Here is a 71,702-nt window from a genome sequence, read left to right as displayed (position 1 = left end):
TGTAATAGGGCAGCATTCTTGAATAGTATGGCACTTGAGGATTGTGCATTTCCTGGTCAGCAAGCTGTATCTTGTTTGTTTTCACAGCAGTTGAAGATTTGCCATCATTATTTTAACCATTTTTGAAATTCTAGGATATTGCTCACATCTTGCCTTTAAATATTTATGCACAGAATACCTTATTTCCCACAGCAAACTCATTTTTTGATTTTGTCAGCTTTATGGAAACCTGAGAGATCCAAACAGGCTTGCATTTCTAAGCAAAAGCTTAGTGTGTGCCAGTCATAAATCTGTTCTTTTATGTTATAACTGATGGCAAAAGGCATTGCTCTTGAGACTGAAATCTGTTCTTTATTTTTTTTTAAATTTTTCAATGTTTATTTATTTTTGAAAGAGAGAGAGAGAGAGAGACAGAGCACAAGCAGGGGAGGGGCAGAGAGAGAGGGAGACACAGAATCTGAAGCAGGCTCCAGGCTCTAAGCTGTCAGCACCGAGCCCGACGTGGGGCTTAAACTCAGGAACCATGAGATCATGACCTGAGCTGAAGTTGGACGATTAACTGACTGAGCTACCCAGATGTCCCTGAAATCTGTTCTTTAATATTGGCACAATGGAAACAAAAGAGGAGCGTGTGGCCAGACTTGAAAAAGGAAGTTGCATTTCTGCTTCACATTCATGGTAATGGAGATGCCACATTAATGTTTAACGAATTCTTCCTGATTTGAACAATTAGCCATTAATTCTTTTTTTTTTTAATTTTTAATGTTTATTTTTGAGAAAGAGAGAGAGAGAGAGTGGAGGAGGGGCAGAGAGAGAGGGAGACACAGACTCTGAAGCAGGCTCCAGGCTCCCCAACATGGGGCTCCAACTCACAAACTGTGAGCCAAAGTCAGAAACTTAAATGACTGAACTACCCAGATGCCCCAGCCATTAATTCTTTAAGTTTATTTATTTATTTTAAGGGAGAGAGAGAGAGAGAGAGAGCATGCATGAGCAGGGGAGAGGCAGAGAGAGAGGGAAAGAGAATCCCAAGCAGGCTCTATGCTGTCAGTGCAGAGCTCCACTTGGGGTTGGATCCCACGACCCTGCGATCTTGACCTGAGTCGAGATCAAGAGTTACATGCTTAACTGACTGAGCCACCCACGTGCCCTGTGCCATTAATTCTTTTAAAGTGCTCTTTCCAGCCCAAATGTCCATCAGTGGATGAATGGATAAAGAAGATGTGGTGTATATATATATATATATATATATATACACACACACACACACACACACACACATACATACATATGATGGAGTATTACTTGGCAATCAAAAAGAATGAAATCTGACCAATTGCAACTATGTGGATGGAACCAAAGGGTATTATGCTAAGCGAAATTAGTCAGTCAGAGAAAGACAAATATCATATGACTTCAATCATATGTGAAATTCAAGATACAAAACAGATGAACATAAGGGAAGGGAAGCAAAAATAATATAAAAACAAGGAGGGGGACAAAACACAAGAGACTCTTAAATACAGAGAACAAACTGAAGATTGCTGGAGGGGTTGTAGGTGGGGGGATGGACTAAATGCGCAAGGGGCATTAAGGAAGACATTTGTTGGGATGAGCACTGGGTGTTAAACAGGGGATGAATCACTGGAATCATTATTGCACTATATGTTAACTAACTTGGATGTTATATATATATAATTTATAAATAAATTATAAAAAATAAAAAATGTGCTCTTTCCAATTGGCTTAATAAATTATTGGCTAATATAGAATTCTGAACACAGGCAATATAATATTCTAAGTGGTTGAATTAGGAAGAAAAATGTGGAAAGTACTCTAAAGTTGGAAGGTAGTAGAATACTGTGAAATAGTCCATAAAAACTAAGACAAAGCCTCAGCTGCAATGATAGTCCCAAGATAGCTTCTTTAAGGAGTAGAAAATTTCCACAAACTCACAAGCTGTAGTCACAATTTGTTTGTATTAGGATTATTGGATCAGAAAATGACTCATGTACATATCACTTGATAATCAGCTATAGCCAATATAAAATCCCCTGCGAAAGTAGCTGTTCAAACATTCTGGTTGAGGATTCTATTTAGGAGTAGAAAAAAAATTGAATTTTAGGAAGTCATATAAAGAGATCATTGTTTTGGGATGCCTGGGAGGCTCCGTCGGCTAAGCATCTGACTCTGGATTTTGGCTCAGGTCACAATCTCAAAGCTCATGGGATCGAGACCCATGTGGGGCTCTGTGCTGACAGGGCAGAGCCTGCTTGGGATTCTCTCTCTTCCTCTCTCTCTGTCCCTCCCCTGCTCATGCTCTCTCTCTCTCTCACTCGCTCTAAATAAATAAATAGCGAGTGAGTGAGTGAGTGAGATATCATTGTTTTTAATGCGAAATGATGTGGTGTCGATAATGCTGGACTTTATGCTTTGAGTTTGGAGCGTTGTATCTGAAATTTTCAATATTATCACACTCAACAGTTTATTCAACAAGCTTTTAGTGAGTGCCTTGTGCTAGACACTGTGTGTGTTAATGGGGAGATAAAAATGAATGAGGCATGATCTGTGCCCCTCAGGTCTCACAGATTAGAGGAATACAGGGATGCAGTAAAGACAAGCCACCGGTGATTTACTATATGTCACAATGACCACAAAGTGCCTACGCAGAAAGGGGGCAGCCATAATCTTGGGGGGTGCAGGGGGGTGGGTGGACGAAGAAGAGGGCCACTGTGTTTGAGACACGTTGTGGCATTCTTTGCTGGTTTGGGGATGGATTTTACAGTCACTAGAATCACGTCAGTTGTGACTGTGGGCACAACCTGGGGAGCTCATGAGGACAGAACAGGTGCGGAAACCCCAGGCCAAGTTGTAGCCATCATGCGGTGCTTTCTCAAGGGAGAAAGGTTATTGACTCTGCCAGAAAGAAGAACCTTTTTCATTTGTTAGACATTCAAACATTTGTACCCTGGAAGAGATTCATTGCCTCTGCAACTTTCACTTTTGCCTCTGATGTAAACATGCCATGCTGGGCAAAAGCCTATGGCTCCATTCATAGATCAAATTGTTGGCATATCTGGTATTGTGAAGACAGCATATTGGAAGGTGCTATACATACAGAAAGGGTGAGTTTATGATCTTAAATAATCTGCAGAAGGAAACGTTGGATATTCCCGTATCTTTAGTTTTCTTTATGCCTTTGATCGCCTTCCTACCTAATTTTTTGAGCGCTTAATACCTCCTCTCTTCCTCCTCATCTCCTTTCCCCTTAAGAGCTGGCCTTAAGTAGAAATTTGTGTTTTTACTTATTTATCAAACAGTTCAAATCTGCATGTCGAGCCAGGCACTCTTCTTTATAAAAATCAACTTACTTAGCCAACTCACAATTCTTTGGGGATGGCTACTGTTACTACCACCCCCTTTTTACAGATAAGAAAAATGCGAGGTAGAGATATTTAAAAACTTGCTTGAGGACACACAACCAGAGAGCAAGCTGCAGAGCTGGGATCTGAACCCAGAGCTCCACACTCTCAACCTCCACGTGTGCTTAGTCTGGCCACAGTGCTAAAGTGAGGATATATTCTGTGCTGCCCACCAGCTCAGCCACTGGGTAGGCTCTTTCCTATTCACCAAGGCTTTTTCACTGCTGCTCAGAGCAGGCCGAGCTCTTTACAGAAAGATGCCTTTGAAATGCAAAGGTTGACAGCTTTATTTGTGGATCCACACTGTGGTTTTTGGCTGGAGTCGGGCTGGGCACCAGCTCTGTGGTAGTCAGCCTTTAAAAATGGTGTAATATTCACACTGTTTTTGTTGGATAATTGCGTGCCTTTAATTTGTGGTATTATAAACAGAGCAGTAATCTGGCTTAGGAGTATCCAGAAAGTTATTTGATATCCATTAAGTCAAGTTGCTATTTTTATTCACCTCTGTAGAGGTGAATATTATTATGGTCCAGAAAAAGCAACACTGTAATATATTCTAATGGATGTATCCTGACAGATTGGGGTGGGGGGGGGAACTTCTGAAGAAGGTAAGGAACAATTCTGCTTCCTTCCTTAACAGGTGAGCACAATTTTCCCTTTAAATAGTATGACAGTTTAGCTTTCTTTAGAATATGAATTTTAAAAGGAAAAAAAAATCACACCTTTTTTAGTTCATGGATTTGAAACAGTGATTTTTTTTAAAGACCTACTTAAACCACTGCTGCCTAAAATGTTTACCTTACTCAGAAAATTCTGAGAGTTCAAGACATTTAAAAATATTAAATCATGTCCAAATAATTATTTAGTAAATGTGAAGTCCCCATACAGTAACCATATGGGAAATAAGAATATTCATCATCAGTAGTTGCTTTTCATCAGTATCCTGTGATTTAAAGTTACTTATTATACACTTATAGACAAAGAATAGGTTATTTAGATAGCATCTTCCATCCAGGCATTTCAGTGGTTTGCAAACTTGAGCCTGAGTTAACTGTTCAGTCTTTGGAGATGAATCATTCCTTTTGTTTAGCCCATTGGTATAGTATTTAGATTAACTTGTAGGTTTGTATTTAACCTGACAGAATCCAAAGAGCCAGATCAGACATATGCTAGCAGTCTTTCCTGGGGCCCTGACAGAGCTACACGCAGGGAGGAGGGCTCAAGTCATTAGTTTGTGATTAATGTTTGTGGAAAGTAATATTTCTACCATTTTATGGATGGAGCAACTGAGGCACTGAGAGGTTAAGTGGCTTGCCCTTGATCACAAAGCTGTTTAGTAGTTCCAGGCAAATCAGGCACTGATGCAACTCACCATGATTTTGCATCCAATTCTCACCAATTTAAAATTTTGCAAGTTACAGTTCCTGTACCTGCCGGTGGGCAGGTTACAAACCGGAAGTTGAAACTAACATGAGAGAATGTTGACCATCATTTTCTCCAGGAAGGAAGCCACCAAAGTTTGCTTTGGCTAACGGAGCTGGCATGGGGGCTATCGACTCCATGGACCCAGCCCTCTTGGACTGGCTGGCTCTCTGCTGATCCCCCAAGGCTTCTGTCCATGAGGATTCAATCAGCTTCAGGGCTGCTGGCCGGGGTGGGGGGCAGGAGGACTGTAAATCTGGGAAAGCTGCAAGTATTCAGGGTCTTGAACTTTATCAGGTTTGAATGTGTGATTGTGAAAGTAAAGAGCAGAGAAATGACAGCACTCAGTAAATCAAATATAGAGAAGATCAGGACTGTCAGAGACAAGAGAAAAACAGGCTCTGGGCACAAACGCCACTGAAAACCTGCAGGCAGGAGGAGACTTTTATGTTCCCTCCAGACTGTGCCTTCTGAAAAACAAATCTCTTTCTCTGTCACTTTATCCAGAGAACGGTGGTCTTTGTTTTGTCCCATGGATTTCTCTCTTTAAGTTTTCATTATTGAAGTTTAGATCTTGTTTTAGAAGATGGGGTGCTATATGGGGGAAAAACCCCGACAACAACAGAAAGAAAATTAGTTGAAAAATGTCTGAAATGGCCTAGATTTTCCTCTATCAATAATGTGTTCCATAGCTTATGAGTGATCTTTAATATTCTATTCCTTAACAAAATACGACTGTAAATAAGTGTCCTGCATAAATAGTGATACCAAACTTAAAGGTGAAAAGTGTGAGGTGACCTAGTCAGATGACCAGGTCAATTTAATTAGTCCCCCCAACCCTTTTATCTAATGCCAGTCCACAGGTTCCCCTCCTTCATGGCCCCATCTGTTAACTCACTCCTATCTGCTGCCAGAAAGAAGGGGGGAGAGGGGGGTGTGCTGTTGCCGACCAGGATACTTTTCTCAAGGGATGAGCCTCAAGATTACTATCTTCATCCTGGAGAAGAGGCTGGAGTCTGCTGCTGGGATTTGCAAGGGAGAACAACAAGGAACGTTTCTTCTTCAAAGGAACCAAAAGCAAGTAAAGAACTATGTTTGTCTCAGCCCACACTTTCCTACCATAATGCAATAAATAAAATCCTCAGTGCTGGTACCTAGAAAAAGCCTGAGGCCTCTAATGAATGGCAAGACTCAAAGTTGAATGGGTGCTGAAAGAAGTTCTTTCTTGGAAATTAATTCACTCCAGGGAACAGCTGGGTCACACAAGAAATTGAAATTCGGTGTAGTATATGTGAGTCTATTACAATATAGATATTGGTAATAATAGTTCACACTTGGGGCGCCTGGGTGGCGCAGTCGGTTAAGCGTCCGACTTCAGCCAGGTCACGATCTCGCGGTCCATGAGTTCGAGCCCCGCGTCGGGCTCTGGGCTGATGGCTCAGAGCCTGGAGCCTGTTTCCGATTCTGTGTCTCCCTCTCTCTCTGCCCCTCCCCCGTTCATGCTCTGTCTCTCTCTGTCCCAAAAATAAAATAAAAAACGTTGAAAAAAATTAAAAAAAAAATAATAGTTCACACTTAACATAGTGCTTACTATGTGCCAGGTACTCTTGGCACTTTCCATTTAAGAAATCTTTTAATCCCCTTAAACAATCCTATCAGGGAGTTACTTTTATCATCCTCATGTTACAGATGAGAAAACTGAGGCACAGAGAGGTTAGGCAATTTGTCCTGGTCACACAGTTAGAAAGTGGCAGAATCAAGATTCCAACCCAGGCAATTCTCTTAGTCTGTGAGCCAGAGTGACTCGGTTCTTTACAAACTCACTGTGAAGCCTAGAAGACAATATGAGCCTGGGTAAACTCTTCTAGGGAAAGGCTCAAACACCTCCCTCCATCTTTGAAACTGTCTGTGGTACTTTGCCTAACCGGCTCCACAGAAGTCCCAAACTTCTAGACTGTAAACACTTCAAAACTAGGAGCTAACTCTTCTAGTTCTCTTTGTGCAGTATATATACTCAGTAATGTTGTTGGGCAAGCGCAGGAAACTGGAGGGCTGCATATGGGTAGACAACTCTCGGTCCTGATTCTCTGCATATTTGCAACATAACTGAATGCAGAGGTCATAGTTCTGGGTGGCAAATGCAGTAATTTTTTATTTTGGGGGCATTTCTCTCCCCTTTAATTGACTCAAGGAGGAGCATTAGTTACTTAGCAAATCTCCAAAAGCTTATCACCTCCTTTTCTGCTCCCTCTTAGCAACATTACCCCCTCCCCCCCAACCAAGAAAAGAGAAACAGAAAGGTCTCTGAGCTGAGACAGCTCTGGGGCAGTGGCATCTGGACTCTGACCCTAGAATTGGCATTATCTGCACATCTAGTGATACCAGCAAAATTCAGGTCTTTCATGTCTAGTGTGTTGGAAATTTCTGTCTCTTTCACCTTTGGGGGAGCAGAAATGATCCCTTTCCTTCTGATGCTCTGGTTTTTCCTATCCCCCCCACCCCCCACCCCGGAGGGGTGGCTGGATGAGGGGGAAGGATTAGATGAGGTGGATGGCTTTGGAGTTCACCTTATTTGGAGGAAGGCAATGAGAAAAGGGAGTCATCTTTAACTTCCGGGACCCAGCATGAGGTGACAGACAGAAACCGAAGATGTTAGATTGCCTTTGGAATTCAGAGTCCTGTCTCCAGCTTCACCATAGAACAGAAGGGGACAGCACAAGATCTAAGAGGAATGAATCCCCGTTGCAGGGAAGCCAGCGCTGTCTCTCTAACCTGCCACCCCTGAAGGTTCTTAACTACCCATGTTGCAAAGTGGCAGAAAAGGCTTAGGTGAGACTAGAGTCCGGGGGAATGCTACATCTACTTAAGGGAAGAAGAAATGGCTCAGCGCGGAGACCTCCAAAACGTGGCACCTGACGCCCCAAGCCCCCTCTTCAGTCCTGGATCAGGAAAGTGGATAGTCCTGCCTCGCTTTAGTGAAAAGGATCACCCCAGGGGCAGGGCCTCGGCCCAGCTGGCAGCCCTAGGCTTTGTGTAGTTATGCCAATAGTAATTAATAATGATAATAAACACCGCATTTCATAACCAAACCCAACCTGGGGATGACCGAGGGATTGGACCTCTGCCTCCCACCTGCACGCTCTTCATTTGCGAGTCCACACCCGCCGCATTGGCCTCAGTCTAATTCAGCTGTCCAGTTCCACCCATCGGTTCCGACCGGGGTTCCAAAGAAGGGCTGCTCCAGACAACCAGAGATATGGAATAACATCGCCCCTCGGCAAAACCCCAGGGAGTGGGGGGTGGGAAGGTAGAATTATTCAACATCAGAAAATAATCAAAACGGGACGGTAATTCAGGCCCCAGTGAGCTCGGTTTAGTTTTTCTGGTAAGTGCAGGGTGTCTGTTTTGGGAGCCCAGCTCCGTCAGGCCTGGAGTTCCACGGACCCCGGGACCCAGGCAGCCTGGGGACCTCCACATTCCCGGTGCAGCGGACACAGGTCCCGCCGGGCCCGTGGAGGTGTGCGCCAGTGAGGCCGCGATCTCAGGGTGTCAGGGCGCAGCCAGGCCGCGGGAAGGGAGGCCGGCGCCGGGTGGAATGTCTTTATCGGGATCAGAGAGCCACAAGCTTTTCCTCCGCTTCTTTAAGCGATCACGGATAGACACCTTTCGATCTTTTGTCAGGCATCTTGGCCCTTAATAGCCAAATTTATTTGGGTTAAAGCGGCCTTGGGAGAAGCCAGGAGGGAAGATCTTTCGTCGGTCATGGGTGGCCTAGATAACAAGCTTTAAAAGAGAGAGGGAAGAAGAAAGTAAAAAGGTTAATGGATGAGGGGAGGGCTAGGAGGCGCCCAGCGTGGGGCTTTTACAGCGACCCTTCTCTGGTCGCCCGCTTATCGCGGCCCTAACTTACCCGCGGCGTATGAAGTACATTAAGTCACGTAAACAGCGCGCGGGGAGGAATGCCACCGCGGTGACCTCTCCGCGCCGCGCTGGCGGCCCGGGGCGGTGCGCGGGGGGCGGCCCGGGGCTGCGGGGCGAGGGGCCGCCGGGCCGGGCCTGTAGCAGCCGCGCGCGCGCCGGGACTCGGTGCCGACCGCCCTGGCCCGGCGTTGGCGCGGCAAGTTCCCAACTCCTGGTGACCAGCGGGGCGAGGGGGCGGGGAGCCGGACGGGGGGGTGGGGGCGACCCGGCTTTCTAGGCTGCGCAGTTCTCGAGCTCCCGCCGCCACCACCTGACTTTCCTAAAGAGTGTTTTTGGGCTACCGAGAATTAAAGAAAAAGAGAGAGAGAGAGAGAGAAGGAGAGAGAGAGAGAGAGAGAGACAACCCGCCCTCCCCCACCCCAAACACCGCCTGGACTCTCTGGACGCGCTTGCATTGGATTGGCAGCCTCTGAGTCCGGGGGACAGGCCGCCCCAACCCGACTATTGGGGCAGGATGCTGGCTGGGGTGGGGGCACCGGGGCGACCCGTGTCCTTCGTCAAAAGCGTCCCAGGGACAGCAAGAAATACGGTAACGGCAAGAAGGCCCCAGAGATCTTTTTTAAAACTCTCAATTTAAAACTACGTTTTAAATCAGAAATTGTATTCTTTCTTTCCGAAACCTCGCTGGAGCAGCCGGGAGCTTTGTGAACTGACAACTTATTGAGCTTAAGGTTTCGGGGGGCGGGTAAAGGCGTGTCGTTTCTCGGTCCTCACCCGGGTCTCGCCCTCCTCTGGAAACAGAGCACCACTGGGTTCCCAAACACCCCTTCGCATTTGGCAGCAAAGCCTCCGCCCCCTGCCCAATTGGCTGCCGGATTCCGGCTGGATTCGAATCGCAAATAGTAGTGTGGCGCAGCCCAAATAAATCAGCCTTGGGGACAGGTCGCATTTCGGAGCCAGCACCTCTCCGAGGGCGAGGAGGGCGGCTTGAGGACGGAAGGCTCACTCCAGAGGGGCCCCTCCTCGAGTCTAAATAGTCCGGGGAGAAATAATTTCGTTTCAGTTTAGTAAATCTCCTCAAAAAGGAGACAGACGGAAGGAAAAGGAAAGGAAAAAGATAAAGAAAAAACCGCGAAGAGAATAGAACTTCTAGCAGCCTATTCACTGGGGAATTATGGGGGACTTCTCCAGCTCTCGGGTTCCTCCCTAGTTTGGGGTGCACTTCTTCCCTCCGCATCCCTATTCTGCCCTCCTTTTTGGACCAGCTGGTGTGCTCAAAGGAAGCGCGGGACCCAGGGTCCCTTAGGGGTGGCTTTGAAAATGTGCCACTACTTCCGGGGGTGTTTTCCCCAGGGCCAAATCCAATGCATTGGGGAAATGGTACACTGGATGGGTCAGGCAGCCTTAGCTTGTTGTCTGGATAAACTCTACGGGTTAAACGGTTTTGTTTTATTTTTAAGCGAACTGAAAAGAAAAAAAAAGAAAAACCATTTTACTACCCCTCGTCTCCTTTAGTTGGAAAACCAGTCTAAAAAGAATTGTGACCGTGCAAAGGAGCAAATTGCAACTGCCCACCCTTGTTTTAGGCAATGTTAAAAAGAGATTGGGAATCTGGAAGGTAAAATCCCGGGCGCCTTCTCGAGCCATTTGAGACCGCACGTTGTGGGGTCGGTCACGGTCTGTCCCAGCGTGTCAGGGCCGGTGCACCCTCGTACAGCGGCTGGGGAGCTGCGGGGAAAGCACGTCCCTGGGGGCTTAGCTATTGTCCAAGGAAACTCAGACACCTTCATACTTCCTAATATAAAGAAACACACACAACAGGAATCAGGTTCGGGTCTGGGTCTTCTCAGGGCTCAGGCTTGGAGGCCATTCACATCCTGGAATCTAACTTAGCCAGAGGATTTTTAAAAACTCGTCCGCATTAGAAATCACCTCACTGAGATATGAATTAAGAAAAAAGAAAAAAAAAAAACCTTTGCTTTTAAGAGTAAAACTGAGAAGCACTTGGCAACAGTTGGCCCCAAAGAAAATCAAATGTCCACAACGTTTCTGTAACTGCTTACAAATGAGCTTCTGAAAAAACTGAGTCTGTTAAAAACTTGGTCGGAAACTCACGAAAAACCCAAAAGAAAGTAGCTTTCAACCCTGGTCGGAGTTAAGTGGCAGGCGGACGCCAGGTCAGCTCTTCTGCCAGTCCCATTCGATCGAACTCAGGTTAAAATTTAAAGCCCTGAATCCTGCTCCGGTCGCCGATCTCTGTTCCAGAGTTTTCTACCTTCACTGGTTCCGATTGTGGCCACATTGAAACTGGGAACCGCCACAGTGATTGGGGGAAGCAAAGAGGAATGTAATAAAAGTGACTAAATTGGATGAGAACGGTTTATGGACCGTCTTAGTAGCAATTTAAAAGTCAGAAGTGTTTAGCAGCAATTTACAACGAAGAACGGAAAACAAATTAAAAAAAGAACTCTCTTCGACTTCCTCGATTCGGCGACCTCCTCCCCCTCATTGCCAGGGTCTGTCCCCTTCTCTCCCTACAATACACAGGTTCACAGCTCACTATTATAGTGAGGAAACATACTTTTAGCGACTCAGTCTCACGACCTCTCTAAACCATATTTTACAATGTCCCTACCTACCCCGGTTCAACTCTCTTAGTCTTGTCTTCCTTTTCCAACTGGAAAAACACAATATTAAAAAGGGAGAGAGAGAGAGAGAGAGAGAGAGAGAGAGAGTGAGCCCAAATGCTTTCAGGGAGACTGACCTTTAGAAAATCATTTACTTCGATTTACCTGGAAAAAAATTGTAAAATCCATTCTCACAAAGCAACTCCTCCTGCCCTAGTTAAAATTCTCTCTCCGCGGCCTTCTGGGGTCACGTCTGTCGGAAGAAATGTTTTTGTGCGCTAAAGGGAGCGAGACATATATCACAGCTCCTGCGGACCAACCTGCGGCCGCGCGCCTCGCTGCTGACAGATCGGCGCTGATAACCCTGCGACGTTCATTTCCAGTCCCTTTGCCGGCTCAGGACCGTATCAGTTTGTACACAGTTGTGATAACCATTTGGAGGGAGAGAAGAAGGGGTGTGTATGTGAGGGTGGGGGTGGGGAAGCGGTACTTCCCGCTGGGTCCAGGGAAGTTAACCCCCCTCCCCCTTTCCAATGACTTATCCAAGACTTACCTGAAATTCTCCAGGATAAGCTCAGAGCAAACGGGACACCAAAACTTGGAGAGCATCTTGGGGCGCGACTGGGGTGGAAGCCCTTTTTTCCATCACGCGCACCTTCAGGGACTAGCCTTTAAGTACACCAGGACCCCGAATCAAAAGGTTTTTCCCAAAGGTTAGCTGGTGAGTGCAGACGTGAACTCCCGAAACCTCCTGGGAATTTATAGTCTGTTTCTAAAAAGCAGGGTAGAGATAAGAAGCTGGGCACTGGAGTTCCTCCTTTTCCATATATTTGGATCCTCGATCCCCGGTGGCCACCACGACCCGAGCCCCAGGGTCTCGAGAAGAGGTCGGGGAAAGTTTAAGGTCAGTCCCATACAGCTGCAGAACAACAAAAACTCTTCTAACGTGGACAGAAGAACGGGGCAGGCCCAAAGAGCAAAGCACTTTCCCCCTCATTCTGGGGGGCACGTTGACCCGAAAGCTGGCGCATCCCTCCCGCCGCGGTGGCAGCGCGGGGCTTTGCACAGCCACTGCTCCCCCCACCCGCCCCCGTGAGTGCGTGTGTAACTGGGGGCGGAGGAAAGTGCTGCGCCGCCGGATGGGTGTGGGTCGCCAGCCAGGTCAAGCGTTCCTCCACCTCGGCCCCTCCCCGGGCGTCCCAGCGCTCTGCGCCCCCTCGAAGGGCTCGCCCCCACTCCCGGGAAGGTACTCTGGGCTCGGCCCACAACCGCAGGCTGAGCGGCGCTCATTGTCTGCCCTGGCGGCGCGTTCCCCTCCCCCCGCCGCCCGCGGTCCCCTCCCCACCCTCTTTTCTCTCCTCCCCTCACTCCCTCCTCCTCCTCCGCCTCTTCACCTCCAGCGCCCAGCTGCTCGCGCAGCGCAGTTCCGACCCACAGCCTGGCACCCTTCGGCGAGCGCTGTTTGTTTAAGGCTCGGTGAGTCCAATCAGGAGCGCAGGCTGCAGTTTTCCGGCAGAGCAGTAAGAGGCGCCTCCTCTCTCCTTTTTATTCACCAGCAGCGCCGGGCAGACCCCGGACTCGCGCTTGCCTGCCGGCGCCCTCAGCCTCTCTCCGCGCTCAAGAGCGGTCTCCGCGGTGGCGGTTCTCCATGCGCAGCGCGCACCCGAGGTTCGGCTGCTTCCTCTCTTGCTCGGGCTCCCCTCTTTCCTCTCCCTACCCCCCACCCGTAACGGGCCCTTCAGCCCCGGACTCTCCGGCCCTCTGCGGGCCGCGGTCGGCTCTGAGGGTGTCTTCCTTCTGTCGCGGCCGACTGTAGCGGCTCCCAGGTTCCTGGGACACCGCGGACCAACTTCTGCTGTCTCTTCCTCTCCCTGAAGCGCTTATCTGCGCACAGCCTTATCTCCGAGTTATCTGGCGCAAAGGGGCGGGAGCCGGCAGTCAGGCGAGCAGAGAGACTTCTTTCTTGCTATCTGGCCCGGGTCTGTGTGTGGGCATTAATTTTAGTATGGTTATCTCCGATGAGACGAAGCGATTTGGAAAAGTAGCTCCGAGGAGGCCCTCCCGGCTGCAGTTCGCCTCCCTTCCCCACTCCCTCCGAGTCTCCCCGTCTTTCTTCCTGCTCTCCCCTTTGGGGTGGCCTCGGCTCCGGGGCGGTCTCACACGCACCCCCCCCCAACCCTGCATTTCCCCCTCCTCTGTGCTCCGCTCCACCCCGCTACGTCCGATTCCGGAACGGTCTGGCCTTTCCGCGGTTGGGAATGACCACAGGGTGGGAGGGGGTGGCTCAGCCGGCGTGAGCGCACGCGCTGGTGGTGCAAACTCGAACCGTGTCTAAGGTGTGCGGCGCCACGGGGACTAGTGTTGGGCGTGAGACTCGGGCCCCGCGGGCAGCCAGCAGTGCCTGGGCCCGGAAGGTCAGAGACTGTCGTCTCCGCCCCGGCGCCCCACCTTCCCTGGGCTGAATTGCGCTTCTCTCTGGAGCTCGCACTGCGTCCCATCAAGCGTAGTCGGGGAAGCTCTGGGAAAGCCAGTGTGGGAGAACGCGGCGGTTTCGTTTTCGGGGACAGGTTGCCTTCCTTACGCTAACGATTTTCACGCGGGTAGACCTCACACTGAGGCACTCCGGGCTAGGGGCACGTGTAGCGAGGCGGGACAAGGCAGCGCCGACCAGCACAACTACTTTAAAAGTTCTTTTGTGTGTCATCGGCCGAGAGGGAACCACTTTGGGGCGGAAGGGAAACCTCCGCCAGGCTTCTCGTCACCCCTGGGATCTAGCGCGCCGCAGATGAAGGATGCTGCGGAGAGGGTGGGCGGGAGGACGAGGGGACCCAAGTGGTGCAGGCAAGGGAGGGCGGATATCCCGGTCCTGGGAGGACCCGGCGGAGACTGCCCAGGCTCCGTTCCCCTCTCCTTCCCCAAACCCCGCGCCCAGGGCAGAAACGGGATGTTTGAGAAATCTCATTAGCTAGAAAAGGCAGTGGAGTGAGATGTATGGCCTGCGCGTTTGTAACCCTTTTTGATTTCTCCTCCCGTCCCTGCCTCCCCTCACCCCGCCTCAGGAACTAGAAGTTAGCTTGGAGAGGCGCCGGACCGTGGATGGCCTTGACTGACGGCGGCTGGTGCCTGCCGAAGCGCTTCGGGGCCGCGGCTGCCGACGCCAGCGACTCCGGAGCCTTTCCAGCGCGGGAGCCCTCCACGCCGCCTTCCCCCATCTCCTCTTCTTCCTCCTCCTGCTGCTCCCGGGGTGGGGAGCGTGGCCCCGGCGGCGCCAGCAACTGCAGGACGCCTCAGCTCGATACGGAGGCAGCGGCGGGACCCCCGGCCCGCTCGCTGCTGCTCAGCCCATACGCCTCGCATCCCTTCGGGGCTCCCCACGGACCTTCGGCGCCCGGGGTCGCAGGCCCCGGGAGCGCCCTGTCGAGCTGGGAGGACCTACTGCTCTTCACTGACCTCGACCAGGCCGCGACAGCCAGCAAGCTGCTGTGGTCCAGCCGCGGCGCCAAGCTGAGCCCCTTCGCCCCCGAGCAGCCCGAGGAGATGTACCAGACCCTCGCCGCCCTCTCCAGCCAGGGGCCGGCCGCTTACGACGGCGCGCCCGGCGGCTTCGTGCACTCGGCAGCCGCCGCCGCAGCGGCCGCGGCCGCGGCCAGCTCCCCAGTCTACGTGCCCACCACCCGCGTAGGCTCCATGCTACCGGGCCTGCCGTACCTGCAGGGGGCGGGCAGCGGGCCCGCCAACCACGCGGGCGGCGCCGGCGCGCACCCCGGCTGGCCTCAGGCCTCGGCCGACAGCCCCCCGTACGGCAGCGCGGGCGGCGCGGCCGGCGGTGGGGCCGCAGGGCCCGGCAGCGCCGGCTCGGCAGCAGCGCACGTCTCTGCGCGCTTCCCCTACTCGCCCAGCCCGCCCGTGGCCAACGGCGCGGCGCGGGACCCCGGGGGCTACGCGGCGGCGGGTGGCGGTGGCGCTGGCGGCGTGGGCGGCGGCGGCGGCGGCAGCCTGGCGGCCATGGGCGGCCGCGAGCACCAGTACAGCTCGCTGTCGGCCGCGCGGCCGCTGAACGGGACCTACCACCATCACCATCACCACCACCCGAACCCCTACTCGCCCTACGTGGGTGCGCCGCTGACTCCCGCCTGGCCCGCAGGACCTTTCGAGACCCCAGTCCTGCACAGCCTGCAGAGCCGTGCCGGAGCCCCGCTCCCGGTCCCGCGGGGCCCCAGTGCAGGTAAGAGGCGCGCCGCAGCCCGGGGGCCTGAAGCGCTGGGGCCTGTGGGAGGGTGTGGAGCAGCTGGTTGACTTGGGCCTTGTTTTTAGAGCTCTTCTGTCTGGGTGCCTAGAGGTCCGCCTGGCCCCAGGCCGGATTTGCAGAACTTTGGCAGGGCCACCCAGAGTCTGGCAGTGTTGATGAAGTGCTTCTATTTTGCGGATTGTTTCAGTTCCTTTCCACGAAGGAGACAAGGTGCGCGTATTCATCTCAGTGCCTTGGACAAGCTCGAGGGACTTTAACAGTGAATGGGGTGGGCAATTGGAGAAAAAAAGCCAGGGAAGGAACTGACAGGGCCTGAGATCTGTCACAGACCCTAATTTGCCTAAATGGGAGAATGAGACTCTACTGGGGTGGGTAAGTTTAGAGGAGTGTTGGGCCCTTGATTCACCCTCTCCTAAAACACAGTCTCACCCAGTTCAGCTCTCCAGAGGGGAGGAATTGTGTTTTCCTCAAGGAGAGTATTTAAGAGCCCCACAGTGGAAAAGGACCTAAGGACCAAGTTGGCTTCCCCTTCAGTGGGAGGGAGAAAAGAGGGGGATACCTGGGCTGGTCAGCCTTCTGACTATCCCGAGGGAAAGCTGGTGGAGAGGCCCTTTGGTTGGACATCACCTGGGCCGTGGTGTCTGGGGCTGCTGCCCCTGTCTGCCCCTGCCAGGCTGGGACCCAGGGATCCTGGCACTCCCACATCTGTTTTTCCTCCAGAGTTCAGCCTACCGATTTTTCACCAGTTTTCCATGCCACCCATACTTTCATTCCAATGTCTGGGGGCAATTTTGGGTGAACTGGGAAAACAGAGTTGTAAAAATACCTGGAAACACCCCATTTTTTCTGCTCAAGCAGAGGAGGTTATGAACTGTGTTAACCTGGCCTGACCACTCTGGCTTCTGTTCTCAGCTGCTGCAGTGTTCTGGGTACTTTGTGGTGCTTTTACAGGTCTCTCGCTTTGTGTTTAACCCGTTTGATAAACTGACAGACTCCTAAGACAAAACTTTTTTTGGGGGTGGGGGGGCTGTTGTTTGTTTGAGGCGAGGTGTGGGAGTCACTGAGGTGGCAAAGAGGCAGGAGGCATGTCAGCTTAAATTATCCTAACTGGTGTCCTCACACCCTAGGTCTGGGCTTTTCCTGGGAGCCTCAGTGCTCGGTTTTGGGACAAGTCTTCTGGGGCCCCTACTTAGTTAGGATCAACTGAGGAATTGCCAACCTTGTACTCAAAAGACACACTGGAAATGGCAGTGGCCTGAAAGTGAAGGATCTGACTTGAAAAGCCCTCCTGGTAACACTGGGAGGGGGCAATGGGTTATTTGGTAACAAGCCCTCCCTCTCTTTCTCTACCTCTTCTAAGACTCTGGTCTCAAAATTCCCTCTGCTTTCCTCTGGGAAGCTGGCCCTGGAGACTGTCTTCACTGCGGTGTAGAGTGGGTAGGGAGGGCCCTGTTGAGTATAGACTTGAGACAGAGCGCTGTCACCCTTTCTGTGGCACAGCAACCTGTGGCTGGCTCCCTGGCTGGAGCTGAGAGACTGGGAGGTGAGGAATCTTCAAAGCATGGGAAGGGGGGTGGTGGTTAGGGTGAGGCTTTTGTCGGTCGGGAATCCAGCGGGGAATCCAAAAGAGTGTGTAGGGTTGGGTAGGGGCAACGCAGTGGGAGCTGGATCCTGCAGCTCTACTCATCTCCTGACACACCTTAGTGTAGTCTCCATGCCCCTCTTCCCCTAGTCTTCCAGCATTTCACAGGACAGAAAGAGAAGTAGCCCAAAAGTCATAATCAGAGTCACTGGATATTTTAAAGAAACTTATTTTGTATAGAAAAGCTTTTCAGAGGCAGTAAGGTGCAATAGTAGGCGAGTTACAAATTTCTTTTTAAACCTAGCTTATCCTTTCACTAACTTTCACTAACAACAACCCAAAACTAGGAAGGGCTTGGGAACACCCAGCTTCTGCATAGAGTCTTTTAAGTCAGGAAGCTACTGAGAATCAGCCAGTCTGGGGTTGGGGGAGGCAAAAGACCTCTAATTTCGGTTGTCTTCACCAGGTGTTCTCTTGCTAGAGAAACCTTGACCTCCAAAACCTCTCCTCCCAGCTTCCTAGCTAGATTCCCTGCCTCTCCGCTTCAATTTTTTTCTTTTTTTAAACAGACTATTTTTGAAGGCACTCTTTAATAGATTTAGGCAGACAGCAGGGCTAAACCTTAGCGCTGAGCTCTCTGTACCTACACAGTGTGGAGGCCTCTGGGAACGTGCTCCATACACCTCTCCCTGATTTTGATGGTGGGTAGGTGGTAGGGAGTCCTGGGGGGAGTCCTCACAGCGCTACAGTCCTGGAGCCCAGCGCCCTCCTGAGCTCCCGAATTGTGTTCCATTATTTTCAGGGTCCTGCGACGGCATTCACTGGCTGTGCCCCTCTCCCCACAGCCTTTTTCTCCCCCGGGGATCCCAAGTCATCGTATTGGGAGACGATAATGAATTGTGGGGGTGAGGGTAGATGGGGAAACTGGTGAATGAATGTCTAGCACAATCAAGATTTTGTAATTGTTAAAAAAAAGTTTTCTTATTTTAGTCAAAGGATTGTAGCTGCTGGGTAAGCGGTAGGGAGAAAATGGGAGCTGTAGATTTGATTTAATTAAAAATAAACAAACTTTGGAAATTTTATTTATCCAAAGTGGACTTTAAGTTTTGTCTTTGGGTTTTCAGATGACTAAAGAGATTTACCTGGAGTGTTCACGCTGTCTTCTGGGAGTCTTTATTGTTTCCAGCCTGGGGGAAGGAGGCCAGGCATAGGGCTGGGTTCTCCAGGGAATGCCCCACTCCTCTATCGAGAGGGTCTCTGATAGGTAACATTTTAAAGTCAACAACTAAGACAAATACCTTGTTTAACTTCAGTGTCCTTGAAGTCCTGAGCATTTTACTGATTACCGTAGTCAATAGTGGCTTTTAGGGCGGAGAAGAATAAATCTTTGTGATGTGTTGTAAGTTGCTGTATCCCCATGACAACTTTGAACTCCAGTTATGTAGGATGCTAGTTTCTTTTAAACTTATTTCTTGAGGAGGAAGGAGACTTGTTTTGTAGGGTAAATAGTATTAATGGAATTAAAAACTATTCATGCCAAAGACACATTTAAATATCTTTACAAGTAGAGTGGTAGAAACAAGCTGTAAATTGCTTGGGAATGAGAAGGAATAGAAAGGTTTGCTAGCACACAACTTCAAATAAAACTTTAAAATGTAATGTTTGTTTATTTTAAAAATTGATTCAGAAATGCTTCTTAAAGCCAAATTCGGACATTTAAATGCTCTATAAATAACCCTAAACAGAAGGATATTTTTATTTTTTACGAAGTCTATTTTAAAAGTACTTATTTAATTAATAAGTACCTATCTTATTTTATTTGTCTTTTGTACCTATCTCATTTTAGATGGTACTTATACATTCGTAGTTAATCAATTTTTTTCATAGGTAATCAATTTAAGCAGACGTAATAAATGTTACAATCATTTATTTTCAAGATTTTTTTTTTTTTTGGTTATGAACAGGTTTAGGTTAGTTGTAAACACCAGAAACCACCCAAATAGCAAAATGACATAAACACAATTTAGATCGATTGCATGAATTGAAGTTTTAGTGTAGGAAAATAGGAAACAGTTTTATTTAGCACTGAAATGGTTTTAATAATGTTTGAATCAGTAAAATAGCAATCATTTGTAGAAATTTTGCAGATAGAAGCAGTTAGACCCACGTGGAAGTCAGAATGTTTTAGTGTTCGGTCCTTGTGGCATGAGCATAAAACTTAACATTTATGTCTGTGTGTTAATGTTGGTGTCTTTTTTTCCCCTTAGGAGACCTGAGTCACTTTCTAATCGATAAAGTGCTCAAGAACAGTATTTCTCATTTCACTTGTCTATTTTTTTTTTCAAGAAAAGGAAGGGGGCAGTTATAGTAAATACTTTAAATAAAAGTGACTTGGGATTTATAGAAATAAAAAAATTACTTGGGCCCTACTCTGTCCCAGGATATTTGTGGGTTGCTGCAGGGGTCAGTGATCCGTGTTGATATTGTATGGCTTGCTCAGTTTTGATAAGTGGCACAGTGTAATTAAGATAGATTTCAGTTTTGAAACGCTTGGGAACAGCACAAAAGGAGGGGTCAGGGGACCCAAAGTGACTTCCCCACAGCTCATCTCAATTCCGAGGTCCTTGGAGACAGAAGGAGGATGATTGGGACTCAGCCTTCAGCACCATATCCTCCTGCTCCTTTCCTGGGGTTTTACTGGTCACTCCCAGGGCTGCAGAAGTATTGGACAAATGCTGAACCAGAGCAATAGTGACCACAGCCGGCTCCTGGCTTGGCTGCGGAGCAGAAAGATCCGTGGGGAAGGGCGCGGGCGGGGAGGCGGGCAGCGCGTCGCCAGCACGCGGCCAGGGGTACCGGGGGTCTTCCGGGGGGGCCCGGGGAGGGCAGGGAGCAGCGCGACCTCACCCAGCCTCTTGTCCCCGCTCTCGTCGCAGACCTGCTGGAGGACCTGCCTGAAAGCCGTGAGTGCGTGAACTGCGGCTCCATCCAGACGCCGCTGTGGCGGCGGGACGGTACCGGCCACTACCTGTGCAACGCCTGCGGCCTCTACAGCAAGATGAACGGCCTCAGTCGGCCCCTCATCAAGCCGCAGAAGCGCGTGGTGAGTGTGAGCGCCGCCCTCCCCTGCGGCCGGGCCCCGAGCGGCGCTCCTCCAGCAGCCCGGGCGCTTCCGGCTCGCCCCGGGAGCCCCCCGCGGGAACAGGTGCGGCGCGGCCCGGGGCCACCAGGGTCTGCCGGAGCGCGGGAACCCAGCTGTCCCCCTTCCTTCCTCGGCCACTTGAGCGCTCGCCCGCGCGCGCCCGAGTGGAGGTCGTCCCGAAACCAGCGTCTGGGGAACGAAGACAGCCTTTCCCCACATTTACACCTAGGAAATGATGTCTATAAAAGGGGGAGGGGGAAGGTGTAGGGAGCTACCATTTTCAAAATATACAAAAGTCAATATTTATATAAATCTAGATGTACTTGTAAATGCCCTAGAATATTTTGGAGGGAGACACAAGAAATTGGTCATGACTGTAACCTCTGAGTATACCGACCCAGGTCAGATGAAGATCTTTTTCTCTGTGTACTCTTTGGTGTGGTTTGGATTTTATTATGGAAAACTGTGCTGGTTTATACCCCCTCACCCTCCATAGAACATGACAACTGCAAATCCACATTCCCTTACTCCCCACAGCCTCGTCCTGGGTTCCTTTGATTTTGTTCCTTATACCTTTGGGTCCCTTCTACCTCTTCTGGGAGTGAGACAGATTTTAGCCCCCATTTCCATCCCTCTTTTGGATTGTCTTTGAGTTTGATGAAAATTTAACCTTAGTTATTTTGAAATCTGGCTGTTCAGAAAACTACATAGAACTTGAGAGAAAAATGCAGTCATGTTCTTCTCAAGTTGGGGATTTTCACCAATCCAAACACATTTTTAACTACGTTTTAAATTATGGGAATTCTGATTTTCTTCAGGGAAAAATCCCTTATTGTTAGGTGTGGTTTTAGGAGAGGGCATTTACTGCCGTAGTGATTAGAGAGAATAAATGAAAATGTTCACAGGCCCCACTGTAAGGCTAACATTTGTTTAACCAAGCACTCAGGCTCTTAATACCTTTTAAAGTAAAATATTTTACAGTGAGATGCCAGACTTCTTAAGTATCCAAGTAATTTAATTGTTATACTCTAATTAGCAGGAACAAATGCTACACATGTTGTTTGTGTTAAATAGATTAGGGTGAAATTGCATCACAATGGAAGTCTGACACCTTAAAGAGAAGCAATTAGTTTTATGGTTGTTTTGTTTTTAATGCATTTAAAATAAAGTGGCTGAGGTTAATTTAACGTGCGTATGTGCCTTAAACTTGTTATATAGCCTCCTGCAGCTTAACAATCGTCTTCAAAGGGCATCCTCAACTTCAGCGTCTGACTCCCTATGGTTTTCATTTCTTACGCATCATATTCAAAAAAGAAAAAGTAGTGGTCAGAAAATATTCCAGGGAAGTTCCCTGTTTCCGTGTATGAACAGTGAAACTGATTTTTTTTTTTTTTGAAAGGCACACTGAGCTGAATACTAGCTGAGTTCAGCAAGACGACATTTTCTTGAGATTGAAGGAAATACTGATAGAATAGTAGCCTTTTGGGTTCTAGTTGCATTCTAAATTTGATATAGTAACATCCATATTTAGATTGTGCCATTTTGCATACTTACTGGTAAAAATAACTGTTAGCAGAAAAGAGTTTTTAACATCTCTGAATCTGTTAGTTTTCCTTCTGTGTGGCAGGTGTTTTGGCAGTGACCAAGGTCAGCCATTGTGCTTTGTAAATGGGTTATAAATGATACCAATGGAAGGGCGTGTTCATCAATTAGTTCTCGTGAGTTTCTTATTTATGGTTTTGATGGATCTAGCTTAGTTCTCAGAATGTTGAACCCAAGTTTGTTTAGCCAGCAGTACAGAACCAATCACTGTGAATTTGAACTTGTAATATATTGCAAAATAAGAGATTTATGGTGTAACTTGAATTCCTTGTCAGTGATGAATATAACTGAGATCATTTGTTACAAGGAACTTTTATAACCCATTCACCTTCATTTCACATGTTTATGGAGACTGGCTTCACTTATGATTTGCAGTTGACAGTCATAAAGTTCTTTGTTATAATGGCAAATTCTGATAACAAGTTTACTTCACGTTGGCTTCAAATTCCACTGGAAACTGTCATAAATGACCTGTTTATAAAATGAACCTTCTTGTCCTTTGTTTAATGATTTCACATTTACACAGAGAAAGCAGTGCTCTCCTAGGAAATTATTTTATTTTAACCATAAAAGAAAAAAGAAAAAAAAACCCGACGCGTAAGATTTTCTGTGTTTTTTTTTATTGTTTTAGCAAAGCAATTCCCCAAATAGTTTGCCTGTCAGCCAAGCATATTCACTTCAACCAAAAGTCAAATCTATTTTTTCTTAGCACTGACTTCTTAAAAATGTTGTAGCGCTAAGAGGCTTACTACCAGTGTCTCTTTGTTTTTATGACTTGTCTATAAAGAATAATGTGAAAGTGATACAATAGGATGTGAATTGTAAATGGAAAATTCAGTTTTATCTTTTAAATTTGCCAGCAAAGGATTTGAAAAATCTGTCCTTTCATTCTGAATATTCAGTACACCCTCAATTCATATTTTTGTTATACATTCTTTAAAACTATTCCTTTGTGAAATTAATCTATGTAGCTAACTTCCCAAATTCTGTTAACTTTCAACTTATTTTGGTCCTTGGATTTTTCCTCACAGCTTGTTTACTGAAGTCATGGCACTGTTTTTTAGTTGCCTCTCTAGGTAATTCAATAACAAATTTAGATTTTGGCATTTTGGAGAGTAACTTTTACTAGCTTAAATAATCTCTTTATAACTTACACATAATAATTTAGACGAGATGAATTCCCTTTATAGATATTACAGGCATAAAGGGAACATGGAAATCAGAATGACAGTGCCCTTTCTGATAATACCATTTAATCCTTTGTATGAACAAAAGTTGGGTATTGTACTGATAGGGTGAAGAAAATATATCCCTATCACTGTATGTAAGGTAATGCCAGCATTAAAACAATGCCATAAAATTTGCTTATCCTTTGTAAAATGAATAATACAAAAGCTCAGCAGTCAACTGTGATAATTATAAGACATGTATTAAAATATATTTCTTTATAAAAATATTGTACACTTTCCAAGATCCGTTCCTATCAGTATAACATATATAGGCCCTTCTAAAGTTTTTGGGTTGTTTCTCTGGATTTATCTGAGAAATAGACGTGGTTATCTCTAGTTTCCAGGTGAAGTGGAGACTGCACAAAGCCACTTAAGAACACTGGCAGGCATTTGTGATTTGTGATTGCATTTCATGACTTCTATCTCAGACCTCTGACAACAGTGAGCACAGTTATTGGCCAACATTGTGACTTCGTTCTGGTTATTCTATCATCTACGCTAATATGCTGGAGCAAACCAAACACACACGTGGGATGGAGCACTGCACCTGAAACTCCAGTTTCTTGGTCCAGAAAGGTCAATCTAATTACCCTTCAAATTCTTTTCCCAAGGGACCTTTGATTTATAATAAAGTACATGCTTGTTGATGACAGGGACACGCTGCATGGATGTACATAGCATATACATAAAATCACTTATATCTGTGCACTTACTGTCCTGTGCTACTTTTTAGCCTTCCTCCCGGCGGCTTGGATTGTCCTGTGCCAACTGCCACACCACAACCACCACTTTGTGGCGCAGAAATGCTGAAGGCGAACCTGTGTGCAATGCTTGTGGACTCTACATGAAGCTCCATGGGGTATGCCGCATATTCTGCTCATGTGTATACGTGTTTAGGGTCTTATTTGTACATGGTTTTAGTCAAGAAAAAAATCAGCCAAGGAGAGGGGATGAAAGTGAAAAATCTGATTTCCTATGTACGTGTTTTTGAATTTAGGATGTTATTAATTATAATATAAACTATTATCTCATATACTAGTAAGAAACAAAAAATACTGCCAATTGAACTGTCACACACATCCATTGTAAGACATCCCAATTTTAGAAATACTAAAATGTGAAAAATGTGCATTTTAGAGTCGACAACGTGGTAGTAACCTTTTTAAAAAACTGTATATTCAAAGGAAAAAAAGGCATGGAACCAACTAGAAATGCACAATAACTATATCTTTGACATTTGGGGAATGCAGCAAGTACTTTTATGCAAAGGAGCAATAATATATTTGGTAGTTATAGTTAGCAACATTCTGTTACTCATTTTAAGCATAGCACAAAATATTATAAACACATTAATCTTAAAAAGGATATTAACCTTGTATGTGTAGGAGAGAGAGAACACATGATCTCTTTGAAATAAAAATATGTACTTCTTGGTTTTACTCTGTAATTGAAGCTGTTTAAAACAATAAACAGTGAGTTGAGGGAATAAATTTTCCCTGGCAAATAACCCCATTCTCTCTGAGGGAATCTGCATTTGATCGGGAAAGTGTAGCCTTTGTCCAGGTTGGAATCTGTTGCGCATGTATCAAAATTGGACTGAAATTCATGCCAGCTTCTTTTATAAATGAGGGCTTTCAGTACCGATGTTGAGTCTTTAGTTAAAAGTTGTGTTTTCTTCCATATAATGTTAAACTTAAGGCCTATTTGAACATTTTTTTTAGGTGCCTCGACCGCTTGCTATGAAAAAAGAGGGAATTCAAACCAGGAAAAGAAAACCTAAGAACATAAATAAGTCAAAAGCTTGCTCTGGTAAATACAGTAAAATGCTATTTGATTGTAAAGCATCTGCTAGCTTGAACAGTAGAGTATGTGTGTGTTTATGAGGTTAATTTTGATTTGCAGGTAGTAGCAATAATTCTGTTCCTATGACTCCAACTTCCACCTCTTCTAACTCAGATGACTGCAGCAAAAACACTTCCCCTACAACACAACCGACATCCTCAGGGGTAAGTGTTAAAGCAGTATGTAGACTCATTCTAAGCTAGGGGGTTGCGCTTGCTCTCTAGTCTATTATCTCAAATTTTATCTTATCTGGTAGTACAATAATCTAAACCAACAGTTCGGTTTAGTTAGCTGATACCTAAGAATAGTTTTTAGAGGAGATTACATTTGAATGTCAACAGAATGACAAACGTAAGTACTTTACAAACCTCTTAATTAAGATCTATATCATTTTTTATGGTTAAATTAACCCAAGTAAAAGCAAGAAGTTTTGAAGTGCTTTCCAGAGTTTTAGTTGCAGGTTTCTATCTGAGCTGCCATATATATGTATTTCTAACGTAGACCAGGAGAACTAGGAGTCAGAGGTTTTATAGATCTCAGTGCCCATGGCAATTAAATTGCTTTTGCTTATCATAGAGAGACTCCCATCTTTTTTCCCTTCTCTCTTCTCTTCTCTTCCTCCCCCCGCTTTTCTTTTTTAATAAAATCATTTACCCCAAGAAAAGTTCATCACAGTTTGTGCTGTGCTGCTATATTCACCGATCTTCCTTTATCCACTGCCCTCCTGCCTTGCCGCCTTCTAACTCACCTTCATGGCACCCAGGCTCATTTCAGCCTTGCCGCAAGCCAGGGAGCAATTCTGGTTGTGAGTAATTACTTCTCCTGAGGGTAGAGATGCAAGGGTCTTCTCGAAGATCACAGTTTCTGTAAAGCTGTGACCGGAAACTCCGTTTTTCTCAACTGCCGAGCACCTAGTGTTTCCCACATTTACCCAGTGTTTCCCACATTTACCCAGAATGCTCTTTAAAAATGACCAGGCCTCACCCTAGACCACAGCGGGTGAGGTCTGGGCTGCAGGACTGTGGCAGTGAGCGTGCCTCGGTGATTTTAAGGATTACACCGAGACTAGTTTAAGTCAAAACACGAGCATTAAAATCCCTGTTTACTTAGTAATTGTTTTTCACATTTAGCTTTGCCCTGTTTGGGGTCCTTTGAAATGCTACAGATTCCTGGGCCCCACCCTGGATTTTCTGAGTCAGAGTCTCTGGGGGTGGGGCTTGGAAAGTTGTGTTTTTGAGCGAGCGCCCCAGGTGAAATTGAAACTGTTGCCCTCGAGGTGTCTTCTGACGGGGGTTTGGGAACCATAGAGCTGTTTTCTCTCCATCATATTTCGAATGGTTTAATAAGCAAAAATGAAACGTGAAAGAAGTTTTTTAGGCTGCTTAAAATTATATTTGATATTTCTCGTCCTCCATCCCAAATTCTGTTGGGCTTTTGCTTTTTGCTTTAATCACACAAGAAGTCTGTTGAGTTTCACAAGGCAAAAAGCCTTTCCATTGTTTTTTGTTTGTTATAGATAGATGTTAAAGAACGTTTCTAGCCTTTATGAAAGTGGACGCTAGTGTATGATTTTTTTTTCTTTAACAGAAGGGTTAGGTGTAATTTTAAGGGTCCAAACTGGTAAACAGAACATTTACCTGTGTGGAAATGGAAAGATAAAGATTATTTAAGAATGTTCTTTATTACACCCTAAGTCCTCGGCCACACTTATGTAGTAGTAGCTACCTACATAGGGCAAAACGATGAACCGGTTTTTGAAAGCACTAGGGTAGCAGCCAGGTTTTCGGCTTCAGTGTGATGTCAGTCTCTCCCAGCTGAAATGAAGCTAGCTGCCAGCTTCGGGTCACTTTTGTTTGTTAAGGTGAGCTTAAGCATGGAAAAAGCCAAATGTGAGTGGTAAATGGCACAGAAATACAGGTGTTTGCCCCTCGTCGGGCTTTGGGGGCTTGGAATCGCAGTGAGTGGGGTTCGTTTTGCTCTCGTGGTTTTGACCAGAAGGGACCATTTGCAAGTCTGATCAGTTGTCCTCCAGGGGAGGAGCCATGGGAAGTCAGTGACGGGCTGCGGCTCTGGCCTGCCTGGAAGAGGGACCTCGGGAGCTCTGCTACTGAGCTCTGGGTGCTTCAGTGGGCATCTCTCACCTGGGACTCAGCATGCTGGAGGTGGCTTGCCGGTCAGTGCCCTTTGGAGGAACGCTCCATTCCCTGCTAGAGGCCAGGAGGCAGAGCAGTAAGGATTGTGGAGGTTGGTGGAGTTTGAGAGCAGTTCCGTGCAAAGTCTCGTGCAGCAAGCCCCCAGCATTCCCTTAGCCTGTGCAGCCTCCGCGGGAGCCGGGCCGTGCGAGCTGCGGACCTGACCAGGGGGGACAGCTTGCAGAGCCCAAGCAGCCTCAAAGCCTCTGTGACACCTTTTCTCACAGCCGGGGCTACAGTGTGCTTGCCCTCCTCCCTTCCCTCTGTAGGGACTCACCTCCCACCCTTCCCCCGCCTGGGCTCCACAGGCACCCGGGCTTTCGGGGTTCTCTCGAAGGTTAGTCCATCACGGATGTCTCCAGCAGCCCCTACCTGACGTGGCTGTTGTGGGGAACCAGGCCTACCGCACAGAAGGCAATCTGCTGGCTGCCTTTGGAAACTATCCCTCTCCAGGAATAATTGTGGTAGACCTGAATGGTCTTGCCAGGTTACTGCTGAGGAGTGCCACTGTGTGTACTCAGTGGCCCCTTAGAACCTTCAGAGCCTTCCCTGGGTGTGTGCGGCCGGCCAGGGGCTGGGAGAGCTGTGAGGAGGACCATGCTGGGGGCGCCGTCTGTGAGCAGCTGGCCAAAGCATTTGTGAAAGGTGGCTGCGCTGACAAGATGTGTCCTTTTCCCATTTTGGTCACAGTTTGTGATGTTGGAGGGAGCCGGTATCGTGACTGGATGTTTCTAGGAGTTGGGGAAGTGCCACAGGTGAGGGAAATGTTACGTGTGCAAAGCAGGGCTGTGCCTGGTACTAGCACACGGCACCCTGGTGGGCTCCTTTGATGATGGGTCCGTCCCACTGATCTCCAGTGGCCCCTGTGGCCCACAAGTGGCGGAAGTTAGTAGTTCAGGGTTATTTCACTTTAACTGGGACAACGGAGCTACAAAACAAAGGGCAATCTTAGGCATACTCCCAGTGGAAGGCAGGAACTGGGGGCCACCTGAGATGTAAGTGGTGACATAACTGCTTGTCCATCTTAATGATTGTAACAGCAAGGAAGTCAGAATGTTTGTTGCAAAGGTCCACGTCAAACCTGCTGTTCCTTTTAATTCCCCCCAGGGAAAGTGTAGGACATGATCAGTACGCATTCCCAGCAGGCTTCTTTTATTTATTTTTTTAAAGTGTTTTTTTTTTTTTAAGTTTACTTATTTATTTTGAGAGAGAGAGAGCTTGCACAAGCAGGGGAGGGGCAGAGAGAGGTGGGAGAGAGAGAATCCCATGCAGACTTCTCCCTGTCAGGGCAGAGGAGCCCCAAATGCAAGGCTTGAACTCACAAAGTGTGAGATCATGACCTGAGCTGAAATCAAGAGTCCGAACACTTAACCAACTGAGCCACCCAGGCGCCCCTAACAGGCTCCTCTTAAATCCTGATGTTCCTACCCTGTCCTGCAAGTGGGCATGTTCATGTGGGGACACCAGGTGTCTGTGGCTGGTTTCTGAGCTAGCCCAGCAGGAGCTGAATATTCTGGAGGGAGGGAAGCTGCTGCTGTGAGCAAAAGCTCCAGGGTTCCCTCCCCAACAGCAGTGAAGGAGTGGGCAGGATTCCTAGCACGCAGCATTTGGCATTCTTCCTTGATAAGTGTCTAAGTGCCACAGAAATCATTTTTGCAGTGCTCTGAAGCCTCATTTCTTTCCTTATTTGTCGTAAAGCTGCAATGTCTTAGCTTTTTATATACTTGTTGCTAATTTGTGTTTTAACTAGATCTCTTGTAAAAGGAGACATTCCTTCTGATGGTCATCAGGTCATTGACCCAGCTACCTTATTATGACTCAGTTTCTCTTTGTTGTAGGCTTTGTATGTGTGGTGTGTATATGTTAGAGGTGGGTTATATGTTAGAGGTGTATATGTTAGCCCTTGCCCACAGAGCCCCTGGGTGGCTCAGTGGGTTAAGTGTCTGACTTCAGCTCAGGTCATGATCTCCCAGTTTGTAAGTTCAAGTCCCGCGTGGGGCTTCGTGCTGACAGCTCGGAGCCTGGAGCCAGCTTTGGATTCTGTGTCTCCCTTCCGCCGCTCATGCTCTGTCTCTCTCTCTCTCTCTCACTCTTTCTCAAAAGTAAATATTTAAAAAATAAAATAATAAAATAGCCCCTGTCTTGTTTGTTCCTTTGGAATGCTTGTGTTAAGAAATGTGTTAACTTGATTTTTGTGCCCTTTGAACTTAAAGATACATTTTCCAAGAAAAGTCTTTCATGCTAAAATTTTCTTACACCTGTAGGTTTACTGAAAAATATGTATTTAGTTAACTTAAATAGATAACAGATTTTCTTTGGCATATATATATATGTTCTCTGGATTGTGAGAATATTTAAATCTTTCATTGAATTCCATTTATTGACTAAATTACATTTTATAGTTTTGTTTTTTATTATTTAGGAGGGAAATAGGGGAACATGTTCTATTTTAGCAATTCCCAAGTAAAATTTAATAAGTATAAAATATTCTTATTCCTCTAAGACTTGTAGCTGAAAATTAGCAAAACTAGAGAACACTTTACGTATATGTAAAACCTATATGATATGTGTATGTAATAGGTGTATATATATTATATATGTAATATATATTTATTATGTACATATATATAAGCTTTATCTCTTTATCCTCAAATTTTATAGGTCAAAAGTATTTCTCTTACTTTCCTTTGGTACAGGAAGGGTTAATTTGGGGTTGAAATCAGCAATAAGACTTAATGTCTGGGAATAAGAAATCACCGAACATATTTGCCTGCCTAGAGGTAGTTCTGTAACTAATTACTGAAAAAAATTAAAAACTACTTAAGTTTATATTAAAACTTTAAAAACTTTTTACTTAAGTTTATATTAAAACTGCAAATGTTGAAGTCCTCATAAATTCTATAATGTTGGAATAAATGGAGATGAGCTATATCTCACTAATCCTTGCTTTATGGTCATTACTCCATTTAAATAGTATTGTGCTACGGGAGGCCCTGTTCACAATGGAGTAAAATAAGGTATCTGACCTCAGATTGTTTAGAATGTGGTGGTAGTGGTGGGGAGCAGGTGTAGACAGATCTCACTGCTGATTAGATGTGGAAGTGCGTTAAAGGAACGACACAGTAGAGTATGTAGGAGTCGAAAGGAGGGAGCTGTTGATTCAACCTCAGAGTTGGAAATGGCTTCACAGAGAACTTTTGAATTAGTTGGGTAGGATTTTTGCAGGGGAAACCCTGGGATGGAGCTTTCCAGAAGGAAGAGCATGGTATCTGAGGTACTTCAAGGACAGTTTCAGTGGCCAGTGTCACAGAGTGTAGGGTGTGGAGCCAAAGGCAGCAATGGGGCCGGTGAATCGAGTGCAAGTACACTTTGAAAACTGGCTCAAATCAATAGTAGGGCGCCAAGTACCTTCATTTCTAAATGATGGACTTGGTCTAGCACCCAACTTTAGTGACAAATGTGTTTCTTTTTCTGGATTGCTGGAGTCCAACAATTAAAGCATTCTTAATGGCGTATTTTGATAATTGATGTAAACAAATGCTAGCATGCTCCCGCTTGTACGTTTTACAAGCAGGTTTTCCCTTCGTAATTAGAAAAACCTTCCCTTGGAGCTAGTGATGTGCTCTGGTCTCATGGCATGCGATGTAGGCCTGGGGTTTAGTTTCTCTGTCTCCAGGGCTTCTCAGGGCAAGACGGTTTGTGGTGGTTGCCGGGTGAATCTTCCTCTGAATGGAGACATGTTAGGCATGGTGTCTTGGGGATAGGAAATGTTTCCTCACCTCTGTGGTTTGTTGCTGTTAGTAGACAGCTTCCACGATGAGAGGCACACCTCCTTAGACTGAGGCAAGGACCTCATCTCAGATTTGATGCTGGCTGGTTCTGTGTTTTTGAGGGTGGGCCTTACTTTGTGTTTGGTCATTTTCTCGATGTGAGATAGGTGTCTTCATTCCTGCCTCATTTATTCTTCTGGGATGCTAGGTGCCTAGCTAGACCTGTTTCCCGACTGCAGTCACTCCTTGGTAATAACTCTATTCAACAACCTTGTCAGAAGTACTTCTGAGCTGCATGGTGCTAAATGTTGGGCTACAAGTGGTTTGAAAGAGTTAATGTGCCCTCATAGTGCTTGTGGCTACAGCAGTGATTTAGGGACTGACACTTGTTAGGATATCTGGATGTTCTTCTGAAGAACAATTTCAGACAACAGTTAACATCTTTAAGGCATTCTGGAGAAAGGTTATGTACTTTGTAGGTTAGTGGTTAATGTTTAAAAATCTTTTTGTAGATTTTGTGTATTGATATTCGCATCCTATGCTGCAAATCGGAAAACACCACTTTAATCACAGCTTCTTTATTAGCAAATTTATACTCCACTGTCTTTTTGTCCAAGTAATTATTCACACTGGATTTATTATGGCATTATGGTTTGTCATAAAATAATAGATCCTGCATTATTAACTATTCCTACAATAGTTAAGTAGCTGAAAGGTACATTCGTGAAGGACTTACAAAAATGGTAAGAGTTGCTTTCCTTCAGAAGAATTGGACTCTGCAGAGCAGTTCTGGTTCAGGAGGCTCCTGGAGCAGGACAAAAAATTACTGCTCGCCTTTTTTTTTTTTTAAATGTTTATTTTTGAGAGAGAGAGAGAGAGCACGAGCAGAGAGATTGGGAGACACAGAATCTGAAGCAGGCTCCAGGCTCTGAGCTATCAGCACAGAGCTGGACGCAGGGCTCGAACACCTGAACTGATCATGACCTGAGCCCGAGTTGGACGCTTGACCAACTGAGCCACCCAGGTGCCACTACTGCTCATCTCTTAAGCTGAATATTTTACAGGTGTCCTTAGGTTGCAGGAGAGTTGGGTATTAGTGTTAGCCTTGCATTTTATCATTGTACTCTTGCTTCTGAGAAATCTCTCCTTTTTCCATTCTTCATCATTTATGAGATACTGGACATAGCAAAGCAGAAGTCTGCTTCTAAGTACTTGTACATGTCAGGTGTTTTAGGTACCTTTTCTCTTTCATAATTATCACTCTACGTATGTTGTTTTATCTCCATTTTTGGTTTGTGAAGGGGGGAGTGAGACTCGGAACAAAGTAACAAGCCCAAGGTTGTGTATATGTTAAGAGGCAGGGCTTGGATTTGGACCCGGGTCTGGCCATCAGTGTTATCATTATGGCATACTAGATTAATATGTGATATTATGCAATATTGAAATCTTCAGAGAGAAAAAATAATATTTTCTTAAAGAAATCTGACCAATTTTCATTAGTAGTTTGAGCGTCAGAAATCATCCTGCCGAAACGGGTGGGAAAACGGTGCCAGAGAAGTGATTTGCTTGCGACCAAATACATAAGGCACATTATACAAATCTTCTTGTCAATATCGTACTTCTAAATAAAATATATTATGGTACTAAGACTATGTCAATTGGGTAATAAAAGAATAACAGGCAGTGAAATTTACTGTGGTTGATGTCCCTAATGTGATTATAAAAAGCTCTCTTAAAAGTATCAAACACAAGGTTGCAATAGTAACATCCTTCTAAGGGTGTGATTTCAATCTGATACACAGTGAGTGCCAAGTTAGGTGGAACTTTTAAGAATGTTCCAATTGCCTTTAGTTAGTTTTTATGAAATCATTGAAAAGCATTTAATAGGCAAGTGTCCATTTCCCTCAGAGTTTATAGTTTACGATACTCTTTTCTAAATGAATAAAAACAGAGTTGAAAAGTCATTAATCTCCCACAAGCGTCTGTGAGAGTCTTGCAGTTAGGTATCATTATTGCCTCATTTACAAACCAGAATCCGCAGTGACTCCATAAGGTCACAAAACCAGCCGGTGTGGAAGCTGGGACTGGAACCGAGGTCTCTGGCCTGCTACCACTCCCAGGGAGCTGACCAATCATCACAGTTATTAACATCCCACTTGCCTCTTGCTACAAGCCATGAACGTAAATATTTTGTTGGCATTTTATCTTCATGCTCCCTATGTGCCAGGCTCCCTTTCTTCTTTCAGTTCCTTCTAATAACTCACGTTCCTGTCTGACCACATCGGCCTTCACTGTGAAAGTCACACGCCAACCTGGCAAGGAACACGTAAGCGTGTGGGGTTTACATACTTTCATTTTGATCTCAAGGCCTCTTCCAGACTTCCCTCTTTCTGTGTTGTGTGTACGTGTGTGTATGCGCGCAGGTCTGTGTGTTATGGGGAGGATGGTGAGGAGTCCTTAAAAATGCATTGCGCTACATTAATATCCAATGCCTTTATCTGTATATTAGGAAACAGCACAACTGTATCGTTCTTTAAATAGTTTATGATATATTTGTCCACCCAATTTATCACAGGACTGTGGTTTATTTAATAAGTGACTCATCATCACAAACTGAAAGCCAGAATACTAGGTAGAGCATAAGTGTGGGGAGAATGCCACACACCTTCTCATATAGCCTCAGGTTAGAAGGCTTCATTTCACAACACAGAGTTTCTCTGTAGATTACAAATTATTTGCAGTTGCCCCCCCACCCCCCAACCCGGGCCTCTGTAAGAATATACAAATTGTCACAAAACATGAAATAATGTTACGGGAAAACATGCCCAAATTTAAGAAATCTGGCTTAGAATGCTCTGAAATGTTATTGCTAAATGAATCTTCGAAGAAAATGAATTCCTTTACTGGAACAAAAGTAATTTATTATGCGTTTCATGGGCGTCTGCCAAAAGGGTTACTAGCGATATGAAGATCTAATGGATATGAACTGAATACAGTCTGTTTGCTTTGTTCATGTTGAGATCTACCTGTTAATTTTTTCTGAAATTTTAATAACTTTAAAAAGCATCTACAAAGACAGGCGTTGGCATATGTGATAATTCATAATTCAGCTACCTATCGCACCAGACCCAGCACTTGGGATCTGTGGGACTGAGCACAGAGTATTTTATTGACTTCAGATTTTAAGAAAGATTTGAACAAATAGACGACAGGTATTGATCTCAGTGTACTGTTGCAGTCCTGTGGGTAAAGAGTTTCAAGTCAGTATCTGAGGATGTTCAAATGCCTGTTTACTTACTGTGCTGCAGTTTTAGGTGTTGTTAGCGTGGCCTGGTTTCATCAGAGCACACGTGCCAGAATCATATTTTTATCTTATTAAGTACAGACACTTTTAATTTAAAGCTCTGATTAAGCTTATTTGCTTGATTCATGGTGTAGCCTTAGTATGGTCTGCAGTTTAGTCTGGGGTTCACGGAGTAGCAGCTGGAAGGAAATCGATTCAGGCATCCAGGCACTAGCTCCAGCCCTATGTGTGACTGTAGTAAAGCTGCCAAGGTTTTGTAAAGCCTCTGTTTTCCTCCTACTAAAAGGGAAAAGTAATTCCTACCATCTGGTCCTTAAGAGCATTGTGTAGCATAAGTGGGAGATGCCTGCAGACCTCTTTGAAGCTCAAGGAGAACAGTATTATTTAAATATAATCTTGGAAGTTAATAGTGATGTGCTTTATTTGCATGGCATTTTTTTTCATCCCAAGGCATCAGAAATAAATCCTTACTTTCCTTTAAGAGATGTAGAGCTATTGTGTTAACAAAGTAACTACATTTTAAATAATTTTATTCTGATCGCCACAGTTATTCATTCCTTGTGACAGTACTTTCATAACGCTTTCTTGTAAATGCTGCTTGGTTCTCAGACCATGGTCTGCTTTTTCTGATTGAAATGGGAGATGAGGATACTCATCCAATCTGAAAAACCAGTTGTTTTTTTTTTTTTTAATAAAAGATCATAACTTACCAGGTTTTAAATCTTTTCTCAGGATCCTTTGCCACCTAATTTGACAACTACAATAGAGTCATCCATTTTGATTCATTTTAGAAGATAGACTTTTTCTTTAGAATGCTGGTGACTTCAAGTTGTGGGGCACCCCAGCCCCCGTCATTTATGTTTGTATGTTAACATTTTACTGATAGTCCCAGGGCACTCATAAACACTGGGTGTGCCTTTCATCACCGTGACAAACCTGGTATGGGTGCATAGATGCATGAAACAATGGGATCCTTTGCCCAGGTTAGATTGTATAGAATTGTCTTTACCTACTTGGAAAGGGCAGCGTCCTCGGGTCTGGATATAACCTGGGCTACTCAGGCCCAGAAGGGGCGTGAGGGCCCAAGGGGACAGCCAGTGAGTTCTCCATTAAAGAACTTGCTAGTTAAATTACAAGGAAATGAGTAAAATATTTTGCTAAAAACTGAGTTAGGTCATTGGCTGCAGTGATCATGACTCTCCCGGCTTTTGAGAGAAGGCGCTATGTTCTCTTGCTTTGAGTTGTTACTGGAGACGGGTTTCACGGGTCCTGATGGAGACAGAACTCTTGTGTTTCTGTATCTTGTGCCACTTCCTAAACTATTAGTGAGTCACTTTTGTGTCTGGTCCTATGACCTCCATTCAAACTGCAATGAGTGTAGTTTTTAGGGTGGAAGTTAAGATTTATCTGAAAGTGTTTCTCCTTTGTTGGGATTAGTTTTTTGTTTTTTTTTTTTAACTTGAGGCAGGCCACTATAAAGCACTGCAAGAGCCTAACCTAGAGGTTACAAAAGCAGAGAAGAGAGCGTTGGCAGTGAGGGATGGCTGGCTTCCCCTCACACAAGAAAAAGCCGTAACCACAAGCTTACTTAGATGTGTAGGAAGGACAGATCAGAGGCCATGGAAGCCGACAGTCTGAATTCGAGTTAAAGAGGCAGTGTGATCATCATCAAAGTCTCATGCTCTGGGAATGATCACACACTCACCCTCAACCTGCCTGGGGTGCAGTGTTTTGTTTCTTTAGATCAAGGCTCCATCGAGAGAGATTATGGCATGGAGGACTAAACACACCCCAGTTGACTCCTTTTTGGTTTCCTTCCTCAAAAATGAAATTTATGTTTATAATTCATAAGCTAGAGGATCTGTGTTATTCTTCTGTGGGGTGGCTGTGTTCTGTAAGGGTTTCCTTAGCTCTGATGGGTTGCCCAGCCGACGCTGCCTTAGGAGGGGTCTCTGGGCCTGCCTGTAAGGGTGTGTGTGAAGTAGAGGCCGAGAAAGAGAACTGACAGGGTGGGTGAGCCCACTGTGAGCCAGACACTGCTGGCCACTGACTCTACGAGTTTATCAGATCAGAAATCCTTGACTTTTCAGATATATGTCCGAAAATTATTCTCACAGGAAAAGAAAAACGTCCATGTGACCTACAGGTGAGCTGTGTCTGCTTCACAGGCTAGTGGATATTTTCCGTGTCCTGGCTGCAGCAGCCTGGGTGTCCCTGAAGTCATTTATTCCTTTAAGAGGGAGATTTCCAGCCCAGCTGCTCTGCCAGGTCTCCTACCTAGCCTGGCCTGGGTTCAGTGCTAAGCCCAGGCTGAGTCTGGTGCTGATAACACATTCTTTCAACAGGAAGTGCCTCCATTTTCAGTTGTCTGTAGGAGGGTGGAGGGCAGATAAGCTGTGAATGGAAACACAGAACAGATTTCGGCCCCACCCTCAGAATGTACTTTGATCAGAGAAAGAGCCAGGACCTCCGCCTGCCTGAACTGTCCACCAGAAGGAGGAAGGATGGTTCAGCTGTGGGCAATCTGAGGTGCTCCCCTCTGCCTCTGTCCAGAAACACTGGCTGGGTTAGATGGGTGTAGGTGAGTCAAATACCTGCTTTTGCTGAACTAAAGTCCTTTCAAGGTTTCAACTAGTGTGGGAAAACATTAGCCAATTGAAATTTATGCTTGTAATTTTGTGTGCATGTCCTTGGGTGTAGGGTCTTAAGTTTTCTCTGATTTTCCCCCCCAAATTGTACTGATCTTGATAGGTAGCTCTTGAATATACTAAAGAGGAAAAGACACTTAGGACGAACAATGATGTGACAAGCCAGGTTTCTAAAGGAGAGTTGTGACAATTCTAGATTTCTTATATGGTTAGAATACTGGTTTTGAGTGTTTGGTGTTTTAACTTACATGCAACCATGTTTCACGTGTACATGGCTGGCTAGGTTCCAACCGATGCTAGGTGGCATGGAGGTAGGTGACTTCAGGGGTACATGGCCCTTCTGGCCCTCCTTTCTCTCTGTTACTTCCTCCTCTCTGGTTCCTCTCTATTTTTTCCCCCGCTACTTTATGACTCTTTCCAGGCTGGCTCATCCCTCAAGTGCTTTTGCATCATATTTCTGGTGCTAATGTCTTCAACCTTCCCCAAAGTTAGACAGCACTACTCCTTTCAGTTAAAATATTCAAAGGAAGGTATAGATGGCTGATAGATGGTCCCCTGGCCCTACCTCTCTTGGATTCCCCTGAAATACTTTCGCTTGTGCATAAATTTTACTGATGACATAGTTATATCCTTCTGTTTTTCATTTAACATTGCATTATAGGATTTTTCCCACTTTGCCACATGATCTTGTTTTTAATAATTGCATCGTAGTTCACTGAGCGGATGGACCTTGCTTTTCCAAACCATCTCGTATTATTCGGTATTAGATTATTTACGTGATTCCCACTATTGTAAATAACTGTGCCATGAATGTCTTCCCATGAGGAGCCTTTCCCTTCCTTTGAATTCTTTCCTTGTAAACACATCTCCAGAAGTGCAATTACAGAGCTCAGTAGGATATAAAGTTCTTGATGGCTCTGCTTAAGGCATGTACCAGAATATAGCTGCACCAGCCATGGATGAGGGGACTGGGGTTATCAGAGTCTCATCAGATCTTATCATGTGATCTCATTATGTATCATTACATACAATTTTTATTTTATTTTTATTTTATTTTTTATTTAAGTAAGCCCTACTCCCAATGTGGGGCTTGAACCCATGACCCTGAGATCAAGAGTCTCATGCTCTAGGAGCACCTGGATGGTTCAGTGGGTTAAGTGTCTGACTTCAGCTCAGGTCATGATCTCTCAGTTTGTGAGTTCGAGCCCCACGTTGGGCTCTGTGCTGACAGCTCGGGGCCTGGAGCCAGCTTCTGATTCTGTGTCTTCCTCTCTCTCTCTCTGCCCCTCCACCGCTCATGCTTGCGCTCTCTCTCTCTCTCTCTCTCTCTCTCTCTCAAAAATAAATGAACATTAAAAAAAAAGTACCGACTGAGCCAGCCAGGTGCTCCATAAACATTTTATTTTTTATTGAGGTATGATTGACATACAAAAGAAAGCTGTGCACTGCAGTATTTCATGTTGAAATAGTGTATCCCCATCTACAAATAAGGGTCTCAGTTGTTGGGCACAAGCACATTTTTTTTTCTGAGAAAGTCAGATGTCACTTTTGATTTCAAATGAGCTGATGTTTTTCAGGTACTCATCACTCATGTAATTTGGGATTTGCCTGTCCTTTGACATAGGAGTCATTTTTGACTGATCAAAGAAGACAATAGGTATTTCAGTTGGTAGCTGTTAGGATTATTGCTCAGGTGTTAAGAATAATGTTCAAGGTATTAGGATTTCTTTAATGTGGTTTATTTGAAGAAGGCCCATGAGCCTTTTGAAGGGCTAAAGAAGCACCTTGTTTTGTTTTGTTCTCTGAAGAGTTGTCAGTAACGATTAGAAGAAGGTCATTAGAAGAAGGTCATTAGAAGGGCACCTGAGTGGCTCAGTCGGTTGAGTGTCCAACTTTGGCTCAGGTCATGACCTCATGGTTCGTGAGTTTGAGCCCCGCATTAGGCTAGATGCTGTCAGCGCAGAGCCAGCTTCAGATCCTCTGTCTCCCCCTACCTGCCCCCTGGGCTCATGTTCTTCCTCAAAAATAAAATAAGCATTTGAAAAAAAAAAAGATGGTCATTGTTGAGGTGGTTTTCAGTTAGCTCTGAATGAGTTCCACCTTTGCTCCCACCAAGTGATGGTGGTAAGTCTCCCCAGCCTGGCAAAGGTGGGGAGATTAAATTAGGTCTGTGCTCCTTAACAATAATAATAAAATAATATTAATAGTGCTGTTTGCTTCTGTCATTTTCCTGTTGTCAGATACTGTTGTAAAGGCTTTATGTATCTTAATGAATTGAGTTCTTGCAATAACCTCAGGATACAGATGCGTCTTTTTTAGCTTCCATTTTCAAGGTGAGGAACCTGAGGCATAGAGAGTTTTAGATGAGGCCTTCTCAGTTACCTCTCCCACATTGTGCCCTTGCGCCTTTTGCTTAATCCTTCCGTTTCAGCTGGCTTTGCTTGGGAATGTGCCCTGCATGCCTCCCCTTCCGAATACCCTTTCCTTACCAGTAATAATGGCTTCCCTTGATGCTTACCATGGCAAGGCGCCATGCTGATGCTTTTGCAAACATTGAATTGTCACAGTCCTACTTGATGGGTGATGTGAGGGCTAGTTTCTAGTTTCCCCAGGAGGAGGCTCGGAGAGGTGACCTCACTCAGTAGGCGGCTGAAGCAGGGTAATGCTTGCAAGTCCCTCCATATTGGCCCCCAGCGTTGCAGGCTGCGTGTGGCCCACCCCCGGAATCCTTTCCCCTTTGTGGTTCCTTTTTTGACCTACTGCTCCCTTCCAGTGTCTCAGCTACTCATTTATCATCTGTGATGGGCAGTTGACCATTCTTACTTTCAAGTATGTATGTGGCCTGGGAGCTCACCCAGGGAGCGTCTGTCTCTTTGGGCTCATAGATCCAGTGCCTGGCTCTCATAAACATATTGCTAATGTTTCTTGTTGCTGACCTGTGGTGGTGACGATCCCTCTGCTATCTCAGCATGTCTGGCCATGTGAGGCGGGCTGCTTCCTGGGCCGATCCGGGTGGGTACCCTCTTTCTTTCAGAAAGGCTTGCTGTGGTGAAGTCAGATTTAGTCAGAGAAATGCACATGTGCTTTTTTCTGGGAATAGGTAGATCAATATGGAATTGGGTGTGACCCATCACTTACAAGTGCATCCACTCTGCTGGTTGTATGATAGCTCCTTTCTAAAATGCAGAGTAGGGGCGCCTGGGTGGCGCAGTCGGTTAAGTGTCCGACTTCAGCCAGGTCACGATCTCGTGGTCCGTGAGTTCGAGCCCCGCGTCAGGCTCTGGGCTGATGGCTCGGAGCCTGGAGTCTGTTTCCGATTCTGTGTCTCCCTCTCTCTCTGCCCCTCCCCTGTTCATGCTCTGTCTCTCTCTGTCCCAAAAATGAATAAACGTTGAAAAAAAAAATTTAAAATGCAGAGTAATGGAGTATCACCCTTTTGTTTATTTTTTGGGGGGATTAAATCTGGGTCTGTGATGGGTTTGCTCATAGTGGAGTTTCTGGAATTAATGACTAAAGTTACTTTACCCTATTTATATGGGTAACCAAATCCATAGTTTTGTTGGTGTGTTTGACAGGATTATTTCAGCTATTTCAAATTCTAAGTTTTTGACATCTCAGTGACTTTGTGAAGTTTGCTTTCTTATGTACCCAAAGCCCTTAGTTTAAGTCTTATGTTAAAATGTTAATTAATTAATCAATTTTTAAAAAATGTTTATTTATTTTTGAGAGAGAGCTTGAGCACGCAAGAGTTGGGGGTGGGACAAAGAGAGGAGGACAAAAGATCCAAAGCAGGCTCTGCACTGACAGCAATGAGCCCAACGCAGGGCTTGAACTCACCAACTGTGAGATCATGACCTGGGCCAAAGTCAGTTGCTTAACCGACTGAGCTACCCAGGTGCCCCTAAGTTTGTGTTAATTTAAAAAGAAGTTTGAGTGTGGCAGTACTGTTGTCGCTGCATTTTTACAAACCCACCTTTTTGCCAGGAAAGGGATGGATTGGTTAGCTGTGAGGGGCTGGCTTTGGTCTGTCCATTTGGGAGGAAGTGGAGATGGGCAGATAGGAAGTCCCATGGCCAGACCCTCCTTCCCAGCCTCATGTGGTTATTGTGAAGATTGGAGAGAAAAACAAGATTTTTTTTCCAGAAAGAGCAAAACCACTCTGACTTCCAGGCCCCCAAGTGGAGCCAAGGGGGCTCAGCATACCTTTCATTCAGTTCAGCCTGTTTCTGGTGCCCCGTGTTTCTCTGAAGGAGATATAACATCAGCTCAGCCAGACAAATGGATGTTTTGAAAAGCACAAAACATTCTAGCTGTGTCAAAAAAAACAAATATCCAGTGATTTGTGGGATTAAACACTGAAAGCTAGGAAGAAATAATGAACTTCAGAGCTTTCTAGAAGGAAAAAGCCATGATTTAAGTATGGGATCATGGCTACATTTTAATTTTTTTATTATTTTATCTTTATTTTTTTAACGTTTTTATTCACTTTTTGAGAGACAGAGAGAGGCAGAGTGCAAGTAGGGGAGGGGCAGAGAGTGAGGGAGACACGAATCTGTAGCAGGCTCCAGGCTCTGAGCTGGAGCTCGATGCGGGGCTCGAACCTATGAGCCGCGAGATTATGACCTGAGCCAAAGTCGGCTGCTTAACCGACTGAGCCACCCAGGAGCCTCTATCTTTATTTATTTATTTATTAAAAAAAATTTTTTTTTCAACGTTTATTTATTTTCGGGACAGAGAGAGACAGAGCATGAACGGGGGAGGGGCAGAGAGAGAGGGAGACACAGAATCGGAAACAGGCTCCAGGCTCTGAGCCATCAGCCCAGAGCCCGACACGGGGCTCGAACTCATGGACTGCGAGATCGTGACCTGGCTGAAGTCAGACGCTTAACCGACTGCACCGCCCAGGCGCCCCTCTATCTTTATTTTTTAATAAACTTTTTACTTTGAAGTGATTTTAGGTTTACAAAATCACTTCAAAGTAAGTTACAGAGGTCATGCAGAGGTCTACTGTACCCCTTGGCTCAGTTTCCCCAGATGCCAGCCTTGGGTTTCCATGATGCTTTCATCCAGACCGTGGAAGCAGCATTGGTTCGTTAACTGACACAAGGCCCTGTCCCCTAGGTGTCCTTCTCAGACCTGACACCTTAGGCAGTTCTCCTGAGCTTGCTCTGGGCTCTGATACTTTCTCAGTGAGCCTCATTCAGCAATTGTGTGACATTAAGGCCAAGTTCCAGGCTATCAGGCCTAAGACCACAGAGGTGACTGCCCTTCTCAGTGGGGTGGTGCCACATCTTGTCACTGGGATGCTGGCCCGTGGCCCCTCTGTGGGTTACATTCTTTCTCCAAAAAGGTGTGGGCTTGCTTGAGAGAGTAGTGGTCTTTCCTCTTGTCTTTTTCTCTTTGGAAGGAAATGAGGGCCCTGTGGATGAGGTAGGTGGTTAGCATTCAGTTGGAAGGAAGGCTGGTTCGTGCAGACTTCTAAGCTATGCCAGCTGTCACTGTACCCTGTTCTTTCCCCTGGAACCCTGCGTGTTCCCTTGTGTCCTTATAGATCTTGTAAGTCCTTATCTAAGTGTAGCATGCATACAAATCCCAAGGGAAACACAGCTGTGTTTCCTGTACCTGGCACAGGAGGGGACAGCGGAATGTTCTGCAGGTCTAAGTTGTGGCTGATGCATGTGTGTGGGCTGAGTTCCGACACCAGAGGGGGCATGTTCTAGAACTCAGAGTGGTGAAGGATGAGGCAGGAAGACATGTTGTGTTGACATGTTGGGGCTTCTCAACCTCTGGGGGCACTGTGTGTGCACGGGGCACTGTCTTTCTGGGTGTTGTTGATGTCACTGACCCCTGTCCTCGGAGCCACACCAGGCCACACCCAGGAGCCACGCCTGGGGACCATGCTAGTCATGGCTAGATTTTTTTTTAAGTGTTTATTTATTTGGGAGGGGAGGGGCAGAGAGAGGGAGGAAGGAAGAGAGAAAATCCCCAGCAGGCTCCATGCTCAGCACAGAACCTGATGTGGCGCTCGATACCACAAACCAAGAAAATGACCTAAGCCAAAGTCAAGAGTCAGACGCTCAACCGACTGAGCCACCCAGGTGCCCCATGCTTAGAATTTTTTAAAAAAGTCAAATGCAACTGTTTTCTTAAACTGTAGTCTAAACATGATTTTAGTTATTTTGGTTTGATTCTACTAAATTATACCATGTTTTCTATTTGGCCTTTCTCATTTGGATGGAAGGAATGAATGAAACAAGAGGAGTGATCTTTTGTTTCAACAAATGATTGCCACCACCATGACAGATATAAGATGTTAGCATTTTCTTTATAATGTGGTCTGTCTTCAAAATGGCCGGTTCTCCTTGAAAAGAATTCAGGTAAATGCGGTAGATACTAAACCTGTGTACACGTGGGTTCATTTTCCATGAAGTCAGTGCTCAAAAATTTCATTTATCATGCCTCGCTGAGCTGTGTGGCTTTCCATATTAGACTTTGGCATAACTGCTAAGGTTGTAGCTGTGCTGTGTGTGTGCCGGGGCGGGGGGGGGGGTGGTGGTGGGGGGAGGCTCCGCATTTTCTCTTTTGAAATGATTAGATTGTGTGGGCGTCATTAAGACCTACTTACCTAGGCGGTGTGGTTTGTTTCACTGCCAGAGAGCTGAGAGTTTGGTACGTTTTACAAATAGGCCTCCTGCAGTTCCTTTTTCCTACCTTTGTCCAGCTGTGCATCTTCCCAGGAATTACTGCTGTGAGTTCTCAAGTTCACAGGAGAATGTTTCTAAGAGTTTACGTGGCCAGGGGTAGGTCAGTGGCACCATGCAACATGGTGGGCAGCTCTTGCCTGGGCCCCCCTGCCCATCTCCTTTGTCTCCATGTGCTTAGCTTGCAAGATGGTGCTGCCTGACAGATTGATCGATAACTGTCTCTCCCCTTCTCTCTCCCCCTCTATCTCTCTCTTCCGCCAGGCGGGCACCTCAGTGATGTCTGGCGCGGGAGAGAGCACTAATCCTGAGAACAGCGAGCTCAAGTACTCAGGTCAAGATGGGTTGTACATAGGCGTCAGCCTGGCCTCTCCGGCTGAAGTCACATCCTCGGTGAGACAGGATTCCTGGTGCGCCCTCGCCCTGGCCTGAGCCCGCTGCGGGGATTTTGTCAAGCCGTCCAGACCAGGGCGAGTATGCTGACAGAACATTCCTCTGACGCGTGATTTCCGTGCCTTTATTTCGAAAGAGATGTATTTCCCAAGAGGCTTGCTCTGCCTTACCACCCTGCCCCTGACTCTGAAGAGCCAGAGAGAAGATGGAGGGCTTCCAGGGAAGGGCCAGTGCAGCCCACAGCACGTCACCTCCTCCTGGACACGGCCACTTCCAGCCAGCCTGCCTCTGGGTGTGCGGGGGGATCTGACGTCCTCTGTGCCACTTCCAGAAACTGGGACTAGGACCGGGGCCTTGCCTGCTAAGGAATATTGAGAGATTTTTTTTTTAAAAGGGTTTTATGTGTATTGCCCCAAATCATGTGCTTCTTCTGATCGGTTTTGGTTATTCCAGAATTTCTTCGTACCTTTTCCACACCTGAATTTCACGTGCTTTCATGGAGAAGACCATTTGAGGCCATTTGGTACACACCTCTGGAGGCTGAGTCAGTTCGTGAGGTTTCTCGTCAAAAATATTACTCCGTGTGCAAGACTGCATTATGACTTAACGTACACTGTGACTGATGTCTCAAAGTTCACATTGTGGGACTGACCTGAGGTCAGTCGGGATTTGTAAACAGGGTAGCAAACAAGATATTTTTCTTCCATGTAAACAATAATTTTTTTAAAAAGTGCAATTTGCGTTGCAGCAATCAGTGTTAAATCATTTGCATAAGATTTAACAACATTTTTTATAATGAATGTAAACATTTTAACTTAATGGTACTTAAATAATTTAAAAGAAAAATGTTAACTTAGACATTCTTATGCTTCTTTTACAACTACATCCCATTTCTATATTTCCAGTTGTTAAAGAGAAATATTTCAAGAACAAATCTTCTCTCAGGAAAATTGCCTTTATCCATCTGTTAAGAATTTTTATACAAAAACACCAGTATCCCCTCTTTATTTTACTGTGGAATTTGTGCTGGAAAAAATTCAACAAAACTTTACTACCTAACAGATAACATTTGTAAATACTCTAGGCATCTGTATACACTACGATGAAGTCTATCGTGTGACTGACCCACAGGCAGGTTGGTTTACATTAAATTTTTTAAGAATGGGATGTCCTATGGAAACCTATTTCACCAGAGTTTTAAAAATAAAAAGGGTATTGTTTTGTCTTCTGTACAGTGAGTTCCTTCCCTTTTAGTTTCATTTTGATACTGTATGTGGCTAGAGATACGCCTATAAAACAAGCGCATGTGATGTTTGCAAATTGCCTGTTGGCTTTCCTTTCAATGAATTGTCCTTTTGGAGCTGCTTTATACCTTGGTTTATTTGAAGTTGGCACATGGAGTCCGTTATCATCTTCAATTTGCACTGGGGACAACTTTTGTAAGTGAAAAGGACCCAGTATTATATGGCTGTCTGAGATTGTAAGCATTCTATTTAGGACTAATCCCTAAAAACATTTAAAAAGTCCAGAGTTTCTTTCCCTCTGAATGAAATATACTCTAAGACCCAGAAACAGAATGGTTTTCCTTTCTAGTTTTTGCAAAGTGCCACCAAGCCTCCACATTCACCTGAGGTTGAAGTCCTTCAGCAGAAGAGGGAAAAGGATCTGAACAGTCTTGGATTTCAGAAAACTGGGAGACTGTTTCATAACTAGTGGTGGCATTTCATTTTGGCTCCTTAAGTGTGGGGCACTTCTTCTTTTTGTGTATGATTATAGCTATTCTGTGGGAGCCCATCTGAGTCTTTCAAGAGAGGGGAAGTCTTGCTTTGTGGTGGGTTGTATTGCCAGTGAGACCCAAGGCTGGGGAGTGTGTGTGTCGGGGGAGGTCCCTGAAGCCCACACACACTGTACAGCGGGCTAGAGCAACGGTCTTGGTGTGGAGTCAGACCACTAGGCTTGAGGTCCCTGCTCTGCACACAGGAGGTCTGTGGCCGTGGGCAAGTTGTCCCATTCTCATTTTCCTCACCTGTGAAATAGGGCCAATTAACATATAACTCCTAGGATAGTCCATGTGAAGTGCCTAGAGCAGTGCCTGGCATGTAGTAAGCACTAAGAGTTGACTTTGAAGGGGGAGTGACAGGAGCTCTTACCACATGAGGGTTTTGAATGTCTTACTCCCTGTGGGGTATTTAAACGTTTATGGTGTGTGAGGGTCTGGTGCCCCTTGGCTCACTTGCACTGCTTGAAAAAAGCTGGGGTGAGTGAAATAAGGGATCCCCAGCTCAAGGGATGGCAGAGATGGAGGGAGGGAGCACCCTTGGGAGACACCAGTCTCAGTTTGGCTTTTACAGGACAGGGTTGGTGCGACAGCAGAAGAAAATCATTATCCCGACTGACTCCTTTTTTCCCTCCTCCCTTTTATGGTTCTCGGTTCTCATTACTTTGAGTGCTTTCTGGTGGGTTGGGAGTTGTTAAGAGTTAACATGCTCTGATTGGAAAATGAATTTTTCTTATTGGGGCTTCCAAATAATCTTTTTTCTGGGGGTGGTCTCAGATGTTGCTCCTTCCAAACCTAAGACAACATTGGGTTCCTAAGGCTCTGTTTTTGTTTTTTTGTTTTTTTTTTTTTTTTTTTTTTTTTTTGTTTTAAATATAATTCTTTCCCCTCTGTGTTCTGGCTTTCATGAAATAAATTACAAGGGTCAGAACAAGGGGAAATGGGGCTTCTTGTCCTAACACAACAAAATCCCTTAATCTGGGGCCTTTTCAATCGTAACTTTCTCACCTGTGATTGCATAAAGAAGCTTCATAATTTTGTTTTTAATTTTTAATATTTTTATTTATTTTTGAGAGACAGAGCATGAGTCGGAGAGGGGCAGAGAGAGAGGGAGACACAGAATCCGAAGCAGGCTCCAGGCTCTGAGCTGTCAGCACAGAGCCTGGTGAGGGGCTGAAACTCACCAACCACGAGATCGTGACCCGAGCTGAGGTCAGACGTTCAACCAACTGAGCCACCCAGGGGCCCCTCAAAAGGGAGTGCATTTAAATAGATGGTGCACTTCAGCTTAAAATCTTCAGACACATTTCTGTGGGTTGCAGAATTCCTGTCCTCTGTCACCATGGCTGATTTTAGTCCGTCTTACATAACTGAAGGCTCTGTCTGGGGTCTCTCTTCGGGGTCACTTTATGTTGTTTCCTGGTGCCTATGGGAGAGTCAGGAAAGCAAAGGGAGCCATTCATTTCCCCCTGCAAATAAATTAACTTGTTGCTCACGGGGAGTGTTTTCCCCTGTCCTTGGGAAATTTGATGTAATTTCAGATCATAGATAAATTGACTGTTAGGAGGGCAATACAGCATGTCTCTGGTGGCCATGCCAGATTCCAGGCTGCTTTTAACTGGGGGCAGTGTGGTAGCTTTGCTGCCTTAAGTTCTATGTACTGGCATTTTCCATGGGGTCTTCAGATCCTGTGACTCTGAGAAGGAGATAATAGGTGTGTGTATAAGCGAGGCAAGATGGGGGAGCAGGGATCAAACATTCACGCAGGGTAAGGCAGCTCTTGCTGATTAAAATGCATTTTGTTTCTGGTCTGAAATGTCAAGTCAGCTTGGCAAGACTCCTTATCTATCCTCTGTTGTTTGGAAGCTTTAATGGGCAGTAAGGTATGAATCTGATTATTTTAAATGAGAAACAAATATTGATAAATTTGCTAGACCACATCTTTCAAAACAGGGTCTGTGGTAAAAATTTGGTACCTACAGCTCTGGCCACTTGAGGCTTCGAGATGGATCCTGTGCTGCTTGAATCTTTAGCTGCAGTTGAAGCAGACTCTTTTGCTGTGGTCCCTGGAGGTGGTGGGGGGTGGTGGGGGGTCAGGGAGAAGGTGGTAGCCACCTGTAGGACCTGCAGAGGAAAAGAATCACATGGTGTCTTCAGTTGGTTCAAATGTAAGCTATTAGTAGGCTGAAAGCCTAAGTAAATTCATAGGGACTTTGGATAAAATAAATTATGGTTGATACCTACAAATAGCTTCTAAAGGAAAAAGTTAGGATGTTGCAGATACACATCGAACCTCTGAGTTAGACGTTAGAGCAAGCGACCACGCTCCCACCAAGGACACTGGCATCTCCCACGTCTGCACTGGAGAACTGGTGGGTGAGGGGGTCTGCACAGCTCTTCCTGCCCAGTAGCCGGCACAGGGAAGTGAGCGTTCCACAGCTGATGTCACTGTTTCAGTTCAAGAGATAAATATTTTGCTTGGAACCTTTTTTTGTGTTTTTGCTTGTTTTTAAAGAATCAACTTTTTAAAAATGGCTACAATATAGCAATTAAAGGTGAAATAATGTTTAATTAGTGGAAGGGCTTATATTTCAGTCATCAGCGGTTCGCTTTGGCAAAGACATTTCCTCTCTCTGGACCTCAGTCTCCAGATCAGCCATAAAATGGAGAAATCAAGCAGCAAGTTTGCTCACAGATTCCTTCCATCTGCATTCGCTGCCCACGGTCTCTTGCGTAGATTACATGCAAGGGTGATGGTGGGTTTGTGGGAAGCTGGTGGACCTGGAATGTCCTTCTAGCTCTCTTCTGGTTCCCTCACCACCTCAAGTCTTGATCTGTGGAGGCCACGTCCTCCTGTTGCCTCAGACCGCAGAGGGGGAGAATCCTGGTCGTATTAGTGAACTTAGGGGCTTTGTGAGAGGTGCTGCCCCACCCCCGATGCCAAACCTGCTTGGTCTGGGGCCCCTGATATAAAACTTATACAGCGATACGGACCCAGACCGGAAAATGGAAACGTCTGGCAGCTGAGCAGTCCACAGAACAAGGAAAAAACAGCTTTGCTTTGCTTGGCCCATTGCTTCAATATCTTGTAGTTGGTTTTTTATTTCTTGGAAACAACCAACTTTTCATTGTTGTTTGCCTTCTGTGTCTTCTCTTTAGCCATTAGGAGTTTTCCTCCCTGTCTCTCCACCCCTTCCCCGGCTTTTACTCTTATTTTTGTGAATTCAGTTCCTTTAACACTCCAAGACTAGTCTAAAACAGTAGTAGCAAATATTTATCTAGCGCGATGCACCAGTTTCTATACAAAGTGCTGCACGTATGTCGATTTATGTAATCCTCATACCAGGTGAATGAAGTGGTGCTGTCCCCATTTTACAGATAGTGTCTCCAGAGGCACAGAGACGTTAAGGTTACAAGGTGGCACAACTGGAATTTGAGTCCCGGCAGTCTGGCAGTCCGGTTCCAGAGCACATGTTCTTAATCTCTCCGCCATATTGTCTTTTCATCTTGATTTAAAGGAGAAGAAATTGAAGAATGCAGCATGGAAGCCAGGACTGCCTGAGAATTAAGGCTAGGTTTTTCATCTCTCCCCCAGCATCTCAGAGATAGTTGTGATTCGCAGCACAGGTATGCCCAGCCTAGATGGAAGACCCCTTGTCAATGTCTGTTTGTTCCTATTACAGGTTTCTTTTTTTTTTTTTTTTTAATTTTTTTTTTTTCGTTTATTTATTTTTGGGACAGAGAGAGACAGAGCATGAACGGGGGAGGGGCAGAGAGAGAGGGAGACACAGAATCGGAAGCAGGCTCCAGGCTCTGAGCCATCAGCCCAGAGCCCGACGCGGGGCTCGAACTCACGGACCGCGAGATCGTGACCTGGCTGAAGTCGGACGCTTAACCGACTGCGCCACCCAGGCGCCCCTACAGGTTTCTTTAGAATGTGGAAGGTAGTGTGTAGTTGTTAGCTGTAAAGTCATGAGTTTGGAGGTGTTGTGCGGTGTAGGAGCAATCGCTTGCCTTCTTTTCACAGAACTTCAGGTAAGGCTTCTTATGCTCTTACCTAGCTTGAAAGATTAAGGTAAGCCATTTTGCAAAGTATAACAAGGCAAAATTATTAATTGTAGTTGAAACTGCACATGAGAGAACAAGGAATACTTTATTGCGGTGTCAAATCTTTCTATGCTTGGTTGTGCCAAAGAATTTTTTTCGGAAAAAAAACTTGTGCAAGATGTTGGCGGTGATGTCTTAGGCTTTATCTTTTTAAATAAGTGTTCATGGTGCTTACGTCATTGTTGCTGTTATTATTTTGATAAGTGTGCATTACTAATGATGCTCTCTGTCAGGGGTTCTCAAACTTCTGTTTGCTTGAGAATCATGCATAGTGTTTGTTAAAATTGCAGAGACCTTGACTCCTTCCCCAGAGAATCTGATTCTGCAGGTCCTGTGTGAGGCTGAAAAATGCTTTTTTTTTTTTTTTGGCTTTGCATTAATTAAAATTTCTTGAATAGTACAAAATTTGAAAGTTATAAAATGCCCTTCTAACCCCTGCTCTAACAGGCCACTCTGTTCTTCTCCCAGATGTAACTTCTTATTTCTTGTATTGATTATACATATTGACTGTCGGTGCATACACAAGCATATGCAAATATATATACTCGTTTTTTTGTTTGTTTTTTACACATGTGGTAGCATACTACACACATTGCATTTTGCTTTTTGCACTTAGTATACCTGGGTAGTTCATTATTTAATCAATGCCCTATTGAACATTTGTTTCCAATCTTTTGCTTTTCGAGTACTGCTGCAATTATTATCCCTTATCTGTGTCATTTCACTCATATGCAAATATACCAATGAGATGAGTTTCTAGAAGTGGTATTACTGAGTCAAGGGGTATCTCTACTTTTAATTTTGATAGACATTGCCAAATTGGTCTTACAGAGGTTGGTCCAATTTGCACTCTCATAGGCAGTGTGCAAGAATGCGTGTTTTCCCTTAGCCAAATGATTTTGTTATCCTTCTGATCTTTGTCATTTTCGCATCTGAGTTTTGTTTTGCATTTATCTTGTTGTGAATGAGGTTGAACATCTTTTCCTATGATTAAGAGCCTTGTGTAGTTCCATTTATGTGAACTCTTTGCCTGATTCTGTTCATATTCTTTACCTATTTTTTTTCTATTGGGTTATTGGTTTCATTGATTTGAGAAGCTCTTTGCATATGAAGGACATTAGCCTTTTGTCTGAAATATACTTTAAAGATATTTATTCCTGGTTTTTCATTTGACTTTGTTTATACTTTTAAAAAAATTATGATGATCTTTTCTTTTGTAAAGGTATTTCAGTTTATCAATCTTTTCTTTTATGGCTTTGGAATTTTGTATAATATTTAGGAAAGCCTTCTCACTGTTAAGATTATTTTTTTAATCCTATGTTTTCTTCTAGTACTTTCATGGTTTTGCTTTTGAGGTTTACATTTTGTTTCCATCTGGAATTTTTGTTTTTGGTGGTTGTAACATGTAGAGTATATATTTAACCTTATATTTTTCCAAATGGCAACCAAATTGTCCTAGCATCATTTCCCGAATAATCCATTTACCTCCCACTGATTCAAAATGGGAATTAAAAAAATATGTAAATTCTCATATGTACATGTATTCTTGTATAAATTCTTATGTGGATATATATAATATAAATTTTTATATATATTTGGCTCTATTTCTGGATTTTTCTATTTTGTACCAATGATCTGTTTATTCATGCTTTGATACCAAATTTCTTTGACTATTCAATATAGAGAGAGGGCTAACCCCTTCTCATTAATCTTTTAAGAAATGAGAAATTGATCACATTTTCACTTATTTATTTTCCACATAAACTTTAGAATTGTTAAGTTTTTAAAAATCCTTTTGGTATTTCTATTGGAATAATATTAAAATTTTGAATTAATTTAGGGAGAATTAATATCTTAATTTTGTTAAGTCTTCCTGTCCAAGATGAAGTATCTTTTCATTTGTTTAGATATTCTTTGTGTCTCTCCGCATTTTAAACTTTTCATTTAGATCCTGTGCATATTTCCAGTTAAGTTTATCCCCAGGTGTTTCACACTTTCTGCTGTTAGTCTAATTTTTCGAATTGGTTGTTACATCTGCTAAGTGTATATTAAGCTTGTTTCCAAGAATCATCCTGAATTTTCATATCTTTTTTGGTTGATTCTCTTGTGCTTTCTGGGGCGATATGCAGTTTCTATTTGCATTGCTGGCGGCTTGGGTGTTGGTGGGAAGCCCTGCTCTTGGTATTACTTGGATAAGGAAATACATACCTTCTAATGTACTTCTTCACTTAAACCGTAGATTCATTTAACTTTAGAGATGGAAGAGACCTGGCTGAGGTCCAGTGGAGGAAATTGAATCTTAAGAGGTTAAGTCCTGCTAGCCAGTGTGGACCCTGGGTTTCCAGACTTGACTCAGTGGTCTTGGCTCTGGCTGGGCTAGGCTGAGAGGTCACTAAATGAAACTTGAGACCCAAACACTGTGAGCAAAAGTTTGACTTTTGGCAGAGGTTAGTAACTTCTACTACTCTGAGCATTGCTTCATTAATCAGTTTAGGAATTAACAAACTACTGAGACTTAGGCCAGTAAAGTTTTTTCAAAGATTGCATATGTCCCCAGACACCAACTTTGAGTTACCTCCAGGGAATAGCACAAATGACCACTGGTCTCCAATGAATCATCAGGCTGCATTTGCTGGAATAAATGAAAGCATTGTGAGAGCAGGAAATCAGGACAAACACCTACACTTGCTAACCCAAACAGCTTCCCTTTCTTAGCCCCTGGAGATCACTTATCACCAAATGGACAGATACACTCTGCAAAGTTTTTGTAGGCCTCACAGCTTGTAAATAAGAGACTGCATTCTTTATGCTGCCTTCTTGTTGAATCTGGCAAAGGGAAGATCTCTGACTCCAATCAGCTGGTCAATGACCAGTAGCTAGGCTGGCTGAGAGTGATGACTCCAGTCAAATGAGCTTTGTAAACCCACTATATTTAATTCAGAGCACCCTGTATTTTTAAAACACAAGCCGTCCTAGTCATGGAAAATCATCTTGGGAACACCGGTTATATATTATCTATCATTTATAAAGCCATACTGAATACCAATTGGTCTGTGGGGAACACACTGGCATAGATTACATAATATTTAACATTTCTATAACTCATCATCCCTTTGCTCTTTCTTACACATGTATTATTCCTTATATGCTTTTACCAAGACTTCTTTGTTTATTCTATTCTTCCATTTACATTTTGTCTCATACTTGAGTCTACACAAACATTTCTGATTTTTTTGATACCTCTAGATTCATTGGTGAAATTTCTAGTTGAGTCCTTCCAGGAGAAATTCCAGAAGGTGCTTCCTTTCCTTTACAAATGGGTGAGAGATTCTTTTATTTTAGAACTGACCATAGAAAGCCTTGGTTGGTGGCTGTATCTTGGATTGGGGCAGGGGAGGGAGCTGCTTCTCCGTTCAACCTTCCTTCCTTGACCTCTTTGAAGCATTTGACATCATGGCCTACTCCATTTTTCCTGAGACCTCCCCTTTTGACTTTTCATGATGTTATAAATAAATCAGGAGTGTAATGAAGTAGAAAGACTGTGGACTTTGGAGTCATGCAATCATGGGTTTGAATCCTGACTACAAACACCAACTCTGTGGCTTGACCAAGTTACTTAAACTCTCCAGGCTACAGTATTCAGTTTTCAGAAAGGAGAGCAATATTACCACTTCATAGCCCTCTCATCAGCTTTAGCCTCACCAGCTTCAGCTTTGTGAAGGGAAGAGCAGCTTTTGTAACTCTGGGCATGGTGGTAGTTATGAGATACACACTAACTAATTTAGTTGCTTTTTATTTCCCATATGCAGCCTAGAAGAACATCATTCATTCATTCTCCATCTGTTAAGGTTCTCCAAAGAAACAGAACCGTGTTATGTGTATATATATGTGTATGTGTATGTATATATATATTTATGTGTGTATATATCTTCTCTCTCTCTTTAAGAAATTGGCATGCAGTGATTGTGGGGGGTAACAAGTCTGAAATCCATACAGCAGACCAGCAATTTGATAACTCAGTTTAAGAGTTGATGTTGGATTGGGACACCTGGGTGGTTCAGTTGGTTAAGCATCTGACTCTTGATTTCAGATTTCAGATCAGGTCATGATCTCACACTTTGGTTCGTGAGATGGAGCCCCGTGTGAGGCTCTGGCTGAAGGTGTGGAGCCTGCTTGAGATTCTCTCTCTCCTTCTCTCTCTACCCCTCCCCCACTTATGTGCACACATGCTTTATCTCTTTCTCAAATAAACTTAAAAAAAAAGAGTTGATGTTGAATCAACACCCATTCATGATAAAAACTCTCAACAAAGGAGGTATAGAAGGAATGTACCTCAACAAACTAAAGGCCTTGTATGACAAGCCCTCAGCTAACATCATACTCAATAGTGGAAAGCTGAAAGCTTTTCCTCTAAGATCAGGAACAAGACAAAGATGCCCACTCTTACCACTTTTATTCACCATAGTATTGGAAGTCATAGCCAGAGCAATAATGTAAGAAAAAGAAATAAAAACCATCCAGATTGGAAAGGAAGAAGTAGAACTGTCACTATTTGCAGATGACATGATATATATATATACATATATATATATATATGTATGTATATATATACATATATATATATATACATATATATGTAGAAAACCCTAATGACTCCATCAAAAAACTAATAAATAAATTCAATGAAGTTGCAGGATACAAAAATCAATACATAAAAATCTGTTGTGTTTTTATACACTAATAAGAAACTATCAGGAATAGAAATTAGGAAAACAATCTCATTTATAATTGCATAAAAAAGAATCAAATACCTAGAAATAAATTTACTCAAGGAGGTGAAAGACCTGTACAGGTATATTGAAAACTACAAGACATTAATGAAATTAAAGAAGACACAAATGAAAGACACTCTGTACTCATGGAGTGGAAGAATCAATGTTGTTACAATGTCTATACTACCCAAAGCAATATACAGATTCAATGCAATGTCCATCAAAATTCCAATGGCATTTTCACAGAAATAAAACATATAATCCTAAAAATTGCATGGAACCATGGAAAGACCCCAGAGAGTCAAAGCAATCTTGAGAAAGAAGGACAAAGTTGGAGGCATCATGTTTTCTGACTTCAACAAAGCTATAGCAATTAAAACAGTATGGTATTGGCATAAAAACATATAGATCAATGGAACAGAATAGAGAGCCCAGAAATAAACCCATGTATAAATTGTCAATTAACTTACAACAGAGGATCCAAGAACATATAATGGGAAAAGGTCAGTCTCTTCAATAAATTGTATTGGGAAAACTGGACCACTATCTGACACCATACACACAAATTAACTCAAAATTAAAATTGAAATGAATTTAAAGACTTGAATGTAAGACCTGAAACCATAAAACTCCTAAAACATAGGTGATAAGCTCCTTTTTTTTTTTTTTAATTTTTTTTTCAACGTTTTTTATTTATTTTTGGGACAGAGAGAGACAGAGCATGAACAGGGGAGGGGCAGAGAGAGAGGGAGACACAGAATCGGAAACAGGCTCCAGGCTCTGAGCCATCAGCCCAGAGCCCGACGCGGGGCTCGAACTCACGGACCGCGAGATCGTGACCTGGCTGAAGTCGGACGCTTAACCGACTGTGCCACCCAGGTGCCCCGGTGATAAGCTCCTTAACATAGGTCTTGGTGATAATTTCTTTGAATCAAACACCAAAAGCAAAGACAACTAAAGCAAAGATCCATCAAACTAAGAAGCTTCTGTATAGCAACTGAAACTATCAAACAAAATGAAAAAGCAATTTACTGAGTGGGAGAAAATATTTGCTAATTGTATTTATGCTATGGGCTGATATCCAAAATATATAAAGAACTCATACAACTCAGCAGCAATAAAACAAAAAATCCAATTAAAAATTGGGCAGATCTAAAGAGACATTTTTCTAAATAAGATATACAGATGGCCAACATGTACATGAAAAGGTGCTCAACATCACTAATCATGAGGAAAATGCAAATCAAAACCACAATGAGATATCATCTCCCGTCTGTTAGTATGGCTATTATCAAAAAGATAAGAAATAACGAGTGTTGGTAAGGCTGTGAAGAAAAGGGAATCCTTGCATTGTGTTGGTAGGAATGTAAATTGGTGCAGCCAATATGGAAAACGGGATGGAGATTCCTCAAAAAATTAAAAAATAGAACTACTATGTGATCTGGCAATTCCATTTCTGGGTATTTATCTGGAGAAAACAAAAACATTAAAAGATACATGCAATCCCATGTTCATTGCAGCATTATTTACAATAGCCAAGATATGGAGGCAACATGTGTCCCATTGAGGGATGAATGGATTAAGAAGATATATCTATACATCTATATACATACATCCATATATATATATATATATATATATATATATATACACACACATATATACATATACACACACACACACATATATATGATGGAATATTCAGCCATAAAAAAGAAGGAAGTCTTGCCATTTGTGACAACATGGATGGAATAGATGGACCTTGAAGACCTTATTCTAAGTGGAATAAGTTAGGCAGAGAAAGACAAATACTATATAATCTCTCTTATATACGGAATCTAAAACAAAAACAAAAACAAAGCCCTCCTCTAAAACCTAATAGATACAGAGAATAGATTGGTGGTTGCCAGAGGCAGGGAGTGGGAGGTGGGAGAAATGAATGATGATAAAAAGAAAAAGAGATGATGTTGGGGTCTTGAGTCTCAATTTGGCAGGGCAGTAATCTAGAAACTCGGGCATTTCTATGTTGTATTCCTGAAGAAGGTTTTTTCCTTGGAAAACCTCAGTATTTGCTTGTAAGGTCTTCCTTTGATTGGATCAGGCCCACCCACATTAGGGAAGGTAATCTGTTTTACTGCATCTCCTGCTTATATGTTAACTACATCTAAAAAATACCTTCAGAGCAACATCTAGATTGATCCTGGGAACTCTCTTAGGTTTCTTCCTGGGTGGGGAAAGTTTTGTAGAAGGGGTGCTATCCTGAAGTGCAGGAGCTGTCCACACTCATCTGCTGAGTTCTGAACTCAGCTTGCCATGGTCTACTGTGTGACTCTGGGCAAGTCACTGGGCTCTTCTGGGCTTCAGCTAACTTGTCTGTAAAGGGGGACATGTAGCCTTGGTGTACTTGAAGTTTTCTTCTCCCTTTTTAACACTGAGTTTCTCTGCTCCTCTTGTGTTGGTACAAGATTTGCAGAGACTTGTTAGGAATTCACAGCTTGCGATTGCTTCACTTTTTTTGGATATGGCTCCATGTTTTCAGTCAGTATTAAAAATTGACATCACATGTTTATTAACCATAAAAGGGATGTCTTTTTATCACTATCACTATGATGTGATGATGTCATTCATCTAATCAGTACTTGAGAGGTACATTTATTTATTTATTTATTATTTTTATTTTTTGAAGTTTATGTATTTATTTTGAGAGAGAGAGAGAGTGGAAGCAGAGAAGGGGCAGAGGAAAAGAGGGAGAGAGAGAATCCTAAGCAGCCTCTGTGCTGTCAGCCCTGATCATGTCTCGGGCTCAATCTCACAAACCATGAGATCGTGACCTGAGCTGAAACTAAGAGTTGGACGCTTAACTGACTGAGCCACCCAGGTGCCCTGAGAGGTGTTTTTAGATTTAAAAATATTTTCAGGGGCACCTGGGTGGCTCAGTTGGTTAAGTGGCCAACTCTTGATTTCAGCTCAGGTCATGATCTCACAGTTTGTGAGTTTGAGCCCCACATCAGGCTCCACACTGATGGTGCAGAGCCTACTTGGGATTCTCCCTCTCTCTTCTACCTTTCCCACACACACTCTCTCTCAAAATGAATAAATAAACTTAAAAACATAAGTTAAAAAATATTTTTAAAAAATATGTCTCATTAAAAAAGACATGTTGGGGTACCTGGGTGGCTCAGTCGGTTAAGTATCCGACCTCAGCTCAGGTCATGATCTTGCAGTTTGTAGGTTTGAGCCCCACGTTGGGCTCTGTGCTGACAGTTCAGAGCCTGGAACCTGCTTTGGATTCTGTGTCCCCTCCCTCTGTCTCTCCCCCCGTTCATGTTCTGTCTCTGTCCCAAAAATAAATAAACATAAAAAAAAAAAAAGACATGTTCACAGCCAAGCTCTAGGTAGATTCATGCTCTGTATTAGCTTTCTTGACATTTAAGGAACAGTATATTGGAAAGAAGCAAGGCTTTGGACTGAGATTGAGACTTAAACCCTGGCTTTTCCACCTACCAGCTGTGCGACGTTGGTCATACTATTTAACTCCCTGAGCCTCAGTTGACTCATCTGTAAAATGAGAGTAATGGGATATCTTCTAGGGTTGTTGTGAAAGTAAATGAAATGCTGTATGTGAACTGCCAAGCATAGTACTTGACACAGACTGAACTTGAAGTAGAGATGAGCTCCTTTCTCTTCCCTTTGATTGTTTCTGAAGTTCTCGGGCCCTATGTGCCATTAGTAAGTCTGAGGCAAGAGGCTCACTTTCAGAGGTGTGAAAGAATTTATCTGCTTTAAACGCCGCCCCCTCCCCCAAAAAAACCCCACACAAAGAAACCAAAATCCCATATCAGGGTGTGGCTACCATCTAGGTGTATCAGATGAGAAAGGGGAGGTTAGGCCAAGTAGTGCTTTGCTTTACTTGTAAAGCAGACAGTCTGTACTGTAGGAATTAGCAATTCTTCCATTCTAGGAAGAAGTGATTAATCATTACAGGAAATAGTTTTGATTTGCTTTGTTTTTCTCAAGTACCTTAGCAATGAAAGTAATTAAAACTAGAAACTTCAGTTGAGAACAATTTTAGGAGAAGTCTGGATGGAGATGGGCATCCCAGGATTGAAGTTGACATCTTCAAATTATTTAATCCTGTCGTGGTTTTCATCCCTGACATGATCTCTCCAAGGCCACAAAAGGCTTCAAATTTTTTGAAACACAAAAAAGGTTTTTTAATGCTACTTTATAGCTAAAGACTTAGAATACCGTCAGCTATAAGAATAATGGTAAGTAATGATAACTAACTAACTAAAAATTAGCCTCTTTTCCATCTGCAAAAAATGGGGAAGGCACAGTGCATCTGGAGCCCAAGGCCGGCTTGGTCAGCACAAGGCCAACCCTGTGAGCACAGGGGTCTGACCATTTTCTTGATAGTATCATTTGTGCTGGACTGAGATGTCTCACCCTCTATTTCCACCTGGTTTCATTCAAGCTCTAGCTTGCCGGTAGTTACCATTAACCAGTTTCTTTCAATTGTTCTGCTCTTCAAAGAAGATAGGTTCTAAATTATTCTTTCCTCTAATTGTGGCTGGGGGGTCATTTTACTACATTATGAATGTGATTTTAGTTGACATTCCCCAAATGGCTGCAGTTGGGAATTAGTGTCACGTGTGACCTTAGGCTCATGGCTTCTTTGGGCTGGCCTACATGGCCAGCCACTTGTTCCCACTCCACTTTCATGTGGAGCAAACAAAGCTACTTCTGACAGGGTTGATTTTACCCAGGGGCCAAGGATTTGGGGCTCCTTGCTCTTCTTTGTAAAGTAGAAAGGCAAGCTCCCTTTTCTCATGAATCTTTCTCTGCAGTGGACACTTCCCTGTGCCTCAAACGCAAGCGGCTCTATCTGAACTGATGGCTGCCATTTATATGGTGAATGAGAAAGGAGAGAGAAAGGGCAGTAAAGGTGCTTTGAATGAACTGTTTCTGTAGAGCCTGTGCCTTTTGGCATCCCTTTCAGTGCTGGGCTGGGCTCCAAGAGGCTGGAGTTTGTTGCCTGTCCAATAGCCAGCTTCTTGTCTCTCACCTTGGGGCACCTCTGTTCCCTGGCCTCATCTGTGTCTCCCTCCAGGCAGTGGAGGGCAGGAAGGCTGGTCTGTGGCTCAGCCTCACTCCTGAACATACAAAGACTGAGACTAGCCTGAGTCGTGTTCACAAATTCTCTTCTCAAAGGTTTGCTGCTCACATTCCAGCAGGGTCAGGAAACAGGAAGCCACACAGAGGAAAGAAGTACAGAAGGAGAGGCCTACAGGGAGACAAAGAAAAGATACATTCTCAAATCTGACCCACTAATTGGCTCCTTCTGTTAACTTCAGGTAGGGAAGGCAATGGAAATAGAGAAGACTTTAATTAGATATTTTATTTTGATGAAATATATAATCAAAAGAGCATATATATCTGCATTTATTCAGTTTAAAGAATAATAATGAGAGGGGCACCTGGGTGGCTCAGTCGTTTGAGCGTCTGACTTTGAGTTCGAGCCTTGTGTTGGGCTCTGCACTGATACCCCAGAGCCTGCTTCAGATCCTCTGTCTCCCTCTCTCTCCCTCCCCGACAAAGTCTCTCTCTCTCTAAAAAATAAATAGACATTAAAAAAAAAAAACTTGACCAATAAAGAGATGCCCAGGTACCCACCACCCAGCTTAAGAAATAACGCATTAATGGGGTTAATCCCTCATGGGTCTCCGGGGAGTTTTCAGTTACCTATGGCTACATAATCAATACTCACGTGTCTGAATCTACCATACATTTATATTTAAATATGTCAAATATTCACCTCTTTTGGTATTCTCCAGATAAGAAATGGTTTTATTTTATTTTATTTTTTTTTTTTTCAAGTAAACTCTATGCTTAATGTGTGCTTGAACTCACAATCCCAAGATCAAGAGTCACATGCTCTACCAACTGAACGAACCAGGCACTCCAGATAAAAATTGGTTTTAATGATTTGAAGGATTCCCTACTTCCCCAAAGCCTTCTCATTAGCCTCTCCCCCACCCCAGCCACCATTAAGGGTTTTTCCCAATCTTTGTCTGCAAAAAAACGGGTTGATAATCCATCTAGGGAGACCTATATGTGTAAATAGCATCCGTTTAGCTACCTGATCTTCCTAAATTCTGCAGGTGTCAGAGCCAGGAATTCTACATACTTAAGAAAGAAGCAAATGCCTTTCTTTCAGGGGGAGAGGGGTGGAAGGGGGGGTTGCAAGTGTGATTTTCTTCTCTTTAATGCACAGGCATTGAGGCTTGCAACAAAGATCACTTTTCCTTGTCTGGTCTTCTCCACAGGGATACTGTAGAATGATAATATTATATGTTCTGTATGGGTGACCTTAGGAACTACAAGCTGGGTGGATGGATTGATGCAGGTAGGTTTGATCATATTAAGACAGACATGGCTGAGAAGCCATTCTGAGCAGTACTGATAGTCTACCTGCCTCTGAAGGTCGAGAAGCTTCTCCCATTGTTCATCACTCAAAAGCAGGCTGTGATGCTTTTGTCACCCACATATGTCATGGTGTGCGTGTACCTGACCGTTCATCATTTCGTGGGTGTTACCAGACACTGGTTCTGGGATTTTTAGGTGCCCTCCGCCCCATTCTGATACCATTGACCACTGGACTGAACCTGGACCAATTTTAGCTCTCCTAACTTCTGCTGCCTCTTCCACAGGGCTTTGAGAATGATCTGGATATGAGACGTAGATGGACCTAAATCTGGTCCTGTTTCAGAATGACCTTTACTTTTTTTTTTTCAGTCTACTTCCCAGAATCCCATGACCTTACACCACCAAGTGGGGCATTTTGGTCCTGGACCCAGAGGAACTTTTGGGTTTGAGGCTTTTTGGAGAGGGGATCTTCTTGTATTTGGCATTATCATTAATGGGCAGGGTCCAGGCAAAAGAAGAAACTCCTTCTTATTCCTCTCAGGAAAGTTCAGACCAACTGTGCTGAAGGCTAGCTCTGATAGCCTTAGGGCTTGAGAACAGGACCTTGCCCTGAGTCTCCTGCAGTTTGCAGAGGATCACAGATCCATTAAAGATGACCAGAGGGGGGCGCCTGGGTGGCGCAGTCGGTTAAGCGTCCGACTTCAGCCAGGTCACGATCTCGCGGTCCGGGAGTTCGAGCCCCGCGTCAGGCTCTGGGCTGATGGCTCAGAGCCTGGAGCCTGTTTCCGATTCTGTGTCTCCCTCTCTCTCTGCCCCTCCCCTGTTCATGCTCTGTCTCTCTCTGTCTTAAAAATAAATAAACGTTTAAAAAAAAAAAAAAAAAAAAAAAAAGATGACCAGAGGATGAAGTCACTAGTGAGTCAGGTGCAGACGAAATTACCAGCTAAGAGCAGGTGATCTTGACCCGGGACCTGCAAATATCTGGACTTTCTTGAAAATATTGCATGTACGTAGGTATGTACATTTTTTCTGGGGAAAGCTCCATTGTTTTCCTCAGGTTCTCAAAGGCATTTATGACACAAAGTAGATTAAGAATCAGTGTTCACTTCCGATTACTCATTTGCAATAAAATGAGAAAAATAGTGGCTATAATTGAATTTTTCATAAACCTAAAATGGGAGAAATGTCCTCTATTGTGGGATTATGTCCATTCTATTTTTTGGGGGAATTAAAATATTTTATTTCCTTTTATGGGATAATGGTGATAGTGAATGAGAATAACTACAGAAAAAAGTTCTTTCTTGACAAAGTCAAAAATTGGTAACGTTCCCAATTACAATCTCTTTGTTTTTTCTGGCCTGTGAAATCTCACATCCTGGGAACCACTAATCTAGAGGCTTGCCTTTATACTTGTGTATGGTTTCCAAGGGTGCTGTTGCGAAGCACTGTCCCCCAACTGTCCCCTGTACATGAGAGTTGCCTTTTATTATGTGCAAAGCTGTCTTAAAGAAAATGTTAAAAGGGGCACCTGGGTGGCTCAGTCGGTTGGGCGTCTGACTTCGGCTCAGGTGATGATCTCATGGTTTGTGAGCTCGAGCCCCACATCAGGCTTGGCACTGACAGCTCTGAGCCTGGAGCCTGCTTCGGAGTCTGTGTCTCCTTCTCTCTTTACACTTCCCCTACTCACGCTCTGTCTCTCTCTGTCTCTCTCTCTCTCAAAAATAAATAAACATTAAGGAAAAAAGAAAAGGTTAAAAGATAAACTGAGGCATGTTACAAATTTTAAAAGTTTATTTGAACAAAAATCAGTTGGAGCTGGGCCACACCAAATTGGAAGTGGCTAGGAGTGCTCCTTAAGTCTTAGGACAAGAATTTTATAGGGAAGATGCATAAGCAAAGCAAGGAAATCATTGGATTGACTAAGGCTTAAGTTGTTGCTTTATTTGGAAAGCCTAGTTGGGCATTTGTGATTGGTTGTCCAGGTTTGGATTTCTTAACCTTGAGGCATTATAGGCCTTGGTTTGGTTTTCTTACATAGGCTGTTAAGGTGTTAGAATTACCTCAGTCTAATGGTCTCCTTGTTTAATTAATTTAACTTATTTAAACCCAATTTCTTCTGGTTCTAAGAAAATGTAACTGTCACTTTGGGCAAATAACCCAATCTTCCTGGATGTTGATTTTCTTATTAAAATCAGAGAGCTGGACTGGGAACTCTCAAAGCTTTGTCTAAATCTAACGTTATGTAATTCACATGAATACGTGTGAGGCCAGGTGGGAAAGACTGGAATGCAGACAGGGCCTTGAGGGAAAAGATGAAGGGTAGAGAGAAAACTCTTTCTTTTGACTTTTCACAAAAACTAGAGTAGAAGAAAAAATTGGGGGCATCTTTTTGAAATTCTGGATTAGGGGCCCCTGGGTAGTTCAGTTGGTTAAGCATCTGGCCTGATTTTAAGCTCGGGTCACAATCTCACAGTTTGTGAGATCAAGCCCCACGTCAGGCTCCATGCCAACAGTTCAGAGGCTGCTTGGGACTCACTCTCTTCTCTGCCCCTCTCCTGCTTGCATTCTTTCTCTCAAAATAAATAAATACACTTATAAAGATATGAAATTCTGGGTTACACGAGTCTATTAACTCATGCTAATCTGGTTTTATGAGGTGTTCTTATCGAGATTAAATGTGAAAGATTTACAAAAAATGTATAGCTTTTGTCTAAAAGTTGTTAATATGCTTTTTATACAAAGATGGGTAAAGGAGAAATTTATCAAAATCAGACATAACAGTGATAAAAGCAGTGGGGAAAAAATAATGATAATTACTGCTCAGTTCATTGAGTTCCAGCTCTGAACTGAACTTTGCAGTCAATACTTCATGAAACCCTGCAGGGTCAGTTTGATCATCTCATTTTTATAGATACAGTCATTGGCTGGGCAGCCAGTAAGTGGCAGAGCTATGATTTGAACCCAAATCCACTCAACTTGAAAGCTCCCTCCCCTTCCAACACACCTCACATTCAATTTCACTTTTCAAAGTGGGGTCCAATGTCCAGCAGCACGGATGTCACCTAGGGGCTTGTTGGAGCATCTTGGCGCCCTCACCCCAGACCTATTCAAGCAAAATCTGGATTTAACAAGACTCTTGGGGTTGCATATTCATGTGAAAGTTTGAGAAGCACTGTTTATACAACTTGATTTAAAAGATTTTTTTTAATGTTTATTTATTTTTGAGGAGGGGGGAGGGGCAGAGAGAGAGGGAGACACAGTCTGAAGCAGGCTTCAGGCTCAGCGCTGTCAGCACAGAGCCCAACGCGGGGCTGGAACTCATGAACTGTGAGGTCATGATCTGAGCCGAAGCTGGATGCTTAGCCGCCTGAGCCACCCAGGCACCCCGTTTTTTTTGTTTTTTTTTGTTTTTTTTTAAACGTGTCCTGCATGTTAATGCACCTCAGGGGTTCCCTTGCTTGATGGTTGAAGAAAAGTCTTCCACAGATGTCATGAGAGAGGGAAGTTTTGTTTGTGGAGCACGGAGTCCTTGCTTACTGACTGGTTGTGAATTTCCATTCTCCTCCTGCCTACTTCCTTCCTTGAAAACCGAGTATGTCAGAGAACGCACAACACTGAAAGTGAATCTAGTTGTAAAGTATGAACTCTGGGTGATGAGGAGGTTCGCTGACTGTAACAAATGTGTCATTCTGGTGTGGATGTCCACAGTGAGGTCGTGTGGGGAGCCGGCGTGTATGGGAACTCTCGGCGTGTATGGGAACTCTCTGTACTTTCTACTCAATTTTGCTGTGAACTGAAAACCGCTCTAAAAATATATATTAAAAAAAAAACAACAACGCAACACAATTGAATATGTGAGCTGTAGGCCTTGCCAAAGATGGGGCAGCCAGAAAGATAAAGCCTGTTAAATTCTTTTTTTATCCATTTGGATAAAGGTGCTTTTGAAAGAGAGGGTTTTGTCAAGTGCCATGATCTCATCATCTGGCAACACCGCTGGGAGAGGATCCAAGGGAAACCCAGGGCGTTGACGTGTGGGTGACTCAGGGGCCCACACCGCTGACAGTGAGCAGCCCCTGGTTTGGAGTCGGTGGGAGGGGGCAGGGGACGTGCCGTTCCCTTTCGGGACGTGCTGATCAGTCATGAGAGCCTGGAGGCTCCCACCATGGGCTTTAACCTGCCCAGAAGTGCCAGGCGCTGGCTTTTGCTTCTTGCTGTTGTTTTGGGCCATGTTTTCCCCTTTGTTCTTCCATAGATGGTTGTGATCTGCGGTGGCTCTTTCAAAGGCTTTGCTGGCACAGGGCTGTCCTGGATCTCGGTGTACAGACGTTCCAGCCCAGTTCCCAAGCTGTGCCCTCCCTGGCAACTTCAAGGGGCAGTTCACATGCCTGAAACACACCCTTTTATGTGTTTTGCTTGTGTTTTCATTTATTTAATAATGTTACTAACACACGTGGAAAGCTTTTAAAAATTTTTCATTCCTGTATCGCATTTGATGCTCATGACAGCATCTGGTAGACGGATGGGTGAATGATGGTATTGGAGAGGCCGGATGCTTATCTTCTGTATTGAAGAAAGAGAAATTCAGTGAGTGGAGTGGCTTGCCTCAGCTGGGTGCCACTGGGCGACGTGGGTGACATGGGCCACGGTTCCTGGGACTCTTCCCCATCCCAGGGTTTCTGGCCGTCCAAGCCCTAAGTCTCACGGGGCTTGTGCTGCTTAAACGCTAACTAGTTTAGCAAAATAGGCTAACTTGGTAGCCATCAAGGGAGAAAATTAACCCTGTGTGTTTGCATTTGTGGGATTTCCCCCAAAGTTAGCACTTTCTCAAGAGATTTAGGATCTGGGCAGAAAACAATAAAGCAAAATGATTATTTTTTTATTTTGAATTTTATTTAAGTAGGCTCCATGCCCAGCATGGAGCCCAGTGTGGACCTTGAACTCACAACCCTGAGATTAAGACCTGAGCTGAGTTGAAGAGCTGGATGCTTAACCGACTGAACTACCCAGGTGCCCCCAAAATGATTCTTTAAAAGGACTTTTTTCAATTTGTCTGTGCTGTTGAGGCCAAGCACTTAACTAAGCCTTTCTTATTTTTATCCATAGTGCTTTTTTTTTTTTTAAGTTTATTTATTTTGAGAGAGACAGAGACAGCTCAAGTGGGGGAGGGGCAGAAAGAGCAGGGGAGAGAGAATGCCAAGCAGGCTCTGCACCGTCAGCACGAAGCTGGACGTGGGGCTCAAACTCACAAAACCGTGAGATCATGACCTGAGCCGAAACCAAGAGTTGGATGCTTAACTGACTGAGCCACCCAGGTGCCCCCATACTGCTAATTTTTAAGGAACAAAATACCCGGGAAAACAAAGCTGAGTGAAATGGCTCAGCTTGGCTGAGAGATGCCTAGCTTAGGTCTCATCTGAGCAGCAAGGAAACGGGGTGAAACCATGGTGGCCTCAGGGGAGCTAGGCTGTTGCTGACAAGATGGGCTATCAGAATTGGAGGCAAATGGTCCCAGTGGCTGTTTAGCATCTTGGGCTTTCACAGCTTCCCTTCCAAGCCAGCAACTCACTTGGGCCCCCCAAGTGACCTGTGTTCCATACTTCAAGTGGTTCCCCCCTCCCCCACCAGGTGGCTTATTCACTAGCAAATGTGAGAAGGACTAGTTAGCACCCCCTCTGCCTGCTAACGCAGTGTAGGCTATAGGTGGATGTTTAAAAAGAACAACTTCTCATCCCTCTACTTCCTCTGCCATACTCGCATTGACACTGGAAGGATGTCTCCATTAACAAAACCACCAAGACATTGAGGAGCTTTAAACTGAAAAGATGCATGTAAAAGAATGCTTAAAACGTTTGAAAAAAATGTAAAAACCTATACTACTATCATGCTAATGTGACTGTAGTACTTTTTTTATATTTGCATTTTTCCTAGTCTTTGTCTACAAATACTGTATACATTTGTTTGGCATTATTGCAAGTTCATTGTAGCATACCCATTTATTGGATATTGTAACACCCAAGTAGTGTGCTTGTCTTCTCCTAATATTAACCCTGCATATTCTCCATGCTTCTATATTATCTTAATAATGATCGTTTTCACAATGTGTCTGCACAATACTTACTACACTGACACCCTCAATAGATCGACCAATCTCTTTGATGGACATTTTGATTGTTTCTAGATTTTCTGGTATTGAAACAGTCAGGAACATTTTAGTGTGTAGGTACTTTATCTTCTTTGAAATTGTTTTCTTAAGGAAATACCAGCAGTAACAATTGAAAGGAAGTTGCTGGAAAGATGGTTCCAGTCTTCTGCATCTGTTCCCACTGGAGGGAGATTCTCAATTGCTTTCAAGCTATCTCATGGGGGCTGCTGTCTGAAATACTTTCTCAGTTCCTTTAAAATATCCCTCCTCAGGTGTGCCTGGATGGCTCAGTAAGTTAAGTGTCTGACTCTTAATTTCGGCTCAGGTCTTGGTCTCACAGTTCATGAGATTGAGCCCAGCCTTGGGCTCTGCATTCACAGTGGGAAGCCTGCCTGGGATTCTCTCTGTCTCTCTCCTTCTCAAAATAAATAAATAAACATTAAAAATAAAATAAAATATCTCTCCTTGGTTCCTACTTATGCTTCTGCCCTCTTTTCTTCCTGTTTCTTTTCCCAACCATCTTTTCTCAGCTTCAATCCACCCCTTGGACTCCCTGAGAACATCTATCACCCCATCCCCAGAAGGGTTTCTTCTGAATGATCCTTCTTTTCTGTCCTGGCTCCTTTTTGAAGAGCTACCTTCAGAGGAAGAGGGGGAAGGGAACAACTCACACTTGAATCTTATCAGCCTCTCGATCTGCTGTCTTATCTAAATATTGTTTCTTGTCCTGCTTATGTCACAAGCCCTCAAGGCAAGAGCCATGCCTCTGCATGCTCCATGGAGAACAGAGAGCTCTGCTGGCACTCAGAATGTTGTCGTGGTGAGGTGTTGGTAATTGGAAGATGTGAGTAGATGTTCTTGGAGGTAGAACCCATGCTAGAAATGAATGGGGCTTCATGGGAAGACCACTAAGGAAAAGGTTTTCACAGGAAAGGGGTCATTTTGAGCTTTCACCTATGTTTTCAGAGATGCGTCTGGGGCTTCTGCTGCTGGGAAATGACGTTCAAGTAGGTGCTTGAATAAGGATGCTATACACTTGAACAACACCTCATGATACATTTTGTGTCCCAAGTTGAACTCAGGGCCTTAGACAAAGGAGTGACACAAAGACATGGCTGGGGTACTCCTTCAGTGACATTGAGCAGTGCGACTGGAACTCCTTGATAATTTCTACATTTTAATATTTGAAGTTTCGGAATGGAGGGTAAACTTTATAGCGGATATTTCAAGTATAAAAATCTCTTGTTGGGATTGTCCATTCTCCGCAACATCAACCAAGGGTAAACTGTTATCCTTTTTTACTTTATTCTAAGATATTAGTAATATATACCTAACTTCCCTTGATACTTTTAAGCTAAGGTCTTTCATTAGTTAAATAGGGATTACAAATAGGATAGACATCAAAATCCTATCTGGTAAGGGCCTTCCAGATCAGGTTTTAAAACACCATTTGAGTAAAATGTTTCTACAAATGGGTTCTTTTGTTTTGTTAATGTTTATTTATGTTTGAGAAAGAGAGAGAGAGAGAGAGAGAGAGAGACCGAGCACGAGCACGAGCACGAGTGAGGGAAGGGTGGATAGAGAGGGAGACACAGAATCTGAAGCAGGCTCCAGCTGTGCTGACAGCTCAGAGCCTAATGCGGGGCTCAAACTCATGAACCATGGGATCATGACCTGAGTCAAGGTCAAACGCTTAACTGACTGAGCCACCCAAATGCCAACAAATGGGTTCTTTTTAATGTAGAGTCTGTTTTTGGATTTGAAATGTGTTGACGTTTATGAATTCATGAATTTTTATTTATTTATTTTTTTTTTTTTAATTTTTTTTTTTCAACGTTTATTTATTTTTGGGACAGAGAGAGACAGAGCATGAATGGGGGAGGGGCAGAGAGAGAGGGAGACACAGAATCGGAAACAGGCTCCAGGCTCTGAGCCATCAGCCCAGAGCCCGACACGGGGCTCGAACTCACGGACCGCGAGATCGTGACCTGGCTGAAGTCGGACGCTTAACCGACTGCGCCACCCAGGCGCCCCAGAATTCATGAATTTTTAAAGACGAATTGTGTAGAAGGGATACCTATAACTATTTACATGTTGTTCGATAGTTCGGCAAGCACTTTAAAATATATTTTCTCTTTAGTCTCGTAACAACTTGTGAAGTAGATATAGATATAGTAGATACAGTGAACACGGAGGCTAAAGAGGGTAAGGGAGTGTAGGCAATAAGTTGTTGAATCAGAATTTAAGCTCGGCATTACGAATTTGTCTAGGGCAATGCTGTCTCTCAGGTATGGAAATGATAGTAATTTCTGGTGCAATCTCATCCTTTTCCTGTCTTTATGAGTATTCAGTGATTTGCCTTCATCGTCTCTTCTTATCATCTGTCTCGTGGGTATCATTCTTGTGTTGTTAAAATTCCAGACAACCCGTTGGACTTTGTGTTGGTGAAATCATCAATACATGCAGCCCAGAAATGGCAGCCTCAGGTATTTTCAGGGAACAGGACTGGAAGAGGGGAGGAAAGGGAAGCTCAGTCAGCTAAAAGCATCCATTAGACACCGTGTAAAGCCCACATGACGCATTTAAACAGAAATGTTCCAACGTGTGAGTTGAAAGAGAGTTGGCACTTCTGAGTCATTTTTGGAATGCTATAACTGCCCCAGAAATGCTGCAGATAATGCTGCCCTGATAATGCTGATTGGAATCGCCAGCAGATTTGGGGGCCTTACCAGGAGTGAGCATTTTGTGAAGTGCTAATAGACAAACCATAAGTGTTTAAATTACCTTTTAATTAAATTACATAAATTGCCTATACATGTCTTTACAGTCTCTTGGTATATCCACTATTATTACTGTGTGACTTTGGGAAAGTGACTTCATGTCTCTGTGCTTCATTTATGGAATAGAGATACTATTTTTTTTCTTGGTTTTTTTTATTATTATTTTTTAATGTTTGTTTATTTTTGAGAGAGAGAGACAGAGACAGTGAGTGGGGGAGGGGCAGAGAGAGAGGGAAACACAGAATCTGAAGCAGGCTGTAGGCACAGAGCCTGAAGTGGGGCTCGAACTCACAAACGGTAAGATCATGACCTGAGCTGAAGTCAGACTATTAACCAACTGAGCCACCTAGGCTCCCCTCTTTTTTAATTTTTAAAAGTTGTGGTAAAATATACATACCATAAATCTTGCCATCTTAACTAGTTTTGAGTGTATAGATCAGTGACTTATGTACATGCACACTGTTGTGCAAGATATGTTATTTTAAGTGGGGAGTGGACCAGGGAAGGCAATGGGTGTGGGTGCTGTGGGTGCAGTGTTCAGAGCTCTGTTCTGGGCACAGCCCAGTGCAGGGAGTGAGCAGAGTGACGGGGCCATAGGGAGGAGAGCCAGGCAATTGTTGTCCAACCGTTCTGTGAGCAACTGAGAGGCTGACACTCAAATATTTATGTCGTGTCATGTCTCCACTTTGTTTTCATCCACTTCCATGGTTTCGTTTGCTCAATTGATTCTTTGACCCTGGGAAGTAAAAGCCTGTGTTCAGATCCACTCTGTGGGTATCATTTCTTTGAAATGTCAGCAAATTAGTGGCTGAGAGAACATTTAGAAGTGCAGTGTGCCACGATCCAGAAGTTCCTGACTCAGGTCTTAATCTAGATGACCAGATTAAGTGTGGAACTGAACTCAGTCATCTGACTGCATTCCTTGACATGGACAAGCCCAGAAGTTCAGAAGATCAATTTCTGAAAGTCATAAGGATGTGAGAACAGACTTTCATAAAAATGGGAAGTCTGTATCCCCATCTCTCTGAGATTGTATCTTGAAGTTGTTGGTTGTAGGGGGCACCTGGATGGCTCAGTTGGTTAAGCGTCTGACTCTTGATTTCGGCTCAGGTCATGATTTCACTGTTGGTGAGTTCTGCCCAAGTCGGGCCCGCTGACAGCACAGAGCCTGCTTGGGATTCTCTCTCTCTCCTCTCTCTCTGCCCCTCCCTCACTTACTCTCTCTCTCTCTCAAAAAAAATATAATATATATATATATATGTAAATATAAATTAATTGTTGGTTGTAGAATTTACTAGAAATCTACTTAAAATGATCTCATCCTCTCCCAGAGCAGGTTTATTGTGAGCAGCTTCTTTCTCCTCCTCCTCCTCCTCCTCCTCCTCCTCCTCCTCCTCCTCCTCTTCCTCCTCCTCCTTCTTTTAATGTTTATTTACATTTGAAGGAGAGAGAGACTGAGCATGAGTGGGGGGAGGGGCAGAGAGAGAGGGAGACACAGAATCCAAAGCAGGCTCCAGGCTCTGAGCTGTCAGCACAGAGCCTGACTCCGGCTGGAACTCACAAACCATGAGACCTGAGCCGAAGTCGGATGCCCAACCCACTTGAGCCACCCAGGTGCCCCTATTATGAGAAGTTTCTAATGTGTCACTTTT

General features: G+C 44.3%; 1 protein-coding gene across 1 annotated transcript; it reads left to right on the top strand.

Annotated features, from left to right (window-relative positions):
* Nucleotides 1-14,488: 14,488 nt before the first annotated feature.
* Nucleotides 14,489-44,085, top strand: GATA6 (GATA binding protein 6). Its single transcript, XM_047086865.1, has 6 exons — nucleotides 14,489-15,617; nucleotides 20,160-20,326; nucleotides 23,930-24,055; nucleotides 24,918-25,005; nucleotides 25,099-25,202; nucleotides 43,918-44,085. The coding sequence occupies exons 1-6, from the start codon at nucleotides 14,489-14,491 to the stop codon at nucleotides 44,083-44,085; spliced, it is 1,782 nt and encodes a 593-aa protein (XP_046942821.1).
* The last annotated feature ends 27,617 nt before the right edge of the window (nucleotides 44,086-71,702 follow it).

The sequence above is a fragment of the Lynx rufus genome, unplaced genomic scaffold (genome assembly GCF_022079265.1).
Source record: "Lynx rufus isolate CCGP_SWC_20201006 ecotype Redwood Valley unplaced genomic scaffold, mLynRuf1.p SCAF_22, whole genome shotgun sequence".
Classification (NCBI taxonomy): Eukaryota; Metazoa; Chordata; class Mammalia; order Carnivora; family Felidae; genus Lynx; species Lynx rufus.
This window is presented reverse-complemented; position numbering and strand designations above follow the sequence as displayed.

Excerpts from the sequence above, each read along its gene's own strand:
- GATA6 (XM_047086865.1), top strand. The coding sequence starts at position 14,489 with ATGGCCTTGACTGACGGCGGCTGGTGCCTGCCGAAGCGCTTCGGGGCC. Across the intron at positions 24,056-24,917 it reads TCTACATGAAGCTCCATGGG|GTGCCTCGACCGCTTGCTAT; the intron begins GTATGCCGCATA and ends CATTTTTTTTAG. Across the intron at positions 25,006-25,098 it reads TAAGTCAAAAGCTTGCTCTG|GTAGTAGCAATAATTCTGTT; the intron begins GTAAATACAGTA and ends TTTGATTTGCAG.